Genomic DNA, 60948 nt, shown 5'->3' with positions numbered 1-60948 from the left:
GCTTTGTAACGTGCCATGGGCGGCACAGTGGCGCAGTGGTTAGCACCGCAGCCTCACAGCTCCAGCGAGCCGGGTTCAATTCTGGGTACTGCCTGTGTGGAGTTTGCAAGTTCTCCCTGTGTCTGCGTGGCTTTTGGCCGGGTGCTCCGGTTTCCTCCCACAGCCAAAAGACTTGCAGGTTGATAGGTAAATTGGCCATTATAAATTGCCCCTAGTATAGGTAGGTGGTAGGGGAATAGAGGGACAGGTGGGGATGTGGTAGGAATATGGGATTAGTGTAGGATTAGTATAAATGGGTGGTTGATGGTCGGCACAGACTCGGTGGGCCGAAGGGCCTGTTTCAGTGTTGTATCTCTAAATAAAAAAATAAATAAATAAATGTCATATCATATTGTACCATATCATGTTGTATTGTTTATCATATCATGACATGTTTTATGTTATATCGTGTTCTATAATATCACTCCATATCATATTCTGTCTTGTATTATTGTAGTATCGTGTCGTGTGGATCTGATCCTCACCCTCCCCATCTCCCTGTCTCATTTCCTCTTCCTTCCTCTTTGCTCTTCTCTTCTCCCCTCTTCTCCCTCCCTCGTACCTCTCATCTTCCCCCTTCTCTCCACTCCTTCCTCTCCTTCCCCTCCCCTCCTCACCCAACCCCTCTTCTTCCTGTCCCCTTTTCTTCCTATCCTGTCTTCTCTCCCTCACCTCCCTTCTCCCCCCTCCCCTCCCCCCACTCTTATTCCTCTCCCCTCTTCCACATCCTCTCCTTCCTCTACTCTCCCCCTCTACCCTCCCCTCCTCTTCCTCTCTCTTCCCTCCCACCCTCTCCCCTCCCAATCTCCTTTCCCGTCATCCTCTCCCCTCATACTCTCCCCTCACTTCTCCCCCTCTCCTCTTCCCTCACCCTCTTTCCTCATCCACTCTCCTCGCCCCTCACCCTCTTCCCTCACCCATACCCCTCACACTCTCCTCCTCCCCTCACCCTCTTCCCTTCTCTACCCTCTCCCTTCCTCTTCCGTCACCCTCTCCCCTCACCCTCTCCGCTCACCCTTTCCTTTCCTCTCCTCTCCTCTCCCCTCACTGTCTTCTCTCACCCTCTCTCCTCACCCTCTCTCCTCTCCCCTCACCCTCTCTCCTCTCCCCTCACTCTCTCCCCTCACCCTCTCCCCCTCTTGTGTCCTGTCCCTCAGCGATGTTCTGCTATTAGCAGCTACAGATTACATTGAGAATTAACGTCTGTTTTGCTGAGTTTCTGTAGCTCAAGGCCAACTAGAGTCGCCATAGCAACTTGCCACAAAAAGTCAGATCACGTGAGTTTTTAAGAGCACAAAGCAGGAGGAAACCCGACTGACAGCTCAGGGGACTTTAGAGAGAGGGGGAGAGGGAAGGGAGAGGGAGCGGGAGGGAGAGAGAGGGAGGGGGGAGAGGGAGAGGGAGGGATAGGGTGAGGGGGAGCAAGAGGGAGAGGGGAAGAGAGAGAGAGAGGGAGGGAGGGGGAAGAGAGAGGGAGAGGGAGGGAGGGAGAGGGGAAGGGAGAGGGGAAGGGAGAGGGAGAGAAGGGAGGGAGAGGGAGAAAGAGGAAGAAGGAGAGGGAGAAGGAGAAGGAGAGAGGGCAGACAGAGAGAGAGAGAGAGAGATACAAAGAAATACACGAAGGGAAGAAAAAGAAAGGCAGAGACAGACAGGGGGAGAGAGAGAGGGAGTGAGATCAAAGAGTAAACGGAGGCCGGCCCACGACATGTTGTGACCAGCACTGACACGTCGAGCTGCCTCTCACCCGGACTTCCTGCTGCCGACAGCTCTCTTTTCACAGTAAGTACGGCATTTATGTTTCTGACTGAGGAAGTGAACCTCCAGCAACAAACAGACAGCTCTCAAGAGGCTGGATTCTCCACTCCGTCTGTCAATGTTCGACTGCACACTTAGCAAACCCTGTACCCAGAGAGCAAAGTACTGTGGATTCTGCTGTTCACACTCACTCACTCCCTGTCCTTAACACCAGGGAGAGAGAGACTCCCTCACTCCCCGTCCTTAACCCTGGGGAGGGAGAGACCCCCTATCCTCAACCCCAGGGAGAGAGAGACTCCCTTACTCCCTATCCTTAACCCCAGGGGGAGAGAGAGACTCCCTCGCTCCCCGTCCTTTAGCCTGGGGGAGGAAGAGACTCCCTCACTCCCTGTCCTTAACCCTGGGGAGGGAGAGACTCCCTCGCTCCCCGTCCTTTAGCCTGGGGGAGGGAGAGACTCCCTCACTCCCTGTCCTTAGCCCTGGGGAGAGAGAGACTCCCTCACTCCCCGTCCTTTAGCCTGGGGGAGGGAGAGACTCCCTCACTCCCTGTCCTTAACCCTGGGGAGGGAGAGACTCCCTCACTCCCCGTCCTTAACCCTGGGGAGGGAGAGACTCCCTCACTCCCTGTCCTTTAGCTAAGGGGAAGGAGAGACTCCCTCACTCCCCGTCCTTAACCCTGGGGAGGGAGAGACTCTCTCACTCCCTGTTCTTTAGCCTGGGGGAGGGTGAGACTCCCTCACTCCCTGTCCTTAACCCTGGGGGGAGAGAGTGGCTCCCTCACTCCCCGTCCTTAATCCTGGGGGGGGAGACTCCCTCACTCCCTGTGCTTAATCCTGGGGGGAGAGACTGCCTAATTCCACGTTCTTAACCATGGGGGGGGGGAGATTCCCTCATTCCCCCATTCCCCGTTCTTAACCATGGGGCGGTGGGGGGAGACTCCCTCACTCCCCGTCCTTAACCCTGGGGGAGAGACTCCTTCACTACCTGTGCTTTAGCCTGGGGGAGGGAGAGACTCACTCACTCCCCGTCCTTAATCCTGGGGAGGGAGAGACTCCTTCACTCCCTGTCCTTAACCCTGGAGTTGGGGAGACAGTGGTTCCCGAGCTCTCTATGGGTCAGTTTGACATTGCAATCCATTTTACTCAGGCAGCTCACGTATGTCTCATCAATTCTCTGCTCCTGTCACTAATCTGTCGGTGGAGATTTAATCGGAGTGAGTAAACCCAATGTTTGCTCACTCTCCCTGTTCATTTGATGTCTGACCAGCCAATTACAGACTAACAATGGGAATGTCTCCTGGTCCGCCTCCTTCCAACAACACACCGACACCAGTCCTTGTTAAAAAAAACATTCATCCATATTTAATCTGTTTGTTCTCAGCGTGTACCAGTAACTAGGCAACAGACGGCCGGCCCGCTGGTCTAGCAGACTCTCCCCCCACCCCAGGGATGCCTGTTGCCTGGCAACTTAGCTAGGCCCAGACGGGCTTGGCAGCCATATTCCCAGTCAGTCACGGGATCAACTCCATTAGCACCACACAGAGTGAGCTTACATGCAGGCCTTGACCATAAAAGGAAAAATGACCCTGATCTCTTTTGCATATTTAAAATAATTTTTATGAAGAAATTCTGGTGATGAATCAGTGGAGAAACTATCACGGCTGAGAAGGGTAAAGGAGAAGATGATGTAAGGGAAGAGGAGGAGAGGCTGGGGTAGTTCCTCACTCCATGGAGATGTATCGTGAATGAGGCCTGTGACTGCCCTCACCCCCAACCCCTCAGTCCACATACTGCCACAGTCAGACTGCACTTTCCCCCAAACTCGGCTGGAATTCCCTCCCAACTCCGCCCTGCCTCTCCACCTGGCTTTCCTCCTTTAACACACTCCTTAAAACTTACCTCTTTGACCAAGCTTTTGGTCATCTGACCTAATATCTCCTTTTGTGGCTCGGTGTAAAATGTTGTTTCATAACACTCCAATGAAGCACTGTGGGACATTTTACTATGTTAAAGGTTGTTGTTATAAGTGACAGTGATTCTTATTTGTCAACATGTCATGAGTTGAACACTGGTTGTATTTCCATCCAAGAGCTGAAGAATGAAACACATTCAATCCAGTTAAAATACAGGAGAAGGAGTTTTGTTTCTCTGCTGGATGTGATGGATTAGAGTCTTGTGTCTCTGCTGGATGTGGTGGTTAGTCATAGAGTCAAAGAACAAAAAAGAAAAAAGAACAGTACAGAACAGGAACAGGCCATTCGGCCCTCCAAGCCTGCGCCGATCTTGATGCCTGCCGAAACTAACACCTTCTGCACTTCCGGGGTCCGTATCCCTCTATTGCCTTCCTATTCATATATTTGTCAAGATGTCTCTTAAACGTCGCTATCATACCTGCTTCCACCACCTCCCCCGGCAGCAAGTTCCAGGCACTCACCACCCTCTGTGTAAAAAAAAATAGAGAGATACAGCACTGAAACAGGCCCTTCGGCCCACCGAGTCTGTGCCGACCATCAACCACCCATTTATAGTAATCTTACATTAATCCCATATTCCTTACCACATCCCCACCTTCACTCAATTCTCCTACCACCTACCTACACTAGGGGCAATCTACAATGGCCAATTTACCTATCACCTGCAAGTCTTTGGCTGTGGGAGGAAACCCACGCGGTCACAGGGAGAACTTGCAAACTCCACACAGGCAGTACCCAGAATCGAACCAGGGTCGCTGGAGCTGTGAGGCTGCGGTGCTAACCACTGCACCACTCATATCTCTGCTGGATGCGATGGTTTAGAGTCTTGTATCTCTGCTGGATGTGGTGGTTAGTGTTTTGTATCTCTGCTGGATGTGGTGGTTAGTGTTTTGTATCTCTGCTGGATGTGATGGTTTAGAGTCTTGTATCTCTGCTGGATGTGGTGGTTAGTGTTTTGTATCTCTGCTGGATGTGATGGTTTAGAGTCTTGTGTCTCTGCTAGATGTGGTGATTAATGTTTTGTATCTCTGCTGGATGTGATGGTTTAGTGTCTTGTATCTCTGTGGATGTGATGGCTCAGAGTCTTGTATCTCTGCTGGATGTGGTGCTTTAGTGTTTTGTATCTCTGCTGGATGTGCTGGTTTAGAGTCTGTGTCTCTGCTGGATGTGCTGGTTTAGAGTTGTATCTCTGCTGGATGTGCTGGTTTAGAGTCTTGTGTCTCTGCTGGATGTGATGGTTTAGAGTCTGTATCTCTGCTGGATGTGCTGGCTTAGAGTCTTGTGTCTCTGCTGGATGTGCTGGTTTACCGTCTTGTGTCTCTGCTGGATGTGGTGGTTAGTCATAGAGTCATAGAGAGATACAGCACTGAAACAGGCCCTTCGGCCCACCGAGTCTGTGCCGACCATCAACCACCCATTTATACTAATCCTACATTAATCCCATATTCCTACCACATCCCCACCTTCCTTCACTATCTACCTATACTCGGGGCAATTTACAATGGCGAATTTACCTATCACCCGCAAGTCTTTGGCTGTGGGAGGAAACCGGAGCACCCGGCGAAAACCCACGCGGTCACAGGGAGAACTTGCAAACTCCACACAGGCAGTACCCAGAACCAAACCCGGGTCGCTGGAGCTGTGAGGCTGCGGTGCTAACCACTGCGTCACTGTGCCTCTGCTGGATGCGATGGTTTAGAGTCTTGTGTCTCTGCTGGATGTGCTGGTTAGTGTTTTGTGTCTCTGCTGGATGTGCTAGTTTAGAGTCTTGTGTCTCTGCTGGATGTGATAGTGTTTTGTATCTCTGCTGGATGTGATTGCTTAGTCGTGTGTCTCTGCTGGATGTGGTGGTTAGTGTTTTGTATCTCTGCAGGATGTGATGGCTCAGAGTCTTGTGTCTCTGCTGAATGTGGTGCTTTGGTGTTTTGTATCTCTGCTGGATGTGATGGTTTAGACTCTTGTGTCTGCTGGATGTGCTGGTTTAGAGTCTGTACCTCTGGATGTGCTGGTTTAGAGTCTGTAACTCTGCTGGATGTGCTGGTTTAGAGTCTTGTGTCTCTGCTGGATGTGACGGTTTAGTGTTTTGTGTCTCTGCTGGATGTGATAGTTTAGAGTCTGTATCTCTGCTGGATGTGCTGGTTTAGAGTCTTGTGTCTCTGCTGGATGTGCTGGTTTAGAGTCTTGTGTCTCTGCTGGACATGCTGGTTTAGTGTTTTGTGTCTCTGCTGGATGTGATGGTTTCCCGTTCTGTCTCTGCCATTTCTGCTGGATGAGTTGTTTTAGTGTTTTGTATCTCTGCTGGATGTGCTGGTTTAGTGATTTGTATCTCTGCTGGATGTGCTGGTTTAGTGATTTGTATCTCTGCTGGATGTGATGGTTTCCAGTCCTGTCTCTGCCACTTCTGCTGGATGAGTTGGTGTGGAGCTCCTGCCACAACTCCCAAAAGCAGCATCACGGGTAATGGGCCTTGTTGTCAGGAGCCTGCTGCAGCCTGTGGACCTGTCACAGGTGAACCTGGTCACACATAGAAAACATGAGCTTGCATTACAGAGCTCACACAGACTCATTTATTTCCTTAAAGTATTTGCAGCAAACTGCTTGCCCTAATGGACAGGAGCTTTTCTGAAAGCCTCATTACCACTCCCAGCCCAGTTTGGGTGAATGTTCCATGACCTGCCCCTCCCCCACAGCCACACCTCTTTTCTTTACTGAGCATGTGCAAGATTTATTATAAAGCCATGGCACAAACAGGCTGCCTTCCTTTACTCTGAGGAACAGCTTATCATGCAGCCGAGGCCTAACCTATCAGCACAAGTCAGTGGACAAGATAACTGCAGGTATAAAAGGATAGCCAGTGTTTAGGGATGGAGCTGTAAGGGCTGGTGTGATAGGGATGGTTAGTAGGTGAGAAGCAGTGTCTGGGTCTGGCTGTAAGGGATGGAGTCAGTGCTCACTGGCCCCTACATGTGACAGATTGCACTGCCCTAGTCACACAGCGTGGGAAGGGCAGCCATTAGTTAACCTACAAACACAAATGCCTGTTCTTTTATTTCTTGTAAACAGGAATTTAACCCATAGCCCCAAAAATTCATAATCCATCATTGAAAGAGAGACACCATGCCTCCAACGTTTTCAGCTGTAGCTTCCCGAGAGTCTCCAGAACATAATCCAGACTGACACTCCAGTGCAGTACTGAGGGAGTGCTGCACTGTCAGAGTTTCTGTCTTTCGGCTGAAATGTTAAACCAAGGCCCCATCTGTCTTCTTGGGTGCACATAAAAGACCCCATGGCACTATTTTGAAGAAGAGCGGGGGAGTTCTCCCCAGTGTCTTGGCCAATATTTATCCTTCAAACAACAAGCTGGGAACAGATTATTTGATCATGATCACATTTTAGTCTGTGGGATCTTACTGTGTAGTGCTTTGGAATGTCCTGAGGTGGTGAAAGGCGTTCTAGAAATGCTAGTCTGCCTTTGCTTTCTGTGCGTGTGTGTATGTGTCTCCATCTGCTCAGTCTGACACTCACAAAGAGGGTCCAGACCTTCCCCTTACAGTTCAACATCCTGTTAGTGTTTCTGTCCATGGCAAAAAGCTGAGATAAGGTGTAATGTGGGGGAGGGTGTAAGCTGATGAGTTGCTCAGAAGAGGTTGTGACTGAGGACAATGAGATAGGAAAGGATTGCAAGCTGCAAGCCACCAAGTGAGTGACAGTGGTTCAAAACACAGGATCACCAGCCTCTGGGATTCTGCTGGCTCCTGTGAGTAATGGCAATCGCACACTGCTCGGGAAGGGTTGCTCCTTGCAAGGCTCAGGGCTGATGTTGGGTACGGTTTGAGGGGCACTTTAGGCCCTTTAACATGCTGTCTGTCTGCATTTCCCATTTGTTGGACTCTGGGCACTGGTGCCATATCTAAGAAAGGATATATTTGCCTTGTAGGTGGGGCAATGAAGGTTCACTCGATTGGTTCCTGGGATGAGAGCATTGACATAAGGCTGAGTAAATTGGGCCTCTACTCCTTGGAGTTCAGAAGGAGAGATGATCACATTGAAACACAGCAGACTCTGTAGGGGTTTGACAGGGTAGACACTGAAAGGGTGTTTCCCCTCACTGGGGAATCTAGAACACGGGGACACATTCTCAGGATAAGGAGCCAATCGTTTAGGACTGAGATGAGAAATTACTTCACTGAGAGGTTGTGAATCTTTGGAATTCTCTACCCCAGAGGGTTGTGGAAGCTCCATCATTGAATATGATTTAAGGCTGGGATAGACAGATTTTTGGTCTCTTGGGGAATCGCGGGATTCGGGGAGCAGGCGGGAATTGTGGATCAGCCATGATTATACTGAATGGCGGAGCAGCCTCATAGAAACATAGAAAATAGGAGCAGGAGTAGGCCATTTGGCCCTTCGAGCCTGCTCCGCCATTCATTATGATCATGGCTGATCATCCAACTCAGTAACCTGTTCCCGCTTTCGCCCCATATCCTTTGATCCCTGCAGACCCAAGAGCTATATCTAACTCCTTCTTGAAAACATGCGATGTTTTGGCCTCAACTGCTTTCTGTGGTAGCGAATTCCACAGGCTCACCACTCTCTGGGTGAAGAAATTTCTCCTCATCTCAGTCCTGAAAGGTTTACCCCTTATCTTTAGACTATGACCCCTGGTTCTGGACTCCCCCACCATCGGGAACATGCTTCCTGCATCGACCCTGTCGAGTCCTGTTAGAATTTTATAGTTTTCTTTGAGATCCTCCCTCACTCTTCCGAACTCCAGCGAATATAATCCTAACCGACTCAATCTCTCCTCAAACGTCAGTCCCGCCATCCCAGGAATCAATCTGGTAAACCTTCGCTGCACTCCCTCTATAGCAAGAGCATCCTCCTCAGATAAGGAGACCAAAACTGCACACAATATTCCAGGTGTAGCCTCACCAAGGCCCTGTATAATTGCAGCAAGACATCCCTGCTCCTGTACTCTAATCCTCTCGCTATGAAGGCCAACATACCATTTGCCTTTTTTACTGCCTGTTGGACCTTCATGCACCATCAGCAACTGGTGTACGAGAACACCCAGGTCTCGCTGCATATTCCCCTCTCTCAGTTTATAGCCGTTCAGATAATAATCTGCCTTCCTGTTTTTGCCACCAAAATTGATAACCTCACATTTATCCACATTATACTGTATCTGCCATGCATTAGCCCACTCACAAGCATTAGCATCCTCCTCACAACTCACCCTCCCACCCAGTTTTGTGTCATCTGCAAATTTGGAGATATTACATTTAGTTCCCTCATCTAAATCATGAATGTACATTGTGAATAGCTGGGGTCCTAGTAGCGATCCCTGCGGTACCCCATGAGTCACTGCCTGCTATTTGGAAAAAGACCCATTTATTCCTATTCTTTGTTTCCTGTCTGCCAACCAATTTTCTATCCATCGCAATACACTACCCCCAATCCCATGTGCTCTAATTTTACACTCTAAACTCTTATGTGGGACTTTGTCAAAAGCCTTCTGAAAGTCCAAATAAACCACATCCACTGGCTCCCCTTCATCAACTCTACTGGTTACATCCTCGAAGAATTCTAGTAATTTTGTCAAGATTTGTAAATCCATGCTGACTCTGCCCGATTCTACCACTGTTCTCTAAGTGCTCTGCTATAAAATCTTTTATAATGGACTCGAGAATTTTCCCCACTACCGATGTCAGGCTGACTGGTCTATAATTCCATGCTTTCTCTCTACCTCCCTTTTTAAATAGTGGGGTTACATTAGCTACCCTCCAATCTGTAGGAACTGTTCCAGAGCCTATAGAATCTTGGAAGATGACCACCAATGCATCCACGATTTCCAGGGCCACTTCCTTAAGTACTCTGGGATTAACAGGCCCTGGGGATTTATCGGCCTTCAATCCGATCAATTTCCCCAACACCATTTCTCCACTAATACTGATTTCCTTCAGTTCCTCTCTCTCACTAAGCCCTGTGTTCCCCGATATTTCTGGTATGATATTCGAGGGGCTGAATGGTCTACTCCTGCTCCTGTTTATTATGTTCTTCTATCACTTGGGGTGACTATGGAGAAAGGGGCAAAAGTGAATAATTTCACACAATGTAACTGGAGCAGTGAGTTACTAAGATGCTGCTTTAACATCTCACACTGAAGAGTGCCTGCAGAGTCTCATCGACAGGTTTGCGGCTGCCTGCAATGAATTTGGCCTAACCATCAGCCTCAAGAAAACAAACATCATGGGACAGGACGTCAGAAATGCTCCATCCATCAATATTGGCGACCACACTCTGGAAGTGGCTCAAGAGTTCACCTACCTAGGCTCAACTATCACCAGTAACCTGTCTCTCAATGCAGAAATCAACAATTGCATGGGAAAGGCTTCCCCTGCTATATCCAGACTGGCCAAGAGAGTGTGTGAAAATGGCGCACTGATATGGAACACAAAAGTCCGAGTGTATCAAACCTGTGTCCTCAGTACCTTGCTCTATGGCAGCGAGGCCTGGACAACGTCTGTCAGCCAAGGGCGACGTCTCAATTCATTCCACCTTCGCTGCCTCCAGAGAGTACTTGGCATCAGGTGGCAGGACCGTATCTCCAACACAGAAGTCCCCGAGGCGGCCAACATCCCCAGCTTATACACACTACTGAGTCAGCGGCGCTTGAGATGGCTTGGCCATGTGAGCCACATGGAAGATGGCAGGATCCCCAAAGACACATTGTGCAGCGAGCTCGCCACTGGTATCAGACCCAACGGCCGTCCATGTCTCCGCTTTAAAGACGTCTGCAAAAGCGACATGAAGTCCTGTGACATTGATCACAAGTCGTGGGAGTCAGTTGCCAGAGTTCGCCAGAGCTGGCGGGCAGCCATAAAGGTGGGGCTAAAGTGTGACGAGTCGAAGAGACTTAGCAGTTGGCAGGAAAAAAGACAGAGGCGCAAGGGGAGAGCCAACTGTGTAACAGCCCTGACAAACACATTTTTCTGCAGCACCTGTGGAAGAGTCTGTCACTCTAGAATTGGCCTTTATAGCCACTCCAGGCGCTGCTCCACACACCACTGACCACCTCCAGGCGCTTACCCATTGTCTCTTGAGACAAGGAGGCCAAAGATTGAATCCCAGAGTACCACACTGTCAGAGGAACATTGGATCTGCATATTAACTGCATTTATCCTGTACTCATCACTAGCCTCAAGAGCTTTTTGGGAGACATCGTTCCGGATTTCCGCTCTCCTTTATGAAGAAGCACTTCCTAGCATCACCCCTGAATGGCTGAGCTCTAACTTTGATTGTGCCCCCTTGTTCTGGACTCTCCCGCCATAGGAAACCGTTTCTCTCTATCTATCAAATCCTTTTATCATTTTGAACACCTCAGTCAGATTCCTGCTCAATATTCTAAGCTCAGGGGAATACAAGCCATACACCTTTCAGAAGATGTCACATCCTGCTATGGCCTTTATATGTCTGATTAATACAGCCACCTTCAATTTTATAGCCACCTAAGCAGCATAAAATTGTCACACCCCTCTTACGTCCCTGTGAAATTAATAGATGAATAACCGAGAAGATGGTATTCCTTGTGACCTTCCAGGGTCTTGTTACAGGATCTGTCCATATCCAGGGGAAAGATAAACCATTCATGAGATCAATTCCGATTGAAATGTTGCTGGACACAATGAAATTAATATAATGCAAAATCGATAATAGTCCAATTTGATTAAAACGTTGCTGACATTTATGTACTCTATTCCTCTATTCATTTGATGACGCCTTGATTTTAAAATTCTCATTCTCATTTTCAAATCCTCTCCATAGCCTCGCCCCTCCCTCTGTGTAACCTGCAGCAGCCCTTTAATCCACCGAGATAGAAACATGGAAAATAGGAGCAGGACGAGGCCATTCGGCCCTTCGAGCCTGCTCCGCCATTCATTATGATCATGGCTGATCATCCAACTCAGTAACCTGTTCTCACTTTCTCCCCATATCCCTTTATCCCTTTAGACCCAAGAGCTATATCTAACTCCTTCTTGAAAACATGCAATGTTTTGGCCTCAACTGCTTTCTGTGGTAGCGAATTCCACAGGCTCACCACTCTCTGGGTGAAGAAATTTCTCCTCATCCCTGTCCTGAAAGGTTTACACCTTATCCTTAGGCTATGACCCCTGGTTCTGGACTCCCCCACCATCGGGAAATTCCTTCCTGCATCTACCCTGTCAAGTCTTATAGGTTTCTATGAGATTCCCCTCTCACTCTTCTGAACTCCAGCGAATATAGTCCTAACTGACTCAATCTCTCCTCATACATCAGTCCTGCCATCCCAGGAATCAGTCTGGTAAACCTTCGCTGCACTCCCTCTATAGCAAGAACATCCTTCCTCAGGTAAGGAGACCAAAACTGCACACAATATTCCAGGTGTGGCCTCACCAAGGCCCTGTATAATTGCAGCAAGACATCCCTGCTCCTGTACTCGAATCCGCTCGCTATGAAGGCCAACATACCATTTGCCTTTTTTTACAGCCTGTTGCACCTGCATGCTTACCTTCAGTGACTGGTGTACGAGAACACCCAGGTCTCGCTGCATATTCCCCTCTCTCAGTTTATAGCCGTGCAGATAATAATCTGCCTTCCTGTTTTTGCTACCAAAGTGGATAACCTCACATTTATCCACATTATACTGCATCTGCCATGCATTAGCCCACTCACTCAACTTGTCCAAATCACCCTGAAACCTCTCTGCATCCTCCTCACAACTCACCCTGCCACCCAGTTTTGTGTCATCTGTAAATTTGGAGATATTACATTTAGTTCCCTCACCTAAATCATTAATAAATATTGTGAATAGCTGGGGTCTAGCACCGATCCCTGCAGTACCCCACTAGTCACTGCCTGCCATTCGGAAAAAGACCCGTTTATTCCTACTCTTTGTTTCCTGTCTGCTAACCAATTCTCTCTCCATCGCAATACAGGTATAAGTGCTCAAATTCTGGCCTCTTGGACATCCCCAGTTTTAATCGCTCTATCATTGGTAGCTGTGTCTTCAGTTGCCTGGGCCCCAAGCTCTGCAATTCCCTTCCCAAACCTCTCTGCCTTATTACCTAACTCCTCTCCTTTAAGACACTGCTTAAAACCTCATGGACAAAGTTTTTGGTCATCTGACATAGTATCTGCTTTGTGGCTCAGTGCCAAATTTTATTTGATAATGTTCCTGTGAAGCACCTTGGCATGTTTTACTACCTTAATGGCGCTATATAAATTCAAGTTGGTTGTTGTTGTAAAAACCCATCTGGTTCACTAATGTCCTTTAGGGAAGGAAATCTGCCGTCCTCGCGCAGTCTGGTTCGTATGTGACTCCAGTCCCATACCAATCTGGGTAACTCTTAACTGCCCTCTGAAACAGCCTGCCAGCTTCTCGAGGGCAATTTGGGATGGGCAATAAATGTGGGCCTTGCCGGTGACGCCCACATACAATGAATGAATTTTAAAAAACCTTCTTAAATAATGGAGTGAGATTGGCAGATTTACAATCTAAGAAGACAAGTCCTGAGTTGAGAGTGTTTTGGAAACTGGTGACGAACCTAACAATTTCCTCACTTAATTCTTTTAATACTCTAAGGTGGAGCTATTGGGTTTCTAGAGTTTATCTATCTTTAACCTCATTAGTTTCTACATCACCATTTTAAAATTTGTATCAAATCAAGTTCTTCCCGTTGATTCATTTTTATTTTTCTCATATTTCTGGTACTTTATTCTCATTCTTTATTGTGAAGACTGATAACAGAATAGCCACTTGGCAAGTGTGGCGTTTCCTAATTTTCAATTCGAATATCACCTGCATCTGTCTTGAAGGGCCCACATTTCCTGTAGCCACACTCTTTCTTTTAATATATTGGGAAAAAGCTACAGTGTTGGCCTTGATGTCCCTCACAAGTTTTTTCTCGTATCCTTACGGCTTTCCTTATATTCCTTTTCTGTTCTTCACATCTCTCCCAGTCCGTGGTTCCCCTCTGCTCTTTATATTTGTACAGGCCCTTTCCTTGAGTTTTATCTTGTGTCTCAACTCTCCTGTTTGTCAGGCTTGTTAAATTACACACATTGAGCCAAATACTGTTCATCTGTAGTTTTATCCATTAACAGTTCGGCCCTGTCTACTTGTGGCCAATTTCTATCTCCTCCTTCCGAATTCAAACTCATCTGTATTTAAAACCTTGGTTTGTGACTCCTCCTTCTCCCCCTCAAACCTCGTATTGAATTCAATCATTGGTTCAATGTTCACGAGGTGTTGACTTCCTGATGGGACCTGGCTTCTTTCTGTCGCTGAGGCCTGTTATATATTCAGTGTGAATCGATCTCTTTACTGAAATGAACTTTAAACTGTCCATCCCTCTAATTACGCATCCATGTAATGCCACAGTGCTGTCAGCTGGCTCAGTGCTCAGTAGAATTGAGCTGTACCTGCCAATAGACACCAGCAGTTTAATCTCACGTCATGAAAATTTGTCAGCAGGGACAGTGTAGACTGAGCATTTGTGCAGTTATCGGTCACCTTGAATTCCTGCAGAATTAATGCAGTTCTGGGCACCACACCTCAGTATAGGGTTATATTGGCCTTGGAGGGGGTGTAGTGCAAATTCTCCACAATGATAGCAGTGTTAAAAGGTTAATTTCTGAGGAAAGATTGCATTGAAACTATATCCTGTGGTGGAGGAGACCAGAACAAGGGGACAGAATCTCAAAATAAAAGCTCAGCTGTTCAGGAAGCACCCCACACAAATGATAGTGAAATCCAGGAGTCTCTCCCCACAAAACGACTTTGAAGGCTGGGGGGTTGGGGGGAGAAGTGCAATTAAAATTTTCAAGACTGAGCTGGGTAGATTTTTACAAAAACAAAATACTGCCGATGCTGGGAATCTGAAATAAAACAGAAAGTGCTGGAAATACTCAGCAGGTCTGGTAACATCTGCAGAGAGAGAAACAGAGCTAACGTTTCAGGTCAGTGACCTTTCATCAGAACTGGCCATTAACTCTGGCCCTTTCTTCCCCAGAATAATCATAGACCCAAAATGTTAACTCTGCTTCTCCCTCCATTGATAAATTTATGTTGGGTGAGCATAGCAAGGGTTACAGAACAAAGGCGGGTCGATGGAACTGAAATACGGATTGTAATCTAATTGAAAGTCGGAACAGGCTTGAGGGGCTGAATGGCCTCCTATTGCTGTGTTCCATTGGACCAGGACCCAGGTTCTGATCTCGGCTAAAAGACTGGGAACTTCCAGGACGTTTCTCTGAAGGAATGATTTGGCCGAACACTACACAGAGTTCAATACTGTCCTCCAAGCTGCCCCTGGTTCCCTGTCATGGCCATGGTGACTCCTTGTGTGGGGAGTGAGACTGGACAGTGAGTGTTGACAGGCTATTTGACTGCAGAGCCATCCCAGGCAAGCTCGAAACAGGGTATTAACTCTCGCCCTTCCTTCCCCAGATCTCTGTGTGGGCACTGGAGAGGGAGCAGGACCAGGATGCTGGGCTGGATTTACAGCACTAATTGAAGATTTAACCTGGGATCTTCCATCAGCTTGGTACGCTGGCAGGTAGTTCAGTCTGACTGTTGTGTGGGTAACCGTTGTGGAATCTGCTGCAGTTTCTAGACCAATGCTTGAGATTATTGGATCGACCTGGAATAAAATTAAAATCCGGGAATATGACTAATTCTGAAACTAGTTGCTGAAGTAAATGCTTCTGGCCTTTACCCAGGTGTAATACTTAGTCATAGAGTCATTGCAGCACAGAAGGAGGCCATTTGACCCACCAAGCCCATGCTGTCTCTCTGTAGAACAATCCAGTCGGTCCCATTCCCGTGTTCTATTCCCGTAACCTGCAAGTTCATTTCCCTCAAGCGCCCATTTAATTTCCTTTTGAAATCTTTGATTTTCTCCACTTCCACCACCCTTGTGGGCAGCGAGTTCCAGGTCATTACCACTCACTGCGTAAAATAATTCTTCCTCACATTCCCCCTGCATCTCTTGTCCAAAACCTTCAATCTGTGTCCCCTAGTCCTGGTACCATCAGCTAATGAGAACAGCTTTTCTTTGTCTACATTATCCAAACCTGTCATAATTGCTACACCTCTATCAAATCTCCCTCAATCTCCTTTGCTCCAAGAACAAACCCAGCTTCTCCAACCTAAACTTGTAACTAAAATCCCCCATCTCTGGAACCATTCTGGTAAATCTCCTCTGCACCCTCTCAAGGATCCTCCATCTTCCTTAAAAAGTGTGGTGACCAGAACTGGATGCAATACTCTAGTTGGGGCCTAACCAGAGCTTTATAAAGGTTCAGCATAACTTCCCTGCTTTTGTACTCAATGGCCTCTGTATGTGAAGCCCAAGATCCCATATGCTTTACTGACCACTCTCTCAATATGTCCTGTCACCTTCAAAGGTCGAAGCACATGCACCCCAGGTCCTGCACACTTTTTAGAACTGTGCCATTAAGTCGATATTGCCTCTCGCTATCACTTCTGGCAAAATACATCACCTCACTCCCCTGTATTAAATTCCATCTGCCACATGTCTGCCGATTCTGCCAGCCTATCTATGGCCAGCTGCAGTCGATTGGTATCATCCTCACTCTTTGCCTCACCTCCAAGCTTGGTATGATTGGCAAGTTTTGAGGTTTTACCCATATTACAATATTCAAGTCATTTATATATGTATCAAGAAAAGCAGTGTTCCTAAACACCGCTGTCTACCATCTTCCAGTATGAAAAACAACCATTTATCATGACTCGCTGTTTTCTGTTCTGAAGCCGTGTTTTGATCCACGCTGACACTGAGCCTCCTATTTCACGAACCTCAGTTTGGTTAACCAGCCTTTTATGTGGTACTTTGTCAAAGACTTTCTGAGAAAATGGGCACCAAACAAATTTTCGGTTATTTTGAGGCAGGCTTAATATTATACATTAGAATGATTCAAAGAACCTGTCACCCTGGGAACAGTAATGAATCAAAACTTTGGACTATATTGGAGGTGCCTGAAGTATGTCAGGCCCCGCACCACATACACTACTGCAAAGAACCGTGGTTAATGCCAGTACAAGAGGCAAGGGCCCAGTCCCTCGGGGCACCGGGAGGAGGGCCCAGTCCCTCGGGGCACCGGGAGGAGGGCCCAGTCCCTCGGGGCATCGGGGGCAGGGCCCAGTCCCTCGGGGCACCGGGGGGAGGGCCCAGTCCCTCGGGGCACCGGGGGGAGGGCCCAGTCCATCGGAGCTCCGGGGGGAGGGCCCAGTCCCTCGGGGTACCAGGGGGAGGGTCCAGTCCCTTGGGGCACAGGGGGGAGGGCCCAGTCCTTCGGGGCACCGGGGGGAGTGGCCAGTCCCTCGGGGCACCGGGGGCAGGGCCCTGTATCGCGGGGCACCGGGGGCAGGGCCCTGTATCTCGGGGCACCGGGGGGAGGGTCCAGTCCCTCGGGGTACCGGGGGGAGTGCCCAGTCCCTCGGGGCACCGGGGGCAGGGCCCTGTATCTCGGGGCACCGGGGGGAGGGCCCAGTCCATCGGAGCTCCGGGGGGAGGGCCCAGTCCCTCGGGGTACCAGGGAGAGGGTCCAGTCCCTTGGGGCACAGGGGGGAGGGCCCAGTCCTTCGGGGCACCGGGGGGAGTGGCCAGTCCCTCGGGGCACCGGGGGCAGGGCCCTGTATCGCGGGGCACCGGGGGCAGGGCCCTGTATCTCGGGGCACCGGGGGGAGGGTCCAGTCCCTCGGGGTACCGGGGGGAGTGCCCAGTCCCTCGGGGCACCGGGGGCAGGGCCCTGTATCTCGGGGCACCGGGGGGAGGGCCCAGTCCATCGGAGCTCCGGGGGGAGGGCCCAGTCCCTCGGGGTACCAGGGAGAGGGTCCAGTCCCTTGGGGCACAGGGGGGAGGGCCCAGTCCTTCGGGGCACCGGGGGGAGTGGCCAGTCCCTCGGGGCACCGGGGGCAGGGCCCTGTATCGCGGGGCACCGGGGGCAGGGCCCTGTATCTCGGGGCACCGGGGGGAGGGTCCAGTCCCTCGGGGTACCGGGGGGAGTGCCCAGTCCCTCGGGGCACCGGGGGCAGGGCCCTGTATCTCGGGGCACCGGGGGGAGGGCCCAGTCCCTCGGGGCACCGGGGGGAGGGCCCAGTCCATCGGAGCTCCGAGGGGAGGGCCCAGTCCTTCGGGGTACCAGGGGGAGGGTCCAGTCCCTTGGGGCACAGGGGGGAGGGCCCAGTCCTTCGGGGCACCGGGGGGAGTGGCCAGTCCCTCGGGGCACCGGGGGCAGGGCCCTGTATCGCGGGGCAACGGGGGCAGGGCCCTGTATCTCGGGGCACCGGGGGGAGGGTCCAGTCCCTTGGGGCACCGGGGGGAGGGCCCTGTCCCTCGGGGCTCCGGGGTGAGGGCCCAGTCCCTCGGGGCACCGGGGGGAGGGCCCTGTCCCTCGGGGCACCGGGGGGCGGGCCCAGTCCCTCAGGGCACCGGGGGGGGGCGGGCCCAGTCTCTCGGGGCACTGGGGGGAGGGCCCAGTCCCTCGGGGCTCCGGGGGGAGGGCCCAGTCCCTCGGGGCACCAGGGGGAGGGCCCAGTCCCTTGGGGCTCCGGTGGGAGGGCCCAGTCCCTCGGGGCACCGGGGGGAGGGCCCAGACCCTCGGGGCACCAGGGGGAGGGCAATACTCTAGGAGAAGAGCGCATTTCCTCAGGATGATGCTTCAGGGGAAGGGACCAAATCTACAGGGCATGAGGGAGGAGGAGGAGGAAGGGGGGCAGTCCTACTGGGCCCAGAGAAAGGAGGCCCATTCTAATGCTGTTCCTCCCGCTTGTGAAGGATGGAGTTGGGAGGGGAGCATCTAATGGTGAGTGGCCCCCTGGGGAGGGGAGGGTCTAATGGTGAGTGGCCCCGGAGGGGCGGTCTAATGGTGAGTGGCCCCTGAGGGGGGGTCTAATGGCGAGTCTCCCCCCTAGGGGAGGGGGGGGGGGTCACATGGTGAATCTGCCCCGGGGGGGGGGAGGGGGTGGTGGCGGGGGCGAAGAGTTTTCTTGCTGCTAACCATTCCTGCTCTTTGTTGTAGATATGATCACTCTGACGGAGCTCGCTACTCTCTTAGATAATCAGCCCACTCATCGCCTTCTCAAACCCTGGTGGGATGTTTTAATGGACTATTTGGTGGTCATTATGCTGATGGTGTCTCTCCTGTCAGCGACCCTGCTCATTTCTAAAGATAAGGTTGTATGTTTACCTTGCGACCATGTGCAGGGGCTGAACCTCTCAGCCAGGGGCTGCAAACCTGCAACGGTGGCCCGGTCTCAAAATGTGGACTCGCCTGCTGAAAGCCCTCAGAACATCGAGCAAGGCAGCCGCACGTCTGCGGGAACACAGGGAAAACCCTCGGGATCAATGCAAACCAAATTGCCATCTCCAGCCAGACAACCAAAAGTAGGAAGTTACAAAACAAATTTGGACTTCCAGCAGTACGTCTACATCAGCCAAGTGTGTTACCAGAAGGCCCTGCCCTGGTATTCCAAGTACTTCCCTTATATAGCCCTTGTCCACACTATTATCCTACTGGCCAGTGGCAACTTCTGGTTCAAATTCCCAAAGACCTCCTCCAAAGTGGAGCACTTTGTCTCCATTCTGGGCAAGTGTTTTGAGTCTCCCTGGACCACGAAGGCAGTGTCTGAGACTGCCAACGAAGACTCCGAAAACAGCCAAAACCGGACTAAAATGTTCAAGTCGGTGACACTGGAGCCCAGTGAGAACTCTGACACCAGCTCCTCGCTGACCTCCTGCCCTGAAGTGACCTTCGAACCTCCCGTCACCGGCTCGCCTTCGATGAACATCCTGGATAAACAGGACGGCGAGCAGGCCAAGGCGCTCTTCGAAAAGGTGCGCAAGTTTCGGGCCCATACAGAGGACGGGGACCTGATCTACAAGTTCTATGTTGGTCAGACGGTGGTGAAAGCTTTAAAATTCCTGATCATTCTTTGCTACACCTTCACGTTTGTCAACTCAATCACGTTTGAACACATCTGCACGCCCAAGATTAAGAATGTCACTGGCTACTCTGTGTTCTTCTGTACTCACAGTATGGCCTACATGCTGAGGAAGCTGCTTATCAGCTACATCATTCTGATAGCCCTCTACGGACTGGTGTGTTTCTACACCCTGTTCTGGCTGTTCCGAGGCTCTTTGAAAGAATACTCCTTTGAGAAGGTGCGCGAGGAGAGTAACTTCAGTGACATTCCCGATGTGAAGAATGACTTTGCCTTCCTGCTGCACATGGTCGATCAGTATGATCAGCTCTACTCTAAGAGATTCGCTATCTTCCTGTCAGAAGGCTGTGAAAGCAAACTGCTGGAGATGAATCTCAACCATGAATGGACTTATGAGAAGCTTCGGCAGCATGTGTCCAAAAACATCCAGGGCAAGCTGGAGCTGCAGCTCTTCATGTTGTCTGGGATTCCGAAAGCCGTCTTCGACATGAGTGACCTGGAGGTGCTGAAGCTGGAACTCATTCCTGATGTCAGGCTGCCAGCTAAGATCTCCCAGATGGTGTCTCTGAGAGAACTCTACCTTTACCACTGCCCTGCAAAAGTTGATCAAATTGCCTTCAACTTCCTCAGAGACCATCTTCATATCTTGCACATCAAGTTCACTGATATTGGTGAGATCCCACTGTGGGTGTACTCGCTGAAAAACCTGGTGGAGCTGCATCTTTCTGGCAACCTGAACTCTGAAACCAACAAGGCCATTGGACTGGAGTCCTTAAAGGAACTGAGGCATCTCAAAATTCTCATCATAAAGAGCAATCTCTCCAAAATCCCTTCAAATGTTATGGAGCTTGCTACTCACTTGTCTAAGTTGGTCATTCAGAACGATGGAACAAAGTTACTGGTTCTTAACAACTTAAAGAAGCTGGCCAACCTGTCTGAGCTTGAGCTGCAGAACTGTGAGCTGGAGAGGATCCCACATGCAATATTCAGCCTTGCCAGCCTTCAGAAGCTGGACTTGAAATCCAATAACATTCAAACCATCGAGGAGATCATCAGCTTCCAGCACCTTAAGAGGCTATCCTGTCTCAAACTTTGGCACAACTCCATTGTTTCAATCCCAACCACCATCAGTCTCATCAAAAACCTCGAGCAGCTTTTCCTATCTAACAACAAACTGGAGTCCTTACCCAGTGCTCTCTTCACCCTGAGAAAACTAAGGCACCTGGATCTCAGCCACAACCTGCTCATTGCTGTCTCACCAGATATTCACCTACTCCAGAACCTGCAGCACTTCTCCATCACCAAGAACAAAGTGGAGACCCTGTCTGTCCAGCTCTTCCAGTGCCTCAAATTGAAGACTTTACATCTGGGGCAAAACTGCATCACTTGCATACCACCTGAAATTGGGCAGTTGACACAACTTGCATATCTGGAGCTGAAAGGAAATCACTTGGAGAGGATTCCACCTGAGATCGGCTGTTGTGTGTTACTTAAGAAAAACAATCTCATTGTTGAAGATCTTCTGTTTGATCGTCTCCCCACTGAGGTCAAAGATAACCTCACGGAACAAGACTTTATTTCTATTGTTTAATTTGCCTCTCCAGAGTTGTACGTCGAGTGTCTCTCATTGGGAAGGTACCTGTATAAAGTGATAGAGTAGAGTCTCTCTCTATTGTTGGATCAGATATCTCTCCTTGCAGCCAATGTTGCTTCCAGCAAATCAAGGTTAGACCCTGAGTGCTGTTACACTTGGAGGGTTTTATATCCCCGAAAGTTCACTCAAGTGGATTTATACTGGAATAAAACTTCACTAGTCTTATAAATGAACTGGTGACAAGAACCAGCACTAACAGAGATGTTACTTTAGAGGCATAATTCTAGGAGTTGGTGTACTTGTGCAGCAAACAGTACTCACTGTGCAGTCTGGATTAATGTGCACCATTAGTACAAGGTCAGAAAGCCTATGCTGTGTGTTTGACCCTAGACAGCCCGTTCAGGAGGCGAGTAGGGGGAAATCCACCTACATCAGCTTAAAGTGTGCCCACGCGCACACTCTCCCACGCGCACACTCTCACATGTTCATAGTCATAGAGACTCATTACGATATAGAAAGGAGGACATTCAGCCCCGTGAGTCCATGCTGGGTTTCTGTAGAGCAATCCAGTTAGTTCCATTCCCTGCAGATTTATTTCCCTCAAGTTCCGATCCCATTTTCTTTTGAAATCATTCATTTTCTCCACTTGCACCACCCTCATAAGCAGCGAGTTCCTCCACTCGCTGGATAAAAAGTTGTTCCTCACATCTCCCCTGTATCTCTTGCCCAAAACCTGAAATCTGTCTCCCCTAGTCCTTGTAGCATCAGCGAATGGGAACGGCTTTTCTTTGTGTTATCTAAACCTGTAATATTCTTGTGCACTTTTATCAAATCTCCCTTCAATCTTCATTGACTCACTCACACGTGTGGACACATTCACAAACACACACACTGCCACACTGTTGATTATCTCCTACTGTCTCAGCACCAACTCTATAACTTCCTGCTTTGTTATTGATTGCATTTACACACTCCCTCATTCTCTCTCACCCTACTCCCACCACCACCCCCCTGCCACTCTCTAACTCTTCATAGGCTGTGGCTTCAACTTATAGAAACACCATATCAAACTTAAAAGCATAAAACCAGAAGTTCTTGGCAAGACCGTGCCTGTGTGGAGAAAATGGACAAGTTAACATTTGGGGTTTAATCCTTTTCGCCAAACTGGAAGGTATTAGTGACGTATAAAAAGAAACAGAACAAGTGTAAAGAAAATAGCACACAGTGTGAACTTTGTCATGTTTCAATTTGCGATTGATTTTCTGTTCTGCATGCAGTCCCGTTGAGGTCAGTGTGTGGGGCGGGGGGCTGTGTGTCACTGCAGGGGAACGTGAATGGTGTCAGTTAAGGCAATAGGTCAGAGGTCGGGTTGCACCTTCTTGGCTGTCCTGATTATTGGTTTATAAAGGCCGTTGTCACTGTTAGACAAGAACTGTGTCAGAAAGACAGCTTCAATTATTAAATTGGACTGGTAATTGGGATGAGCAGAAGGTGAGTACAGATAAATATTTGAATGATATGGCTGAGATTAGTAACCCAGCTCTGTGAGTGGATTTGCTAAATTCTCAATGTTAATGGTGATTAAACTAATCAAGCAAAAAAATTATCAATAGGGCAAAACGAAGATGTAACAGAGTGACCCAGGACAGGAGAAGTTACTCTATTGACTCTCTTTAATGGGGACCCCTGGATAAAGAGTGAAGATGATCACCTATGATGAGATCGATGAATTTGCACTTCAATGTGAAATGTAATCCACACACCTTGTTGTGATTTTCAGTCTTCTGTGAGCAACTCGGCCACAATCAACGACACAAAGAATAATCTCGGCAATTCCGATAAAGGGTCAAGAAGCTGATAACTAGCTCGGAAACGGGGCATTTGACGAGTGGACTTCAAATGTCACGCTGGTGTCAGGCACTGTGATTTTATCTAGAAATAAATCTGAAAGTAGAAACTTGGCTTAATGCTCAATGCTCTCGACAGATAATTTAAAATTACTTCCTGATATCAAAACACAGTCATGAGTGTCTATACAGGGTCAGGGTCGAAGGTCAGTGAGTCTTTCTAGAGGATCAGTGAGTATTTCTACAGGATCAGGGTTGAGGGTCAGTGAGTGTTTATACAGGGTCAGAGGGTCAGTGGGAGTTTATCCAGGGTCAGAGGTCAGCAAGTGTTTATACAGGGTCAGGGTTGAAGGGTTAGTGAGTGCTTATACAGGGTCAGAGGTCAGTGAGGGTCGGAGGTTTGGTGAGTGTTTATAAAAGGTCATGATTAGAGGGTCAGTGAGTGTTTATACACGATCAGGGCTGGAGGGTCAGTGGCTGTTTCTACAGGGTCAGTTATTGTTTATACAGGGTCAGAGGTTAGTGAGTGTTTACACAGGGTCAGGGTTGAAGGGTCAGTGAGTGTTTTTACAGGGTCAGGTTTGGAGGGTCAGTGAGTGTTTATACAGGGTGAAGGTCGGAGGGTCAGTGAGTGTTTATACAGGGTGAGGGTCGGAGGGTCAGTGAGTGTTTATAAAGGGTGAAGGTCGGAGGGTCAGTGAGTGTTTATACAGGGTGAATGTCGGAGGGTCAGTGAGTGTTTATACAGGGTGAGGGTCGGAGGGTCAGTGAGTGTTTATACAGGGTGAGGTTCGGAGGGTCAGTGAGTGTTTATACAGGGTGAGGGTCGGAGGGTCAGTGAGTGTTTATACAAGGTGAGGGTCGGAAGGTCAGTGAGTGTTTATACAGGGTGAGGGTCGGAAGGTCAGTGAGAGTTTATACAGGGTGAAGGTCGGAGGGTCAGTGAGTGTTTATACAGGGTGAAGGTCGGAGGGTCAGTGAGTGTTTATACAGGGTGAGGGTCAGAAGGTCAGTGAGTGTTTATACAGGGTGAGGGTCGGAGGGTCAGTGAGTGTTTATTATGGGTGAAGGTCGGAGGGTCAGTGAGTGTTTATACAGGGTGAGGGTTGGAGGGTCAGTGAGAGTTTATACAGGGTGAAGGTCGGAGGGTCAGTGAGTGTTTATACAGGGTGAAGGTCGGAGGGTCAGTGAGTGTTTATACAGGGTGAGGGTCGGAGGGTCAGTGAGTGTTTATACAGGGTGAAGGTTGGAGGGTCAGTGAGTGTTTATACAGGGTGAGGGTCGGAGGGGCAGTGAGTGTTTATACAGGGTGAGGGTCGGAGGGTCAGTGAGAGTTTATACAGGGTGAAGGTCGGAGGGTCAGTGAGTGTTAATACAGGGTGAAGGTCGGAGGGTCAGTGAGTGTTTATACAGGGTGAGGGTCGGAGGGTCAGTGAGTGTTTATACAAGGTGAGGGTCGGAGGGTCAGTGAGTGTTTATACAGGGTGAGGGTCGGAGGGTCAGTGAGTGTTTATACAGGGTGAGGGTCGGAGGGTCAGTGAGAGTTTATACAGGGTGAAGGTCGGAGGGTCAGTGAGTGTTTATACAGTGTGAGGGTCAGTGAGTGTTTATACAGGGTGAGGGTCGGAGAGTCAGTGAGTGTTTATACAGTGTGAGGGTCGGAGGGTCAGTGAGTGTTTATACAGGGTGAGGGTCGGAGGGTCAGTGAGTGTTTATACAGGGAGAGGGTCGGAAGGTAAGTGAGTGTTTATACAGTGTGAGGGTCGGAGGGTCAGTGAGTGTTTATACAGAGTGAGGGTCGGAGGGTCAGTGAGTGTTTATACAGGGTGAGGGTCGGAGGGTAAGTGAGTGTTCATACAGGTGAGGGTCGGAGGGTCAGTGAGTGTTTATACAGGGTGAAGGTCGGAGGGTCAGTGAGTGTTTATACAGGGTGAAGGTCGGAGGGTAAGTGAGTGTTTATACAGGGTGAGGGTCGGAAGGTCAGTGAGTGTTTATACAGGGTGAGGGTCGGAGGGTCAGTGAGTGTTTATACAGTGTGAGGGTCGGAGGGTCAGTGAGTGTTTATGCAGGGTGAGGGTCGGAGGGTCAGTGAGTGTTTATACAGGGTGAAGGTCGGAGGGTCAGTGAGTGTTTATACAGGGTGAGGGTCGGAGGGTCAGTGAGTGTTTATACAGGGTGAGGGTCGGAAGGTCAGTGAGAGTTTATACAGGGTGAAGGTCGGAGGGTCAGTGAGTGTTTATACAGGGTGAAGGTCGGAGGGTCAGTGAGTGTTTATACAGGGTGAGGGTCGGAGGGTCAGTGAATGTTTATACAGGGTGAGGGTCGGAGGGTCAGTGAGTGTTTATACAGTGTGAGGGTCGGAGGGTCAGTGAGTGTTTATACAGGGTGAGGGTCGGAGGGTCAGTGAGTGTTTATACAGGGTGAGGGTCGGAAGGTAAGTGAGTGTTTATACAGGGTGAGGGTCGGAGGGTCAGTGAGTGTTTATACAGGGTGAGGGGGGAGGGTCAGTGAGTGTTTATACAGGGTGAGGGTCGGAGGGTCAGTGAGTGTTTATACAGGGTGAGGGTCGGAAGGTCAGTGAGAGTTTATACAGGGTGAGCTCGGAGGGTCAGTGAGAGTTTATACAGGGTGAGGGTCGGAGGGTCAGTGAGTGTTTATACAGGGTGAGGGTCGGAGGGTCAGTGAGTGTTTATACATGGTGAGGGTCGGAGGGTCAGTGAGTGTTTATACAGAGTGAGGGTCGGAGGGTCAGTGAGTGTTTATACAGGGTGAAGGTCGGAGGGTCAGTGAGTGTTTATACAGGGTGAGGGTCGGAAGGTCAGTGAGTGTTTATACAGGGTGAGGGTCGGAGGGTCAGTGAGAGTTTATACAGGGTGAAGGTCGGAGGGTCAGTGAGTGTTTATACAGGGTGAGGGTCGGAGGGTCAGTGAGTGTTTATACAGGGTGAGGGGGGGAGGGTCAGTGAGTGTTTATACAGGGTGAGGGTCGGAGGGTCAGTGAGAGTTTATACAGGGTGAAGGTCGGAGGGTCAGTGAGTGTTTATACAGGGTGAAGGTCGGAGGGTCAGTGAGTGTTTATACAGGGTGAGGGTCGGAGGGTCAGTGTGTGTTTATACAGGGTGAGGGTCGGAGGGTCAGTGAGTGTTTATACAGGGTGAGGGTCGGAGGGTCAGTGAGTGTTTATACAGGGTGAGGGTCGGAGGGTCAGTGAGAGTTGATACAGGGTGAAGGTCGGAGGGTCAGTGAGTGTTTATACAGTGTGAGGGTCAGTGAGTGTTTATACAGGGTGAGGGTCGGAGAGTCAGTGAGTGTTTATACAGTGTGAGGGTCGGAGGGTCAGTGAGTGTTTATACAGGGTGAGGGTCGGAGGGTCAGTGAGTGTTTATACAGGGAGAGGGTCGGAAGGTAAGTGAGTGTTTATACAGGGTGAGGGTCGGAGGGTCAGTGAGTGTTTATACAGTGTGAGGGTCGGAGGGTCAGTGAGTGTTTATACAGGGTGCGGGTCGGAGGGTAAGTGAGTGTTTATGCAGGTGAGGGTCGGAGGGTCAGTGAGTGTTTATACAGGGTGAAGGTCGGAGGGTCAGTGAGTGTTTATACAGGGTGAAGGTCGGAGGGTAAGTGAGTGTTTATACAGGGTGAGGGTCGGAAGGTCAGTGAGTGTTTATACAGGGTGAGGGTCGGAGGGTCAGTGAGTGTTTATACAGTGTGAGGGTCGGAGGGTCAGTGAGTGTTTATACAGGGTGAAGGTCGGAGGGTCAGTGAGTGTTTATACAGGGTGAGGGTCGGAGGGTCAGTGAGTGTTTATACAGGGTGAGGGTCGGAGGGTCAGTGTGTGTTTATACATGGTGAGGGTCGGAGGGTCAGTGAGTGTTTATACAGAGTGAGGGTCGGAGGGTCAGTGAGTGTTTATACAGGGTGAAGGTCGGAGGGTCAGTGAGTGTTTATACAGGGTGAGGGTCGGAAGGTCAGTGAGTGTTTATACAGGGTGAGGGTCGGAGGGTCAGTGAGAGTTTATACAGGGTGAAGGTCGGAGGGTCAGTGAGTGTTTATACAGGGTGAGGGTCGGAGGGTCAGTGAGTGTTTATACAGGGTGAGGGGGGGAGGGTCAGTGAGTGTTTATACAGGGTGAGGGTCGGAGGGTCAGTGAGAGTTTATACAGGGTGAAGGTCGGAGGGTCAGTGAGTGTTTATACAGGGTGAAGGTCGGAGGGTCAGTGAGAGTTGATACAGGGTGAAGGTCGGAGGGTCAGTGAGTGTTTATACAGTGTGAGGGTCAGTGAGTGTTTATACAGGGTGAGGGTCGGAGAGTCAGTGAGTGTTTATACAGTGTGAGGGTCGGAGGGTCAGTGAGTGTTTATACAGGGTGAGGGTCGGAGGGTCAGTGAGTGTTTATACAGGGAGAGGGTCGGAAGGTAAGTGAGTGTTTATACAGGGTGAGGGTCGGAGGGTCAGTGAGTGTTTATACAGTGTGAGGGTCGGAGGGTCAGTGAGTGTTTATACAGGGTGCGGGTCGGAGGGTAAGTGAGTGTTTATGCAGGTGAGGGTCGGAGGGTCAGTGAGTGTTTATACAGGGTGAAGGTCGGAGGGTCAGTGAGTGTTTATACAGGGTGAAGGTCGGAGGGTAAGTGAGTGTTTATACAGGGTGAGGGTCGGAAGGTCAGTGAGTGTTTATACAGGGTGAGGGTCGGAGGGTCAGTGAGTGTTTATACAGTGTGATGGTCGGAGGGTCAGTGAGTGTTTATACAGGGTGAAGGTCGGAGGGTCAGTGAGTGTTTATACAGGGTGAGGGTCGGAGGGTCAGTGAGTGTTTATACAGGGTGAGGGTCGGAAGGTCAGTGAGTGTTTATACAGGGTGAGGGTCGGAGGGTCGGTGAGTGTTTATACAGGGTGAAGGTCGGAGGGTCAGTGAGTGTTTATACAGGGTGAGGGTCGGAGGGTCAGTGAGTGTTTATAAAGGGTGAGGGTCGGAGGGTCAGTGAGTGTTTATACAGTGTGAGGGTCCGAGGGTCAGTGAGTGTTTATACAGGGTGAGGGTCGGAGGGTCAGTGAGTGTTTATACAGGGTGAAGGTCGGAAGGTCAGTGAGTGTTTATACAGGGTGAGGGTCGGAGGGTCGGTGAGTGTTTATACAGGGTGAGGGTCGGAGGGTCAGTGAGTGTTTATACAGGGTGTGGGTCGGAGGGTCAGTGAGTGTTTATACAGGGTGAAGGTCGGAGGGTCAGTGAGTGTTTATACAGGGTGAGGGTCGGAGGGTCAGTGAGTGTTTATACAGGGTGAAGGTCGGAAGGTCAGTGAGTGTTTATACAGGGTGAGGGTCGGAGGGTCCGTGAGTGTTTATACAGGGTGAGGGTCGGAGGGTCAGTGAGTGTTTATACAGGGTGAGGGTCGGAAGGTCATTGAGTGTTTATACAGGGTGAGGGTCGGAGGGTCAGTGAGTGTTTATACAGGGTGAAGGTCGGAGGTTCAGTGAGTGTTTATACAGGGTGAGGGTCGGAGGGTCAGTGAGTGTTTATACAGGGTGAGGGTCGGAGGGTCAGTGAGTGTTTATGCAGGGTGAGGGTCGGAGGGTCAGTGAGTGTTTATACAGGGTGAAGTTCGGAGGGTCAGTGAGTGTTTATACAGGGTGAAGGTCGGAAGGTCAGTGAGTGTTTATACAGGGTGAAGGTCGGAAGGTCAGTGAGTGTTTATACAGGGTGAGGGTCGGAGGGTCCGTGAGTGTTTATACAGGGTGAGGGTCGGAGGGTCAGTGAGTGTTTATACAGGGTGAGGGTCGGAAGGTCAGTGAGTGTTTATACAGGGTGAGGGTCGGAGGGTCAGTGAGTGTTTATACAGGGTGAAGGTCGGAGGGTCAGTGAGTGTTTATACAGGGTGAGGGTCGGAGGGTCAGTGAGTGTTTATACAGGGTGAGGGTCGGAGGGTCAGTGAGTGTTTATGCAGGGTGAAGGTCGGAGGGTCAGTGAGTGTTTATACAGTGTGAGGGTCCGAGGGTCAGTGAGTGTTTATACAGGGTGAGGGTCGGAGGGTCAGTGAGTGTTTATACAGGGTGAAGGTCGGAAGGTCAGTGAGTGTTTATACAGGGTGAGGGTCGGAGGGTCAGTGAGTGTTTATACAGGGTGAGGGTCGGAGGGTCAGTGAGTGTTTATACAGGGTGAAGGTCGGAGGGTCAGTGAGTGTTTATACAGGGTGAAGGTCGAAGGGTCAGTGAGTGTTTATATAGGGTGAGGGTCGGAGGGTCAGTGAGTGTTTATACAGGGTGAGGGTCGGAGGGTCAGTGAGTGTTTATACAGGGTGTGGGTCGGAGGGTCAGTGAGTGTTTATACAGGGTGAGGGTCTGAAGGTCAGTGAGAGTTGATACAGGGTGAAGGTCGGAGGGTCAGTGAGTGTTTATACTGGGTGAAGGGTCGGAGGGTCAGTGAGTGTTTATACAGGGTGAAGGTCGGAGGGTCAGTGAGTGTTTATACAGGGTGAGGGTCGGAGGGTCAGTGAGTGTTTATACAGGGTGAGGGTCAGAAGGTCAGTGAGTGATTATACAGGGTGAGGGTCAGAAGGTCAGTGAGTGTTTATAAAGGGTGAAGGTCGGAGGGTCAGTGAGTGTTTATACAGGGTGAAGGTCGGAGTGTCAGTGAGTGTTTATACAGGGTGAGGGTCGGAGGGTCAGTGAGTGTTTATACAGGGTGAGGGTCGGAAGGTCAGTGTGTGTTTATCCAGTGTGAAGGTCGGAGGGTCAGTGAGTGTTTATACAGGGTGAAGGTCGGAGGGTCAGTGAGAGTTTATACAGGGTGAGGGTCGGAGGGTCAGTGAGAGTTTATACAGTGTGAAGGTCGGAGGGTCAGTGAGTGTTTATACAGGGTGAGGGTCGGAGCGTTAGTGAATGTTTATACAGGGTGAAGGTCGGAGGGTCAGTGAGTGTTTATACAGGGTGAAGGTCGGAGGGTCAGTGAGTGTTTATACAGGGTGAGGGTCGGAGGGTCAGTGAGTGTTTATACAGGGTGAGGGTCGGAGGGTCAGTGAATGTTTATACAGGGTGAGGGTCGGAGTTTCAGTGAGTGTTTATCCAGGTTGAAGGTCGGAGGGTCAGTGAGTGTTTATACAGGGTGAAGGTCGGAGGGTCAGTGAGTGTTTATACAGGGTGAGGTTCGGAGGGTCAGTGAATGTTTATACAGGGTGAGGGTCGGAGGGTCAGTGAGTGTTTATACAGGGTGAGGGTCGGAGGGTCAGTGAGTGTTTATACAGGGTGAGGGTCGGAGGGTCAGTGAGTGTTTATACAGGGTGAAGATCGGAGGGTCAGTGAGTGTTTATACAGGGTGAGGGTCGGAAGGTCAGTGAGTGTTTATACAGGGTGAGGGTCGGAGGGTCAGTGAGTGTTTATACAGGGTGAAATTCGGAGGGTCAGTGAGTGTTTATACAGGGTGAGGGTCGGAGGGTCAGTGAGTGTTTATACAGGGTGAGGGTCGGAGGGTCAGTGAATGTTTATACAGGGTGAGGTCGGAGGGTCAGTGAGTGTTTATACAGAGTGAAGGTCGGAGGGTCAGTGAGTGTTTATACAGGGTGAGGGTCGGAGGGTCAGTGAGTGTTTATACAGGGTGAAGGTCGGAGGGTCAGTGAGTGTTTATACAGGGTGAGGGTCGGAAGGTCAGTGAGTGTTTATACAGGGTGAGGGTCGGAGGGTCAGCGAGAGTTTATACAGGGTGAAGGTCGGAGGGTCAGTGAGTGTTTATACAGAGTGAGGGTCGGAGGGTCAGTGAGTGTTTATACAGGGTGAAGGTCGGAGGGTCAGTGAGTGTTTATACAGGGTGAGGGTCAGAAGGTCAGTGAGTGTTTATACAGTGTGAGGGTCGGAGGGTCAGTGAGAGTTTATACAGGGTGAAGGTCGGAGGGTCATTGAGTGTTTATACAGGGTGAGGGTCGGAGGGTCAGTGAGTGTTTATACAGGGTGAGGGGGGGAGGGTCATTGAGTGTTTATACAGGGTGAGGTTCGGAGGGTCAGTGAGTGTTTATACAGGGTGAGGGGGGGAGGGTCAGTGAGTGTTTATACAGGGTGAGGGTCGGAGGGTCAGTGAGTGTTTATACAGGGTGAGGGGGGGAGGGTCAGTGAGTGTTTATACAGGGTGAGGGTCGGAGGGTCAGTGAGTGTTTATACAGGGTGAGGGTCGGAAGGTAAGTGAGTGTTTATACAGGGTGAGGGTCGGAGGGTCAGTGAGTGTTTATACAGGGTGAGGGTCGGAGGGTCAGTGAGTGTTTATACAGGGTGAGGGTCAGAGGGTCAGTGAGTGTTTATACAGGGTGAGGGTCGGAGGGTCAGTGAGTGTTTATACAGGGTGAGGGTCGGAGGGTCAGTGAGAGTTTATACAGGGTGAGGGTCGCAGGGTCAGTGAGTGTTTATACAGGGTGAAGGTCGGAGGGTCAGTGAGTGTTTATACAGTGTGAGGGTCGGAGGGTCAGTGAGTGTTTATACAGGGTGAGGGTCGGAGAGTCAGTGAGTGTTTATACAGTGTGAGGGTCGGAGGGTCAGTGAGTGTTTATACAGGGTGAGGGTCGGAGGGTCAGTGAGTGTTTATACAGGGTGAGGGTCGGAGGGTCAGTGAGTGTTTATACAGGGTGAAGGTCGCAGGGTCAGTGAGTGTTTATACAGGGTGAAGGTCGGAGGGTCAGTGAGTGTTTTTCAGTGTGAGGGTCGGAGGGTCAGTGAGTGTTTATACAGGGTGAGGGTCGGAGAGTCAGTGAGTGTTTATACAGTGTGAGGGTCGGAGGGTCAGTGAGTGTTTATACAGGGTGAGGGTCGGAGGGTCAGTGAGTGTTTATACAGGGTGAGGGTCGGAAGGTAAGTGAGTGTTTATACAGGGTGAGGGTCGGAGGGTCAGTGAGTGTTTATACAGGGTGAGGGGGGCAGGGTCAGTGAGTGTTTATACAGGGTGAGGGTCGGAGGGTCAGTGAGTGTTTATACAGGCTGAGGGTCGGAAGGTCAGTGAGTGTTTATACAGGGTGAGGGTCGGAGGGTCAGTGAGAGTTTATACAGGGTGAGGGTCGGAGGGTCAGTGAGTGTTTATACAGGGTGAGGGTCGGAGGGTCAGTGAGTGTTTATACAGGGTGAGGGGGGAGGGTCAGTGAGTGTTTATACAGAGTGAGGGTCGGAGGGTCAGTGAGTGTTTATACAGGGTGAAGGTCGGAGGGTCAGTGAGTGTTTATACAGGGTGAGGGTCGGAAGGTCAGTGAGTGTTTATACAGGGTGAGGGTCGGAGGGTCAGTGAGAGTTTATACAGGGTGAAGGTCGGAGGGTCAGTGAGTGTTTATACAGGGTGAGGGTCGGAGGGTCAGTGAGTGTTTAACAGGGTGAGGGGGGGAGGGTCAGTGAGTGTTTATACAGGGTGAGGGTCGGAGGGTCAGTGAGAGTTTATACAGGGTGAGGGTCGGAGGGTCAGTGAGTGTTTATACAGGGTGAAGGTCGGAGGGTCAGTGAGTGTTTATACAGGGTGAGGGTCAGAGGGTCAATGAGTGTTTATACAGGGTGAGGTTCGGAGGGTCAGTGAGTGTTTATACAGGGTGAAGGTCGGAGGGTCAGTGAGTGTTTATACAGGGTGAGGGTCGGAGGGTCAGTGAGTGTTTATACAGGGTGAGGGGCGGAGGGTCAGTGAGTGTTTATACAGAGTGAGGGTCGGAGGGTCAGTTAGTGTTTATACAGGGTGAAGGTCGGAGGGTCAGTGAGTGTTTATACAGGGTGAGGGTCGGAAGGTCAGTGAGTGTTTATACAGTGTGAGGGTCGGAGGGTCAGTGAGAGTTTATACAGGGTGAAGGTCGGAGGGTCATTGAGTGTTTATACAGGGTGAGGGTCGGAGGGTCAGTGAGTGTTTATACAGGGTGAGGGGGGGAGGGTCAGTGAGTGTTTATACAGTGTGAGGGTCGGAGGGTCAGTGAGAGTTTATACAGGGTGAAGGTCGGAGGGTCAGTGAGTGTTTATACAGGGTGAAGGTCGGAGGGTCAGTGAGTGTTTATACAGGGTGAGGGTCGGAGGGTCAGTGAGTGTTTATACAGGGTGAGGGTCGGAGGGTCAGTGAGAGTTTATACAGGGTGAAGGTCGGAGGGTCAGTGAGTGTTTATACAGTGTGAGGGTCGGAGGGTCAGTGAGTGTTTATACAGGGTGAGGGTCGGAGAGTCAGTGAGTGTTTATACAGTGTGAGGGTCGGAGGGTCAGTGAGTGTTTATACAGGGTGAGGGTCGGAGGGTCAGTGAGTGTTTATACAGGGTGAGGGTCGGAGGGTCAGTGAGTGTTTATACAGGGTGAGGGGGGCAGGGTCAGTGAGTGTTTATACAGGGTGAGGGTCGGAGGGTCAGTGAGTGTTTATACAGGGTGAGGGTCGGAAGTTCAGTGAGTGTTTATACAGGGTGAGGGTCGGAGGGTCAGTGAGAGTTTATACAGGGTGAGGGTCGGAGGGTCAGTGAGTGTTTATACAGGGTGAGGGTCGGAGGGTCAGTGAGTGTTTATACAGGGTGAGGGGGGAGGGTCAGTGAGTGTTTATACAGAGTGAGGGTCGGAGGGTCAGTGAGTGTTTATACAGGGTGAAGGTCGGAGGGTCAGTGAGTGTTTATACAGGGTGAGGGTCGGAAGGTCAGTGAGAGTTTATACAGGGTGAAGGTCGGAGGGTCAGTGAGTGTTTATACAGGGTGAAGGTCGGAGGGTCAGTGAGTGTTTATACAGGGTGAGGTTCGGAGGGTCAGTGAATGTTTATACAGGGTGAGGGTCGGAGGGTCAGTGAGTGTTTATACAGGGTGAGGGTCGGAGGGTCAGTGAATGTTTATACAGGGTGAGGGTCGGAGGGTCAGTGAGTGTTTATACAGGGTGAAGGTCGGAGGGTCAGTGAGTGTTTATACAGGGTGAAGGTCGGAGGGTCAGTGAGTGTTTATACAGGGTGAAGGTCGGAAGGTCAGTGAGTGTTTATACAGGGTGAAGGTCGGAGGGTCAGTGAGTGTTTATACAGGGTGAGGGTCGGAAGGTCAGTGAGTGTTTATACAGGGTGAGGGTCGGAGTGTCAGTGAGTGTTTATACAGGGTGAAGGTCGGAGGGTCAGTGAGTGTTTATACAGGGTGAAGGTCGGAGGGTCAGTGAGTGTTTATACAGGGTGAGGGTCGGAAGGTCAGTGAGTGTTTATAAAGGGGCAGGGTCGGAGTGTCAGTGAGTGTTTATACAGGGTGAAGGTCGGAGGGTCAGTGAGTGTTTATACAGGGTGAGGGTCGGAGGGTCAGTGAGTGTTTATACAGGGTGAAGGTCGGAGGGTCAGTGAGTGTTTATACAGGGTGAAGGTCGGAGGGTCAGTGAGTGTTTATACAGGCTGAAGGTCGGAGGGTCAGTGAGTGTTTATACAGGGTGAGGGTCGGAAGGTCAGTGAGTGTTTATACAGGGTGAGGGTCGGAGTGTCAGTGAGTGTTTATACAGGGTGAAGGTCGGAGGGTCAGTGAGTGTTTATACAGGGTGAGGGTCGGAGGGTCAGTGAGTGTTTATACAGGGTGAAGATCGGAGGGTCAGTGAGTGTTTATACAGGGTGAGGGTCGGAAGGTCAGTGAGTGTTTATACAGGGTGAGGGTCGGAGGGTCAGTGAGTGTTTATACAGGGTGAAATTCGGAGGGTCAGTGAGTGTTTATACAGGGTGGGGTCGGAGGGTCAGTGAGTGTTTATACAGGGTGAGGGTCGGAGGGTCAGTGAATGTCTATACAGGGTGAGGTCGGAGGGTCAGTGAGTGTTTATACAGAGTGAAGGTCGGAGGGTCAGTGAGTGTTTATACAGGGTGAGGGTCGGAGGGTCAGTGAGTGTTTATACAGGGTGAAGGTCGGAGGGTCAGTGAGTGTTTATACAGGGTGAGGGTCGGAAGGTCAGTGAGTGTTTATACAGGGTGAGGGTCGGAGGGTCAGTGAGTGTTTATACAGGGTGAGGGGGGAGGGTCAGTGAGTGTTTATACAGGGTGATGGTCGGAGGGTCAGTGAGAGTTTATACAGGGTGAAGTTCGGAGGGTCAGTGAGTGTTTATACAGGGTGAGGGTCGGAGGGTCAGTGAGAGTTTATACAGGGTGAAGGTCGGAGGGTCAGTGAGTGTTTATACAGGGTGAGGGTCGGAGGGTCAGTGAGTGTTTATACAGGGTGAGGGTCGGAGGGTCAGTGAGTGTTTATACAGGGTGAGGGTCGGAGGGTCAGTGAGTGTTTATACAGGGTGAGGGTCGGAGGGTCAGTGAGAGTTTATACAGGGTGAAGGTCGGAGGGTCAGTGAGTGTTTATACAGTGTGAGGGTCGGAGGGTCAGTGAGTGTTCATACAGGGTGAGGGTCGGAGAGTCAGTGAGTGTTTATACAGTGTGAGGGTCGGAGGGTCAGTGAGTGTTTATACAGGGTGAGGGTCGAAGGGTCAGTGAGTGTTTATACAGGGTGAGGGTCGGAAGGTAAGTGAGTGTTTATACAGGGTGAGGGTCGGAGGGTCAGTGAGTGTTTATACAGGGTGAGTGGGGCAGGGTCAGTGAGTGTTTATACAGGGTGAGGGTCGGAGGGTCAGTGAGTGTTTATACAGGGTGAGGGTCGGAAGGTCAGTGAGTGTTTATACAGGGTGAGGGTCGGAGGGTCAGTGAGAGTTAATACAGGGTGAGGGTCGGAGTGTCAGTGAGTGTTTATACAGGGTGAGGGTCGGAGGGTCAGTGAGTGTTTATACAGGGTGAGGGGGGGAGGGTCAGTGAGTGTTTATACAGAGTGAGGGTCGGAGGGTCAGTGAGTGTTTATACAGGGTGAAGGTCGGAGGGTCAGTGAGTGTTTATACAGGGTGAGGGTCGGAAGGTCAGTGAGTGTTTATACAGGGTGAGGGTCGGAGGGTCAGTGAGAGTTTATACAGGGTGAAGGTCGGAGGGTCAGTGAGTGTTTATACAGGGTGAGGGTCGGAGGGTCAGTGAGTGTTTAACAGGGTGAGGGGGGGAGGGTCAGTGAGTGTTTATACAGGGTGAGGGTCGGAGGGTCAGTGAGAGTTTATACAGGGTGAAGGTCGGAGGGTCAGTGAGTGTTTATACAGGGTGAAGGTCGGAGGGTCAGTGAGTGTTTATACAGGGTGAGGGTCAGAGGGTCAATGAGTGTTTATACAGGGTGAGGGTCGGAGGGTCAGTGAGTGTTTATACAGGGTGAAGGTCGGAGGGTCAGTGAGTGTTTATACAGGGTGAGGGTCGGATGGTCAGTGAGTGTTTATACAGGGTGAGGGGGGAGGGTCAGTGAGTGTTTATACAGAGTGAGGGTCGGAGGGTCAGTGAGTGTTTATACAGGGTGAGGGTCGGAGAGTCAGTGAGTGTTTATACTGAGTGAAGGTCGGAGGGTCAGTGAGTGTTTATACAGGGTGAGGGTCGGAGGGTCAGTGAGTGTTTATACAGGGTGAGGGTCGGAGGGTCAGTGAGTGTTTATACAGGGTGAAGGTCGGAGGGTCAGTGAGTGTTTATACAGGGTGAGGGTCGGATGGTCAGTGAGTGTTTATACAGGGTGAGGGGGGGAGGGTCAGTGAGTGTTTATACAGGGTGAGGGTCAGAGGGTCAATGAGTGTTTATACAGGGTGAGGGTCGGAGGGTCAGTGAGTGTTTATACAGGGTGAAGGTCGGAGGGTCAGTGAGTGTTTATACAGGGTGAGGGTCGGATGGTCAGTGAGTGTTTATACAGGGTGAGGGGGGGAGGGTCAGTGAGTGTTTATACAGAGTGAGGGTCGGAGGGTCAGTGAGTGTTTATACAGGGTGACGGTCGGAGAGTCAGTGAGTGTTTATACTGAGTGAAGGTCGGAGGGTCAGTGAGTGTTTATACAGGGTGAGGGTCGGAGGGTCAGTGAGTGTTTATACAGGGTGAAGGTCGGAGGGTCAGTGAGTGTTTATACAGGGTGAAGGTCGGAGGGTCAGTGAGTGTTTATACAGGGTGAGGGTCAGTAGGTCAGTGAGTGTTTATACAGTGTGAGGGTCGGAGGGTCAGTGAGAGTTTATACAGTGTGAAGGTCGGAGGGTCATTGAGTGTTTATACAGGGTGAGGGTCGGAGGGTCAGTGAGTGTTTATACAGGGTGAGGGGGGGAGGGTCAGTGAGTGTTTATACAGTGTGAGGGTCGGAGGGTCAGTGAGAGTTTATACAGGGTGAAGGTCGGAGGGTCAGTGAGTGTTTATACAGGGTGAGGGTCGGAGGGTCAGTGAGTGTTTATACAGGGTGAGGGTCGGAGGGTCAGTGAGTGTTTATACAGGGTGAGGGTCGGAGGGTCAGTGAGTGTTTATACAGGGTGAGGGTCGGAGGGTCAGTGAGAGTTTATACAGGGTGAAGGTCGGAGGGTCAGTGAGTGTTTATACAGTGTGAGGGTCGGAGGGTCAGTGAGTGTTTATACAGTGTGAGGGTCGGAGGGTCAGTGAGTGTTTATACAGGGTGAGGGTCGGAGGGTCAGTGAGTGTTTATACAGGGTGAGGGTCGGAGGGTCAGTGAGTGTTTATACAGGGTGAGGGGGGCAGGGTCAGTGAGTGTTTATACAGGGTGAAGGTCGGAGGGTCAGTGAGTGTTTATACAGGGTGAAGGTCGGAGGGTCAGTGAGTGTTTATACAGGGTGAGGGTCGGAGGGTCAGTGAGTGTTTATACAGGGTGAGGGTCGGAGGGTCAGTGAATGTTTATACAGGGTGAGGGTCGGAGGGTCAGTGAGTGTTTATACAGGGTGAAGGTCGGAGGGTCAGTGAGTGTTTATACAGGGTGAAGGTCGGAGGGTCAGTGAGTGTTTATACAGGGTGAAGTTCGGAGGGTCAGTGAGTGTTTATACAGGGTGAGGGTCGGAGGGTCAGTGAGTGTTTATACAGGGTGAGGGTCGGAGGGTCAGTGAATGTTTATACAGGGTGAGGGTCGGAGGGTCAGTGAGTGTTTATACAGGGTGAAGGTCGGAGGGTCAGTGAGTGTTTATACAGGGTGAAGGTCGGAGGGTCAGTGAGTGTTTATACAGGGTGAAGGTCGGAGGGTCAGTGAGTGTTTATACAGGGTGAGGGTCGGAGGGTCAGTGAGTGTTTATACAGGGTGAAGATCGGAGGGTCAGTGAGTGTTTATACAGGGTGAGGGTCGGAAGGTCAGTGAGTGTTTATACAGGGTGAGGGTCGGAGGGTCAGTGAGTGTTTATACAGGGTGAAATTCGGAGGGTCAGTGAGTGTTTATACAGGGTGAGGGTCGGAGGGTCAGTGAGTGTTTATACAGGGTGAGGGTCGGAGGGTCAGTGAGTGTTTATACAGGGTGAAGGTCGGAGGGTCAGTGAGTGTTTATACAGGGTGAGGGTCGGAGGGTCAGTGAGTGTTTATACAGGGTGAGGGTCGGAGGGTCAGTGAATGTTTATACAGGGTGAGGTCGGAGGGTCAGTGAGTGTTTATACAGAGTGAAGGTCGGAGGGTCAGTGAGTGTTTATACAGGGTGAGGGTCGGAGGGTCAGTGAGTGTTTATACAGGGTGAAGGTCGGAGGGTCAGTGAGTGTTTATACAGGGTGAGGGTCGGAAGGTCAGTGAGTGTTTATACAGGGTGAGGGTCGGAGGGTCAGCGAGAGTTTATACAGGGTGAAGGTCGGAGGGTCAGTGAGTGTTTATACAGAGTGAGGGTCGGAGGGTCAGTGAGTGTTTATACAGGGTGAAGGTCGGAGGGTCAGTGAGTGTTTATACAGGGTGAGGGTCGGAAGGTCAGTGAGTGTTTATACAGTGTGAGGGTCGGAGGGTCAGTGAGAGTTTATACAGGGTGAAGGTCGGAGGGTCATTGAGTGTTTATACAGGGTGAGGGTCGGAGGGTCAGTGAGTGTTTATACAGGGTGAGGGGGGGAGGGTCAGTGAGTGTTTATACAGGGTGAGGGTCGGAGGGTCAGTGAGAGTTTATACAGGGTGAGGGTCGGAGGGTCAGTGAGTGTTTATACAGGGTGAGGGTCGGAGGGTCAGTGAGAGTTTATACAGGGTGAAGGTCGGAGGGTCAGTGAGTGTTTATACAGTGTGAGGGTCGGAGTGTCAGTGAGTGTTTATACAGGGTGAGGGTCGGAGAGTCAGTGAGTGTTTATACAGTGTGAGGGTCGGAGGGTCAGTGAGTGTTTATACAGGGTGAGGGTCGGAGTGTCAGTGAGTGTTTATACAGGGTGAGGGTCGGAGGGTCAGTGAGTGTTTATACAGGGTGAGGGTCGGAAGGTAAGTGAGTGTTTATACAGGGTGAGGGTCGGAGGGTCAGTGAGTGTTTATACAGGGTGAGGGGGGCAGGGTCAGTGAGTGTTTATACAGGGTGAGGGTCGGAGGGTCAGTGAGTGTTTATACAGGGTGAGGGTCGGAAGGTCAGTGAGTGTTTATACAGGGTGAGGGTCGGAGGGTCAGTGAGAGTTTATACAGGGTGAGGGTCGGAGGGTCAGTGAGTGTTTATACAGGGTGAGGGTCGGAGGGTCAGTGAGTGTTTATACAGGGTGAGGGGGGAGGGTCAGTGAGTGTTTATACAGAGTGAGGGTCGGAGGGTCAGTGAGTGTTTATACAGGGTGAAGGTCGGAGGGTCAGTGAGTGTTTATACAGGGTGAGGGTCGGAAGGTCAGTGAGTGTTTATACAGGGTGAGGGTCGGAGGGTCAGTGAGAGTTTATACAGGGTGAAGGTCGGAGGGTCAATGAGTGTTTATACAGGGTGAGGGTCGGAGGGTCAGTGAGTGTTTAACAGGGTGAGGGGGGGAGGGTCAGTGAGTGTTTATACAGGGTGAGGGTCGGAGGGTCAGTGAGAGTTTATACAGGGTGAAGGTCGGAGGGTCAGTGAGTGTTTATACAGGGTGAAGGTCGGAGGGTCAGTGAGTGTTTATACAGGGTGAGGGTCAGAGGGTCAATGAGTGTTCATACAGGGTGAGGGTCGGAGGGTCAGTGAGTGTTTATACAGGGTGAAGGTCGGAGGGTCAGTGAGTGTTTATACAGGGTGAGGGTCGGATGGTCAGTGAGTGTTTATACAGGGTGAGGGGGGGAGGGTCAGTGAGTGTTTATACAGAGTGAGGGTCGGAGGGTCAGTGAGTGTTTATACAGGGTGAAGGTCGGAGGGTCAGTGAGTGTTTATACAGGGTGAGGGTCAGAAGGTCAGTGAGTGTTTATACAGTGTGAGGGTCGGAGGGTCAGTGAGAGTTTATACAGGGTGAAGGTCGGAGGGTCATTGAGTGTTTATACAGGGTGAGGGTCGGAGGGTCAGTGAGTGTTTATACAGGGTGAGGGGGGGAGGGTCAGTGAGTGTTTATACAGTGTGAGGGTCGGAGGGTCAGTGAGAGTTTATACAGGGTGAAGGTCGGAGGGTCAGTGAGTGTTTATACAGGGTGAAGATCGGAGGGTCAGTGAGTGTTTATACAGGGTGAGGGTCGGAAGGTCAGTGAGTGTTTATACAGGGTGAGGGTCGGAGGGTCAGTGAGTGTTTATACAGGGTGAAATTCGGAGGGTCAGTGAGTGTTTATACAGGGTGAGGGTCGGAGGGTCAGTGAGTGTTTATACAGGGTGAGGGTCGGAGGGTCAGTGAATGTTTATACAGGGTGAGGTCGGAGGGTCAGTGAGTGTTTATACAGAGTGAAGGTCGGAGGGTCAGTGAGTGTTTATACAGGGTGAGGGTCGGAGGGTCAGTGAGTGTTTATACAGGGTGAAGGTCGGAGGGTCAGTGAGTGTTTATACAGGGTGAGGGTCGGAAGGTCAGTGAGTGTTTATACAGGGTGAGGGTCGGAGGGTCAGCGAGAGTTTATACAGGGTGAAGGTCGGAGGGTCAGTGAGTGTTTATACAGAGTGAGGGTCGGAGGGTCAGTGAGTGTTTATACAGGGTGAAGGTCGGAGGGTCAGTGAGTGTTTATACAGGGTGAGGGTCGGAAGGTCAGTGAGTGTTTATACAGTGTGAGGGTCGGAGGGTCAGTGAGAGTTTATACAGGGTGAAGGTCGGAGGGTCATTGAGTGTTTATACAGGGTGAGGGTCGGAGGGTCAGTGAGTGTTTATACAGGGTGAGGGGGGGAGGGTCAGTGAGTGTTTATACAGGGTGAGGGTCGGAGGGTCAGTGAGAGTTTATACAGGGTGAGGGTCGGAGGGTCAGTGAGTGTTTATACAGGGTGAGGGTCGGAGGGTCAGTGAGAGTTTATACAGGGTGAAGGTCGGAGGGTCAGTGAGTGTTTATACAGTGTGAGGGTCGGAGTGTCAGTGAGTGTTTATACAGGGTGAGGGTCGGAGAGTCAGTGAGTGTTTATACAGTGTGAGGGTCGGAGGGTCAGTGAGTGTTTATACAGGGTGAGGGTCGGAGTGTCAGTGAGTGTTTATACAGGGTGAGGGTCGGAGGGTCAGTGAGTGTTTATACAGGGTGAGGGTCGGAAGGTAAGTGAGTGTTTATAGAGGGTGAGGGTCGGAGGGTCAGTGAGTGTTTATACAGGGTGAGGGGGGCAGGGTCAGTGAGTGTTTATACAGGGTGAGGGTCGGAGGGTCAGTGAGTGTTTATACAGGGTGAGGGTCGGAAGGTCAGTGAGTGTTTATACAGGGTGAGGGTCGGAGGGTCAGTGAGAGTTTATACAGGGTGAGGGTCGGAGGGTCAGTGAGTGTTTATACAGGGTGAGGGTCGGAGGGTCAGTGAGTGTTTATACAGGGTGAGGGGGGGAGGGTCAGTGAGTGTTTATACAGAGTGAGGGTCGGAGGGTCAGTGAGTGTTTATACAGGGTGAAGGTCGGAGGGTCAGTGAGTGTTTATACAGGGTGAGGGTCGGAAGGTCAGTGAGTGTTTATACAGGGTGAGGGTCGGAGGGTCAGTGAGAGTTTATACAGGGTGAAGGTCGGAGGGTCAATGAGTGTTTATACAGGGTGAGGGTCGGAGGGTCAGTGAGTGTTTAACAGGGTGAGGGGGGGAGGGTCAGTGAGTGTTTATACAGGGTGAGGGTCGGAGGGTCAGTGAGAGTTTATACAGGGTGAAGGTCGGAGGGTCAGTGAGTATTTATACAGGGTGAAGGTCGGAGGGTCAGTGAGTGTTTATACAGGGTGAGGGTCAGAGGGTCAATGAGTGTTCATACAGGGTGAGGGTCGGAGGGTCAGTGAGTGTTTATACAGGGTGAAGGTCGGAGGGTCAGTGAGTGTTTATACAGGGTGAGGGTCGGATGGTCAGTGAGTGTTTATACAGGGTGAGGGGGGGAGGGTCAGTGAGTGTTTATACAGAGTGAGGGTCGGAGGGTCAGTGTGTGTTTATACAGGGTGAAGGTCGGAGGGTCAGTGAGTGTTTATACAGGGTGAGGGTCAGAAGGTCAGTGAGTGTTTATACAGTGTGAGGGTCGGAGGGTCAGTGAGAGTTTATACAGGGTGAAGGTCGGAGGGTCATTGAGTGTTTATACAGGGTGAGGGTCGGAGGGTCAGTGAGTGTTTATACAGGGTGAGGGGGGGAGGGTCAGTGAGTGTTTATACAGTGTGAGGGTCGGAGGGTCAGTGAGAGTTTATACAGGGTGAAGGTCGGAGGGTCAGTGAGTGTTTATACAGGGTGAAGGTCGGAGGGTCAGTGAGTGTTTATACAGGGTGAGGGTCGGAGGGTCAGTGAGTGTTTATACAGGGTGAGGGTCGGAGGGTCAGTGAGAGTTTATACAGGGTGAAGGTCGGAGGGTCAGTGAGTGTTTATACAGTGTGAGGGTCGGAGGGTCAGTGAGTGTTTATACAGGGTGAGGGTCGGAGAGTCAGTGAGTGTTTATACAGTGTGAGGGTCGGAGGGTCAGTGAGTGTTTATACAGGGTGAGGGTCGGAGGGTCAGTGAGTGTTTATACAGGGTGAGGGTCGGAGGGTCAGTGAGTGTTTATACAGGGTGAGGGGGGAAGGGTCAGTGAGTGTTTATACAGGGTGAGGGTCGGAGGGTCAGTGAGTGTTTATACAGGGTGAGGGTCGGAAGGTCAGTGAGTGTTTATACAGGGTGAGGGTCGGAGTGTCAGTGAGAGTTTATACAGGGTGAGGGTCGGAGGGTCAGTGAGTGTTTATACAGGGTGAGGGGGGAGGGTCAGTGAGTGTTTATACAGAGTGAGGGTCGGAGGGTCAGTGAGTGTTTATACAGGGTGAAGGTCGGAGGGTCAGTGAGTGTTTATACAGGGTGAGGGTCGGAGGGTCAGTGAGAGTTTATACAGGGTGAGGGTCGGAGGGTCAGTGAGTGTTTATACAGGGTGAAGGTCGGAGGGTCAGTGAGTGTTTATACAGGGTGAGGGTCAGAGGGTCAATGAGTGTTTATACAGGGTGAGGGTCGGAGGGTCAGTGAGTGTTTATACAGGGTGAGGGTCGGAGGGTCAGTGAGTGTTTATACAGGGGGAGGGTCGGAGGGTCAGTGAGTGTTTATACAGGGTGAGGGTCGGAGGGTCAGTGAGTGTTTATACAGGGAGAGGGTCGGAAAGTCAGTGAGTGTTTATACAGGGTGAGGGTCGGAGGGTCAGTGAGTGTTTATACAGTGTGAGGGTCGGAGGGTCAGTGAGTGTTTATACAGGGTGAGGGTCGGAGGGTCAGTGAGAGTTTATACAGGGTGAAGGTCGGAGGGTCAGTGAGTGTTTATACAGGGTGAAGGTCGGAGGGTCAGTGAGTGTTTATACAGGGTGAGGGTCGGAGGGTCAGTGAGTGTTTATACAGGGTGAGGGTCGGAGTGTCAGTGAGTATTTATACAGGGTGAGGGTCGGAGGGTCAGTGAGAGTTTATACAGGGTGAAGGTCGGAGGGTCAGTGAGTGTTTATACAGTGTGAGGGTCGGAGGTTCAGTGAGTGTTTATACAGGGTGAAGGTCGGAGGGTCAGTGAGTGTTTATACAGGGTGAAGGTCGGAGGGTCAGTGAGTGTTTATACAGGGTGAGGTTCGGAGGGTCAGTGAATGTTTATACAGGGTGAGGGTCGGAGGGTCAGTGAGTGTTTATACAGGGTGAGGGTCGGAGGGTCAGTGAATGTTTATACAGGGTGAGGGTCGGAGGGTCAGTGAGTGTTTATACAGGGTGAGGGTCGGAGGGTCAGTGAGTGTTTATACAGGGTGAGGGTCGGAGGGTCAGTGAGTGTTTATACAGGGTGAGGGTCGGAGGGTCAGTGAGTGTTTATACAGGGTGAGGGTCGGAGGGTCAGTGAGTGTTTATACAGGGTGAAGGTCGGAGGGTCAGTGAGTGTTTATACAGGGTGAGGGTCGGAGGGTCAGTGAATGTTTATACAGGGTGAGGGTGGGAGGGTCAGTGAGTGTTTATACAGTGTGAGGGTCGGAGGGTCAGTGAATGTTTATACAGGGTGAGGGTCGGAGGGTCAGTGAGTGTTTATACAGGGTGAAGGTCGGAGGGTCAGTGAGTGTTTATACAGGGTGAGGGTCGGAGGGTCAGTGAGTGTTTATACAGAGTGAGGGTCGGAGGGTCAGTGAGTGTTTATACAGGGTGAAGATCGGAGGGTCAGTGAGTGTTTATACAGGGTGAGGGTCGGAAGGTCAGTGAGTGTTTATACAGGGTGAGGGTCGGAGGGTCAGTGAGTGTTTATACAGGGTGAAGGTCGGAGGGTCAGTGAGTGTTTATACAGGGTGAGGGTCGGAGGGTCAGTGAGTGTTTATACAGGGTGAGGGTCGGAGGGTCAGTGAGAGTTTATACAGGGTGAAGGTCGGAGGGTCAGTGAGTGTTTATACAGTGTGAGGGTCGGAGGGTCAGTGAGTGTTTATACAGGGTGAGGGTCGGAGAGTCAGTGAGTGTTTATACAGTGTGAGGGTCGGAGGGTCAGTGAGTGTTTATACAGGGTGAGGGTCGGAGGGTCAGTGAGTGTTTATACAGGGTGAGGGTCGGAGGGTCAGTGAGTGTTTATACAGGGTGAGGGGGGAAGGGTCAGTGAGTGTTTATACAGGGTGAGGGTCGGAGGGTCAGTGAGTGTTTATACAGGGTGAGGGTCGGAAGGTCAGTGAGTGTTTATACAGGGTGAGGGTCGGAGTGTCAGTGAGAGTTTATACAGGGTGAGGGTCGGAGGGTCAGTGAGTGTTTATACAGGGTGAGGGGGGAGGGTCAGTGAGTGTTTATACAGAGTGAGGGTCGGAGGGTCAGTGAGTGTTTATACAGGGTGAAGGTCGGAGGGTCAGTGAGTGTTTATACAGGGTGAGGGTCGGAGGGTCAGTGAGAGTTTATACAGGGTGAGGGTCGGAGGGTCAGTGAGTGTTTATACAGGGTGAAGGTCGGAGGGTCAGTGAGTGTTTATACAGGGTGAGGGTCAGAGGGTCAATGAGTGTTTATACAGGGTGAGGGTCGGAGGGTCAGTGAGTGTTTATACAGGGTGAGGGTCGGAGGGTCAGTGAGTGTTTATACAGGGGGAGGGTCGGAGGGTCAGTGAGTGTTTATACAGGGTGAGGGTCGGAGGGTCAGTGAGTGTTTATACAGGGAGAGGGTCGGAAAGTCAGTGAGTGTTTATACAGGGTGAGGGTCGGAGGGTCAGTGAGTGTTTATACAGTGTGAGGGTCGGAGGGTCAGTGAGTGTTTATACAGGGTGAGGGTCGGAGGGTCAGTGAGAGTTTATACAGGGTGAAGGTCGGAGGGTCAGTGAGTGTTTATACAGGGTGAAGGTCGGAGGGTCAGTGAGTGTTTATACAGGGTGAGGGTCGGAGGGTCAGTGAGTGTTTATACAGGGTGAGGGTCGGAGGGTCAGTGAGTATTTATACAGGGTGAGGGTCGGAGGGTCAGTGAGAGTTTATACAGGGTGAAGGTCGGAGGGTCAGTGAGTGTTTATACAGTGTGAGGGTCGGAGGTTCAGTGAGTGTTTATACAGGGTGAAGGTCGGAGGGTCAGTGAGTGTTTATACAGGGTGAAGGTCGGAGGGTCAGTGAGTGTTTATACAGGGTGAGGTTCGGAGGGTCAGTGAATGTTTATACAGGGTGAGGGTCGGAGGGTCAGTGAGTGTTTATACAGGGTGAGGGTCGGAGGGTCAGTGAATGTTTATACAGGGTGAGGGTCGGAGGGTCAGTGAGTGTTTATACAGGGTGAGGGTCGGAGGGTCAGTGAGTGTTTATACAGGGTGAGGGTCGGAGGGTCAGTGAGTGTTTATACAGGGTGAGGGTCGGAGGGTCAGTGAGTGTTTATACAGGGTGAGGGTCGGAGGGTCAGTGAGTGTTTATACAGGGTGAAGGTCGGAGGGTCAGTGAGTGTTTATACAGGGTGAGGGTCGGAGGGTCAGTGAATGTTTATACAGGGTGAGGGTCGGAGGGTCAGTGAGTGTTTATACAGGGTGAGGGTCGGAGGGTCAGTGAATGTTTATACAGGGTGAGGGTCGGAGGGTCAGTGAGTGTTTATACAGGGTGAAGGTCGGAGGGTCAGTGAGTGTTTATACAGGGTGAGGGTCGGAGGGTCAGTGAGTGTTTATACAGAGTGAGGGTCGGAGGGTCAGTGAGTGTTTATACAGGGTGAAGGTCGGAGGGTCAGTGAGAGTTTATACAGGGTGAAGGTCGGAGGGTCAGTGAGTGTTTATACAGGGTGAGGGTCGGAGGGTCAGTGAGTGTTTATACAGGCTGAAGGTCGGAGGGTCAGTGAGTGTTTATACAGGGTGAAGGTCGGAGGGTCAGTGAGTGTTTATACAGGGTGAGGGTCGGAGGGTCAGTGAGTGTTTATACAGGGTGAAGGTCGGAGGGTCAGTGAGTGTTTATACAGGGTGAAATTCGGAGGGTCAGTGAGTGTTTATACAGGGTGAAGGTCGGAGGGTCAGTGAGTGTTTATACAGGGTGAGGGTCGGAGGGTCAGTGAGTGTTTATACAGGGTGAGGGTCGGAGGGTCAGTGAGTGTTTATACAGGGTGAGGGTCGGAGGGTCAGTGAGTGTTTATACAGGGTGAAGGTCGGAGGGTCAGTGAGTGTTTATACAGGGTGAGGGTCGGAGGGTCAGTGAATGTTTATACAGGGTGAGGGTCGGAGGGTCAGTGAGTGTTTATACAGGGTGAGGGTCGGAGGGTCAGTGAATGTTTATACAGGGTGAGGGTCGGAGGGTCAGTGAGTGTTTATACAGGGTGAAGGTCGGAGGGTCAGTGAGTGTTTATACAGGGTGAGGGTCGGAGGGTCAGTGAGTGTTTATACAGAGTGAGGGTCGGAGGGTCAGTGAGTGTTTATACAGGGTGAAGGTCGGAGGGTCAGTGAGAGTTTATACAGGGTGAAGGTCGGAGGGTCAGTGAGTGTTTATACAGGGTGAGGGTCGGAGGGTCAGTGAGTGTTTATACAGGCTGAAGGTCGGAGGGTCAGTGAGTGTTTATACAGGGTGAAGGTCGGAGGGTCAGTGAGTGTTTATACAGGGTGAGGGTCGGAGGGTCAGTGAGTGTTTATACAGGGTGAAGGTCGGAGGGTCAGTGAGTGTTTATACAGGGTGAAGGTCGGAGGGTCAGTGAGTGTTTATACAGGGTGAGGGTCGGAGGGTCAGTGAGTGTTTATACAGGCTGAAGATCGGAGGGTCAGTGAGTGTTTATACAGGGTGAGGGTCGGAGGGTCAGTGAGTGTTTATACAGGGTGAAATTCGGAGGGTCAGTGAGTGTTTATACAGGGTGAAGGTCGGAGGGTCAGTGAGTGTTTATACAGGGTGAGGGTCGGAGGGTCAGTGAGTGTTTATACAGGGTGAAGGTCGGAGGGTCAGTGAGTGTTTATACAGGGTGAAGGTCGGAGGGTCAGTGAGTGTTTATACAGGGTGAGGGTCGGAGGGTCAGTGAGTGTTTATACAGGCTGAAGATCGGAGGGTCAGTGAGTGTTTATACAGGGTGAGGGTCGGAAGGTCAGTGAGTGTTTATACAGGGAGAGGGTCGGAGGGTCAGTGAGTGTTTATACAGGGTGAAATTCGGAGGGTCAGTGAGTGTTTATACAGGGTGAGGGTCGGAGGGTCAGTGAGTGTTTATACAGGGTGAGGGTCGGAGGGTCAGTGAGTGTTTATACAGGGTGAGGGTCGGAGGGTCAGTGAGTGTTTATACAGGGTGAGGGTCGGAGGGTCAGTGAGTGTTTATACAGGGTGAAGGTCGGAGGGTCAGTGAGTGTTTATACAGGGTGAGGGTCGGAGGGTCAGTGAATGTTTATACAGGCTGAGGTCGGAGGGTCAGTGAGTGTTTATACAGGGTGAAGGTCGGAGGGTCAGTGAGTGTTTATACAGGGTGAAGGTCGGAGGGTCAGTGAGTGTTTATACAGGATGAAGGTCGGAGGGTCAGTGAGTGTTTATACAGGGTGAGGGTTGGAAGGTCAGTGAGTGTTTATACAGGGTGAGGGTCGGAGGGTCAGTGAGAGTTTATACAGGGTGAAGGTCGGAGGGTCAGTGAGTGTTTATACAGGGTGAGGGTCGCAGGGTCAGTGAGTGTTTATACAGGGTGAGGGGGGGGAGGGTCAGTGAGTGTTTATACAGAGTGAGGGTCGGAGGGTCAGTGAGTGTTTATACAGGGTGAAGGTCGGAGGGTCAGTGAGTGTTTATACAGGGTGAGGGTCGGAAGGTCAGTGAGTGTTTATACAGTGTGAGGGTCGGAGGGTCAGTGAGAGTTTATACAGGGTGAAGGTCGGAGGGTCATTGAGTGTTTATACAGGGTGAGGGTCGGAGGGTCAGTGAGTGTTTATACAGGGTGAGGGGGGAGGGTCAGTGAGTGTTTATACAGGGTGAGGGTCGGAGGGTCAGTGAGTGTTTATACAGTGTGAGGGTCGGAGGGTCAGTGAGTGTTTATACAGGGTGAGGGTCGGAGAGTCAGTGAGTGTTTATACAGTGTGAGGGTCGGAGGGCAGTGAGTGTTTATACAGGGTGAGGGTCGGAGGGTCAGTGAGTGTTTATACAGGGTGAGGGTCGGAAGGTCAGTGAGTGTTTATACAGGGTGAGGGTCGGAGGGTCAGTGAGAGTTTATACAGGGTGAAGGTCGGAGGGTCAGTGAGTGTTTATACAGTGTGAGGGTCGGAGGGTCAGTGAGTGTTTATACAGGGTGAGGGTCGGAGAGTCAGTGAGTGTTTATACAGTGTGAGGGTCGGAGGGTCAGTGAGTGTTTATACAGGGTGAGGGGGGCAGGGTCAGTGAGTGTTTATACAGGGTGAGGGTCGGAGGGTCAGTGAGTGTTTATACAGGGTGAGGGTCGGAAGGTCAGTGAGTGTTTATACAGGGTGAGGGTCGGAGGGTCAGTGAGAGTTTATACAGGGTGAAGGTCGGAGGGTCAGTGAGTGTTTATACAGTGTGAGGGTCGGAGGGTCAGTGAGTGTTTATACAGGGTGAGGGTCGGAGAGTCAGTGAGTGTTTATACAGTGTGAGGGTCGGAGGGTCAGTGAGTGTTTATACAGGGTGAGGGTCGGAGGGTCAGTGAGTGTTTATACAGGGTGAGGGGGGCAGGGTCAGTGAGTGTTTATACAGGGTGAGGGTCGGAGGGTCAGTCAGTGTTTATACAGGTTGAGGGTCGGAAGGTCAGTGAGTGTTTATACAGGGTGAGGGTCGGAGGGTCAGTGAGAGTTTATACAGGGTGAGGGTCGGAGGGTCAGTGAGTGTTTATACAGGGTGAGGGGGGGAGGGTCAGTGAGTGTTTATACAGAGTGAGGGTCGGAGGGTCAGTGAGTGTTTATACAGGGTGAAGGTCGGAGGGTCAGTGAGTGTTTATACAGGGTGAGGGTCGGAAGGTCAGTGAGTGTTTATACAGGGTGAAGGTCGGAGGTTCAGTGAGTGTTTATACAGGGTGAGGGTCGGAGGGTCAGTGAGTGTTTATACAGGGTGAGGGTCGGAGGGTCAGTGAGTGTTTAACAGGGTGAGGGGGGAGGGTCAGTGAGTGTTTATACAGGGTGAGGGTCGGAGGGTCAGTGAGAGTTTATACAGGTTGAAGGTCGGAGGGTCAGTGAGTGTTTATACAGGGTGAAGGTCGGAGGGTCAGTGAGTGTTTATACAGGGTGAGGGTCAGAGGGTCAATGAGAGTTTATACAGGGTGAGGGTCGGAGGGTCAGTGAGTGTTTATACAGGGTGAGGGTCGGAGGGTCAGTGAGAGTTTATACAGGGTGAAGGTCGGAGGGTCAGTGAGTGTTTATACAGGGTGAGGGTCGCAGGGTCAGTGAGTGTTTATACAGGGTGAGGGGGGGGAGGGTCAGTGAGTGTTTATACAGAGTGAGGGTCGGAGGGTCAGTGAGTGTTTATACAGGGTGAAGGTCGGAGGGTCAGTGAGTGTTTATACAGGGTGAGGGTCGGAAGGTCAGTGAGTGTTTATACAGTGTGAGGGTCGGAGGGTCAGTGAGAGTTTATACAGGGTGAAGGTCGGAGGGTCATTGAGTGTTTATACAGGGTGAGGGTCGGAGGGTCAGTGAGTGTTTATACAGGGTGAGGGGGGAGGGTCAGTGAGTGTTTATACAGGGTGAGGGTCGGAGGGTCAGTGAGTGTTTATACAGTGTGAGGGTCGGAGGGTCAGTGAGTGTTTATACAGGGTGAGGGTCGGAGAGTCAGTGAGTGTTTATACAGTGTGAGGGTCGGAGGGCAGTGAGTGTTTATACAGGGTGAGGGTCGGAGGGTCAGTGAGTGTTTATACAGGGTGAGGGTCGGAAGGTCAGTGAGTGTTTATACAGGGTGAGGGTCGGAGGGTCAGTGAGAGTTTATACAGGGTGAAGGTCGGAGGGTCAGTGAGTGTTTATACAGTGTGAGGGTCGGAGGGTCAGTGAGTGTTTATACAGGGTGAGGGTCGGAGAGTCAGTGAGTGTTTATACAGTGTGAGGGTCGGAGGGTCAGTGAGTGTTTATACAGGGTGAGGGGGGCAGGGTCAGTGAGTGTTTATACAGGGTGAGGGTCGGAGGGTCAGTGAGTGTTTATACAGGGTGAGGGTCGGAAGGTCAGTGAGTGTTTATACAGGGTGAGGGTCGGAGGGTCAGTGAGAGTTTATACAGGGTGAAGGTCGGAGGGTCAGTGAGTGTTTATACAGTGTGAGGGTCGGAGGGTCAGTGAGTGTTTATACAGGGTGAGGGTCGGAGAGTCAGTGAGTGTTTATACAGTGTGAGGGTCGGAGGGTCAGTGAGTGTTTATACAGGGTGAGGGTCGGAGGGTCAGTGAGTGTTTATACAGGGTGAGGGGGGCAGGGTCAGTGAGTGTTTATACAGGGTGAGGGTCGGAGGGTCAGTCAGTGTTTATACAGGTTGAGGGTCGGAAGGTCAGTGAGTGTTTATACAGGGTGAGGGTCGGAGGGTCAGTGAGAGTTTATACAGGGTGAGGGTCGGAGGGTCAGTGAGTGTTTATACAGGGTGAGGGGGGGAGGGTCAGTGAGTGTTTATACAGAGTGAGGGTCGGAGGGTCAGTGAGTGTTTATACAGGGTGAAGGTCGGAGGGTCAGTGAGTGTTTATACAGGGTGAGGGTCGGAAGGTCAGTGAGTGTTTATACAGGGTGAAGGTCGGAGGTTCAGTGAGTGTTTATACAGGGTGAGGGTCGGAGGGTCAGTGAGTGTTTATACAGGGTGAGGGTCGGAGGGTCAGTGAGTGTTTAACAGGGTGAGGGGGGAGGGTCAGTGAGTGTTTATACAGGGTGAGGGTCGGAGGGTCAGTGAGAGTTTATACAGGTTGAAGGTCGGAGGGTCAGTGAGTGTTTATACAGGGTGAAGGTCGGAGGGTCAGTGAGTGTTTATACAGGGTGAGGGTCAGAGGGTCAATGAGAGTTTATACAGGGTGAGGGTCGGAGGGTCAGTGAGTGTTTATACAGGGTGAGGGTCGGAGGGTCAGTGAGTGTTTATACAGGGTGAAGGTCGGAGGGTCAGTGAGTGTTTATACAGTGTGAGGGTCAGTGAGTGTTTATACAGGGTGAGGGTCGGAGAGTCAGTGAGTGTTTATACAGTGTGAGGGTCGGAGGGTCAGTGAGTGTTTATACAGGGTGAGGGTCGGAGGGTCAGTGAGTGTTTATACAGGGAGAGGGTCGGAAGGTCAGTGAGTGTTTATACAGGGTGAGGGTCGGAGGGTCAGTGAGTGTTTATACATTGTGAGGGTCGGATGGTCAGTGAGTGTTTATACAGGGTGAGGGTCGGAGGGTCAGTGAGAGTTTATACAGGGTGAAGGTCGGAGGGTCAGTGAGTGTTTATACAGGGTGAAGGTCGGAGGGTCAGTGAGTGTTTATACAGGGTGAGGGTCGGAGGGTCAGTGAGTGTTTATACAGTGTGAGGGTCAGTGAGTGTTTATACAGGGTGAGGGTCGGAGAGTCAGTGAGTGTTTATACAGTGTGAGGGTCGGAGGATCAGTGAGTGTTTATACAGGGTGAGGGTCGGAAGGTAAGTGAGTGTTTATACAGGGTGAGGGTCGGAGGGTCAGTGAGTGTTTATACAGGGTGAGGGGGGCAGCGTCAGTGAGTGTTTATACAGGGTGAGGGTCGGAGGGTCAGTGAGTCTTTATACAGGGTGAGGGTCGGAAGGTCAGTGAGTGTTTATACAGTGTGAGGGTCGGAGGGTCAGTGAGTGTTTATACAGGGTGAGGGTCGGAGGGTCAGTGAGTGTTTATACAGGGTGAGGGGGGCAGGGTCAGTGAGTGTTTATACAGGGTGAGGGTCGGAGGGTCAGTGAGTGTTTATACAGGGTGAGGGTCGGAAGGTCAGTGAGTGTTTATACAGGGTGAGGGTCGGAGGGTCAGTGAGAGTTTATACAGGGTGAGGGTCGGAGGGTCAGTGAGTGTTTATACAGGGTGAGGGTCAGAGGGTCAGTGAGTGTTTATACAGGGTGAGGGGGTGAGGGTCAGTGAGTGTTTATACAGAGTGAGGGTCGGAGGGTCAGTGAGTGTTTATACAGTGTGAGGGTCGGAGGGTCAGTGAGACTTCATACAGGGTGAAGGTCGGAGGGTCAGTGAGTGTTTATACAGGGTGAAGGTCGGAGGGTCAGTGAGTGTTTATACAGGGTGAGGGTCAGAGGGTCAATGAGTGTTTATACAGGGTGAGGTTCGGAGGGTCAGTGAGTGTTTATACAGGGTGGGGGGGGAGGGTCAGTGAGTGTTTATCCAGAGTGAGGGTCGGAGGGTCAGTGAGTGTTTATACAGGGTGAAGGTCGGAGGGTCAGTGAGTGTTTATACAGGGTGAGGGTCGGAAGGTCAGTGAGTGTTTATACATGGTGAGGGTCGGAGGGTCAGTGAGAGTTTATACAGGGTGAAGGTCGGAGGGTCAGTGAGTGTTTATACAGGGTGAGGGTCGGAGGGTCAGTGAGTGTTTAACAGGGTGAGGGGGGGAGGGTCAGTGAGTGTTTATACAGGGTGAGGGTCGGAGGGTCAGTGAGAGTTTATACAGGGTGAAGGTCGGAGGGTCAGTGAGTGTTTATACAGGGTGAAGGTCGGAGGGTCACTGAGTGTTTATACAGGGTGAGGGTCAGAGGGTCAATGAGTGTTTATACAGGGTGAGGGTCGGAGGGTCAGTGAGTGTTTATACAGGGTGAGGGTCGGAGGGTCAGTGAGTGTTTATACAGGGTGAGGGTCAGAGGGTCAGTGAGTGTTTATACAGGGTGAGGGTCGGAGGGTCAGTGAGTGTTTATACAGGGTGAGGGTCGGAGGGTCAGTGAGTGTTTATACAGGGTGAGGGTCGGAGGGTCAGTGAGTGTTTATACAGGGTGAGGGTCGGAGGGTCAGTGAGTGTTTATACAGGGTGAGGGTCGGAGGGTCAGTGAGTGTTTATACAGGGTGAAGGTCGGAGGGTCAGTGAGTGTTTATACAGTGTGAGGGTCAGTGAGTGTTTATACAGTGTGAGGGTCGGAGTGTCAGTGAGTGTTTATACAGGGTGAGGGTCGGAGGGTCAGTGAGTGTTTATACAGGGAGAGGGTCGGAAAGTCAGTGAGTGTTTATACAGGGTGAGGGTCGGAGGGTCAGTGAGTGTTTATACAGTGTGAGGGTCGGAGGGTCAGTGAGTGTTTATACAGGGTGAGGGTCGGAGGGTCAGTGCGAGTTTATGCAGGGTGAAGGTCGGAGGGTCAGTGAGTGTTTATACAATGTGAAGGTCGGAGGGTCAGTGAGTGTTTATACAGGGTGAGGGTCGGAGGGTCAGTGAGTGTTTATACAGGGTGAGGGTCGGAGGGTCAGTGAGTGTTTATACAGGGTGAGGGTCGGAGGGTCAGTGAGTATTTATACAGGGTGAGGGTCGGAGGGTCAGTGAGTGTTTATACAGGGTGAGGGTCGGAGGGTCAGTGAGAGTTTATACAGGGTGAAGGTCGGAGGGTCAGTGAGTGTTTATACAGGGTGAGGGCCGGAGGTTCAGTGAGTGTTTATACAGGGTGAAGGTCGGAGGGTCAGTGAGTGTTTATACAGGGTGAAGGTCGGAGGGTCAGTGAGTGTTTATACAGGGTGAGGTTCGGAGGGTCAGTGAATGTTTATACAGGGTGAGGGTCGGAGGGTCAGTGAGTGTTTATACAGGGTGAGGGTCGGAGGGTCAGTGAATGTTTATACAGTGTGAGGGTCGGAGTGTCAGTGAGTGTTTATACAGGGTGAAGGTCGGAGGGTCAGTGAGTGTTTATACAGTGTGAGGGTCGGAGTGTCAGTGAGTGTTTATACAGGCTGAAGATCGGAGGGTCAGTGAGTGTTTATACAGGGAGAGGGTCGGAGGGTCAGTGAGTGTTTATACAGGATGAAGGTCGGAAGGTCAGTGAGTGTTTATACAGGGTGAGGGTCGGAGGGTCAGTGAGTGTTTATACAGGGTGAAGGTCGGAGGGTCAGTGAGTGTTTATACAGGGTGAGGGTCGGAGGGTCAGTGAATGTTTATACTGAGTGAGGGTCGGATGGTCAGTGAGTGTTTATACAGGGTGAGGGTCGGAGGGTCAGTGAGAGTTTATACAGGGTGAAGGTCGGAGGGTCAGTGAGTGTTTATACTGAGTGAGGGTCGGATGGTCAGTGAGTGTTTATACAGGGTGAAGGTCGGAAGGTCAGTGAGTGTTTATACAGGGTGAAGGTCAGAGGGTCAGTGAATGTTTATACTGAGTGAAGGTCGGAGGGTCAGTGAGTGTTTATACAGGGTGAGGGTCGGAGGGTCAGTGAGAGTTTATACAGGGTGAAGGTCGGAGTGTCAGTGAGTGTTTATACAGGGTGAGGGTCGGAGGGTCAGTGAGAGTTTATACAGGGTGAAGGTCGGAGGGTCAGTGAGTGTTTATACTGAGTGAGGGTCGGATGGTCAGTGAGTGTTTATACAGGGTGAAGGTCGGAAGGTCAGTGAGTGTTTATACAGGGTGAAGGTCGGAGGGTCAGTGAATGTTTATACTGAGTGAAGGTCGGAGGGTCAGTGAGTGTTTATACAGGGTGAAGGTCGGAAGGTCAGTGAGTGTTTATACAGGGTGAAGGTCGGAGGGTCAGTGAGTGTTTATACAGGGTGAGGGTCGGAGGGTCAGTGAGTGTTTATACAGGGAGAGGGTCGGAAAGTCAGTGAGTGTTTATACAGGGTGAGGGTCGGAGGGTCAGTGAGTGTTTATACAGTGTGAGGGTCGGAGGGTCAGTGAGTGTTTATACAGGGTGAGGGTCGGAGGGTCAGTGAGAGTTTATACAGGGTGAAGGTCGGAGGGTCAGTGAGTGTTTATACAGGGTGAAGGTCGGAGGGTCAGTGAGTGTTTATACAGGGTGAGGGTCGGAGGGTCAGTGAGTGTTTATACAGGGTGAGGGTCGGAGGGTCAGTGAGTATTTATACAGGGTGAGGGTCGGAGGGTCAGTGAGTGTTTATACAGGGTGAGGGTCGGAGGGTCAGTGAGAGTTTATACAGGGTGAAGGTCGGAGGGTCAGTGAGTGTTTATACAGTGTGAGGGTCGGAGGTTCAGTGAGTGTTTATACAGGGTGAAGGTCGGAGGGTCAGTGAGTGTTTATACAGGGTGAAGGTCGGAGGGTCAGTGAGTGTTTATACAGGGTGAGGTTCGGAGGGTCAGTGAATGTTTATACAGGGTGAGGGTCGGAGGGTCAGTGAGTGTTTATACAGGGTGAGGGTCGGAGGGTCAGTGAATGTTTATACAGGGTGAGGGTCGGAGGGTCAGTGAGTGTTTATACAGGGTGAGGGTCGGAGGGTCAGTGAGTGTTTATACAGGGTGAGGGTCGGAGGGTCAGTGAGTGTTTATACAGGGTGAGGGTCGGAGGGTCAGTGAGTGTTTATACAGGGTGAGGGTCGGAGGGTCAGTGAGTGTTTATACAGGGTGAAGGTCGGAGGGTCAGTGAGTGTTTATACAGGGTGAGGGTCGGAGGGTCAGTGAATGTTTATACAGGGTGAGGGTCGGAGGGTCAGTGAGTGTTTATACAGGGTGAGGGTCGGAGGGTCAGTGAATATTTATACAGGGTGAGGGTCGGAGGGTCAGTGAGTGTTTATACAGGGTGAAGGTCGGAGGGTCAGTGAGTGTTTATACAGGGTGAAGGTCGGAGGGTCAGTGAGTGTTTATACAGGGTGAAGGTCGGAGGGTCAGTGAGTGTTTATACAGGGTGAGGGTCGGAGGGTCAGTGAGTGTTTATACAGGCTGAAGATCGGAGGGTCAGTGAGTGTTTATACAGGGTGAGGGTCGGAAGGTCAGTGAGTGTTTATACAGGGTGAGGGTCGGAGGGTCAGTGAGTGTTTATACAGGGTGAAATTCGGAGGGTCAGTGAGTGTTTATACAGGGTGAGGGTCGGAGGGTCAGTGAGTGTTTATACAGGGTGAGGGTCGGAGGGTCAGTGAGTGTTTATACAGGGTGAGGGTCGGAGGATCAGTGAGTGTTTATACAGGGTGAGGGTCGGAGGGTCAGTGAGTGTTTATACAGGGTGAAGGTCGGAGGGTCAGTGAGTGTTTATACAGGGTGAGGGTCGGAGGGTCAGTGAATGTTTATACAGGCTGAGGTCGGAGGGTCAGTGAGTGTTTATACAGGGTGAAGGTCGGAGGGTCAGTGAGTGTTTATACAGGGTGAAGGTCGGAGGGTCAGTGAGTGTATATACAGGGTGAGGGTCGGAAGGTCAGTGAGTGTTTATACAGGGTGAGGTTCGGAGGGTCAGTGAGAGTTTATACAGGGTGAAGGTCGGAGGGTCAGTGAGTGTTTATACAGGGTGAGGGTCGCAGGGTCAGTGAGTGTTTATACAGGGTGAGGGGGGGAGGGTCAGTGAGTGTTTATACAGAGTGAGAGTCGGAGGGTCAGTGAGTGTTTATACAGGGTGAGGGTCGGAGGGTCAGTGAGTGTTTATACAGGGTGAAGGTCGGAGGGTCAGTGAGTGTTTATACAGGGTGAGGGTCGGAAGGTCAGTGAGTGTTTATACAGTGTGAGGGTCGGAGGGTCAGTGAGAGTTTATACAGGGTGAAGGTCGGAGGGTCATTGAGTGTTTATACAGGGTGAGGGTCGGAGGGTCAGTGAGTGTTTATACAGGGTGAGGGGGAGGGTCAGTGAGTGTTTATACAGGGTGAGGGTCGGAGGGTCAGTGAGTGTTCATACAGTGTGAGGGTCGGAGGGTCAGTGAGTGTTTATACAGGGTGAGGGTCGGAGAGTCAGTGAGTGTTTATACAGTGTGAGGGTCGGAGGGTCAGTGAGTGTTTATACAGGGTGAAGGTCGGAGGGTCAGTGAGTGTTTATACAGGGTGAGGGTCGGAAGGTCAGTGAGTGTTTATACAGGGTGAAGGTCGGAGGGTCAGTGAGTGTTTATACAGGGTGAGGGTCGGAAGGTCAGTGAGTGTTTATACAGGGTGAGGGTCGGAAGGTCAGTGAGTGTTTATACAGGGTGAAGGTCGGAGGGTCAGTGAGTGTTTATACAGGGTGAGGGTCGGAAGGTCAGTGAGTGTTTATACAGTGTGAGGGTCGGAGGGTCAGTGAGAGTTTATACAGGGTGAAGGTCGGAGGGTCATTGAGTGTTTATACAGGGTGAGGGTCGGAAGGTCAGTGAGTGTTTATACAGTGTGAGGGTCGGAGGGTCAGTGAGAGTTTATACAGGGTGAAGGTCGGAGGGTCATTGAGTGTTTATACAGGGTGAGGGTCGGAGGGTCAGTGAGTGTTTATACAGGGTGAGGGGGGAGGGTCAGTGAGTGTTTATACAGGGTGAGGGTCGGAGGGTCAGTGAGTGTTCATACAGTGTGAGGGTCGGAGGGTCAGTGAGTGTTTATACAGGGTGAGGGTCGGAGAGTCAGTGAGTGTTTATACAGTGTGAGGGTCGGAGGGCAGTGAGTGTTTATACAGGGTGAGGGTCGGAGGGTCAGTGAGTGTTTATACAGGGTGAGGGTCGGTAGGTCAGTGAGTGTTTATACAGGGTGAGGGTCGGAGGGTCAGTGAGAGTTTATACAGGGTGAAGGTCGGAGGGTCAGTGAGTGTTTATACAGTGTGAGGGTCGGAGGGTCAGTGAGTGTTTATACAGGGTGAGGGTCGGAGAGTCAGTGAGTGTTTATACAGTGTGAGGGTCGGAGGGTCAGTGAGTGTTTATACAGGGTGAGGGTCGGAGGGTCAGTGAGTGTTTATACAGGGTGAGGGGGGCAGGGTCAGTGAGTGTTTATACAGGGTGAGGGTCGGAGGGTCAGTCAGTGTTTATACAGGTTGAGGGTCGGAAGGTCAGTGAGTGTTTATACAGGGTGAGGGTCGGAGGGTCAGTGAGAGTTTATACAGGGTGAGGGTCGGAGGGTCAGTGAATGTTTATACAGGGTGAGGGGGGGAGGGTCAGTGAGTGTTTATACAGAGTGAGGGTCGGAGGGTCAGTGAGTGTTTATACAGGGTGAAGGTCGGAGGGTCAGTGAGTGTTTATACAGGGTGAGGGTCGGAAGGTCAGTGAGTGTTTTTACAGGGTGAAGGTCGGAGGGTCAGTGAGTGTTTATACAGGGTGAGGGTCGGAGGGTCAGTGAGTGTTTAACAGGGTGAGGGGGGAGGGTCAGTGAGTGTTTATACAGGGTGAGGGTCGGAGGGTCAGTGAGTGTTTATACAGGGTGAAGGTCGGAGGGTCAGTGAGTGTTTATACAGGGTGAGGGTCAGAGGGTCAATGAGTGTTTATACAGGGTGAGGGTCGGAGGGTCAGTGAGTGTTTATACAGGGTGAAGGTCGGAGGGTCAGTGAGTGTTTATACAGGGTGAGGGTCGGAAGGTCAGTGAGTGTTTATACAGGGTGAAGGTCGGAGGGTCAGTGAGTGTTTATACAGGGTGAGGGTCGGAAGGTCAGTGAGTGTTTATACAGGGTGAGGGTCGGAAGGTCAGTGAGTGTTTATACAGGGTGAAGGTCGGAGGATCAGTGAGTGTTTATACAGGGTGAGGGTCGGAAGGTCAGTGAGTGTTTATACAGTGTGAGGGTCGGAGGGTCAGTGAGAGTTTATACAGGGTGAAGGTCGGAGGGTCATTGAGTGTTTATACAGGGTGAGGGTCGGAAGGTCAGTGAGTGTTTATACAGTGTGAGGGTCGGAGGGTCAGTGAGAGTTTATACAGGGTGAAGGTCGGAGGGTCATTGAGTGTTTATACAGGGTGAGGGTCGGAGGGTCAGTGAGTGTTTATACAGGGTGAGGGGGGAGGGTCAGTGAGTGTTTATACAGGGTGAGGGTCGGAGGGTCAGTGAGTGTTTATACAGGGTGAGGGGGGAGGGTCAGTGAGTGTTTATACAGGGTGAGGGTCGGAGGGTCAGTGAGTGTTCATACAGTGTGAGGGTCGGAGGGCAGTGAGTGTTTATACAGGGTGAGGGTCGGAGGGTCAGTGAGTGTTTATACAGGGTGAGGGTCGGTAGGTCAGTGAGTGTTTATACAGGGTGAGGGTCGGAGGGTCAGTGAGAGTTTATACAGGGTGAAGGTCGGAGGGTCAGTGAGTGTTTATACAGTGTGAGGGTCGGAGGGTCAGTGAGTGTTTATACAGGGTGAGGGTCGGAGAGTCAGTGAGTGTTTATACAGTGTGAGGGTCGGAGGGTCAGTGAGTGTTTATACAGGGTGAGGGTCGGAGGGTCAGTGAGTGTTTATACAGGGTGAGGGGGGCAGGGTCAGTGAGTGTTTATACAGGGTGAGGGTCGGAGGGTCAGTCAGTGTTTATACAGGTTGAGGGTCGGAAGGTCAGTGAGTGTTTATACAGGGTGAGGGTCGGAGGGTCAGTGAGAGTTTATACAGGGTGAGGGTCGGAGGGTCAGTGAATGTTTATACAGGGTGAGGGGGGGAGGGTCAGTGAGTGTTTATACAGAGTGAGGGTCGGAGGGTCAGTGAGTGTTTATACAGGGTGAAGGTCGGAGGGTCAGTGAGTGTTTATACAGGGTGAGGGTCGGAAGGTCAGTGAGTGTTTATACAGGGTGAAGGTCGGAGGTTCAGTGAGTGTTTATACAGGGTGAAGGTCGGAGGGTCAGTGAGTGTTTATACAGGGTGAGGGTCGGAGGGTCAGTGAGTGTTTAACAGGGTGAGGGGGGAGGGTCAGTGAGTGTTTATACAGGGTGAGGGTCGGAGGGTCAGTGAGAGTTTATACAGGTTGAAGGTCGGAGGGTCAGTGAGTGTTTATACAGGGTGAAGGTCGGAGGGTCAGTGAGTGTTTATACAGGGTGAGGGTCAGAGGGTCAATGAGTGTTTATACAGGGTGAGGGTCGGAGGGTCAGTGAGTGTTTATACAGGGTGAGGGTCGGAGGGTCCGTGAGTGTTTATACAGGGTGAAGGTCGGAGGGTCAGTGAGTGTTTATACAGGGTGAGGGTCAGTGAGTGTTTATACAGGGTGAGGGTCGGAGAGTCAGTGAGTGTTTATACAGTGTGAGGGTCGGAGGGTCAGTGAGTGTTTATACAGGGTGAGGGTCGGAGGGTCAGTGAGTGTTTATACAGGGAGAGGGTCGGAAGGTCAGTGAGTGTTTATACAGGGTGAGGGTCGGAGGGTCAGTGAGTGTTTATACAGTGTGAGGGTCGGAGGGTCAGTGAGTGTTTATACAGGGTGAGGGTCCGAGGGTCAGTGAGAGTTTATACAGGGTGAAGGTCGGAGGGTCAC

The 60948-nt window shown here is 51.2% G+C and overlaps 1 protein-coding gene across 2 annotated transcripts; it reads left to right on the top strand.

The window, feature by feature from the left end:
• Window positions 1-1525: 1525 nt before the first annotated feature.
• Window positions 1526-23327, top strand: LOC137355581 (volume-regulated anion channel subunit LRRC8D-like). 2 transcript variants are annotated; one of them, XM_068020847.1, is made up of 3 exons: window positions 1526-1818; window positions 15255-15363; window positions 18851-23327. In XM_068020847.1, exon 3 carries the CDS (start codon window positions 18853-18855, stop codon window positions 21361-21363), a length of 2511 nt encoding a protein of 836 aa, XP_067876948.1. In that variant the 5' UTR covers window positions 1526-1818; window positions 15255-15363; window positions 18851-18852; the 3' UTR covers window positions 21364-23327. The 2 variants fall into 2 exon arrangements, with proteins under 2 accessions (XP_067876948.1, XP_067876947.1); XM_068020846.1 differs by having other exon boundaries at window positions 1527-1818; window positions 15255-15351.
• The last annotated feature ends 37621 nt before the right edge of the window (window positions 23328-60948 follow it).

The sequence above is a fragment of the Heterodontus francisci genome, chromosome 43, assembly GCF_036365525.1.
Source record: "Heterodontus francisci isolate sHetFra1 chromosome 43, sHetFra1.hap1, whole genome shotgun sequence".
Classification (NCBI taxonomy): Eukaryota; Metazoa; Chordata; class Chondrichthyes; order Heterodontiformes; family Heterodontidae; genus Heterodontus; species Heterodontus francisci.
The sequence above is the reverse complement of the archived record's forward strand: the minus strand, read 5'-3'. Positions and strand labels throughout refer to the sequence as shown.

Bases quoted from the DNA above. Each gene is read 5' to 3' on its own strand.
- LOC137355581 (XM_068020847.1), top strand. From the start codon at position 18,853: ATGATCACTCTGACGGAGCTCGCTACTCTCTTAGATAATCAGCCCACT.